This window comes from Manis pentadactyla, chromosome 5 (genome assembly GCF_030020395.1).
Source record: "Manis pentadactyla isolate mManPen7 chromosome 5, mManPen7.hap1, whole genome shotgun sequence".
Lineage (NCBI taxonomy): Eukaryota > Metazoa > Chordata > Mammalia > Pholidota > Manidae > Manis > Manis pentadactyla.
Genome location: NC_080023.1, coordinates 20,289,823 through 20,361,911, shown reverse-complemented (window position 1 = coordinate 20,361,911; position 72,089 = coordinate 20,289,823). Strand labels below are relative to the sequence as shown.

The 72,089-nt window shown below is 43.2% G+C and overlaps 1 long non-coding RNA gene across 1 annotated transcript; it reads right to left on the bottom strand.

Moving 5' to 3' along the window:
• Positions 1–17,483: 17,483 nt before the first annotated feature.
• On the bottom strand, positions 17,484–44,001 carry LOC118920107 (uncharacterized). Its single transcript, XR_005027766.2, has 3 exons — positions 43,799–44,001; positions 18,683–18,763; positions 17,484–18,536 (listed from the first exon to the last, which is right to left on the bottom strand). It is a non-coding gene; the product is annotated as an uncharacterized LOC118920107 (long non-coding RNA).
• Positions 44,002–72,089: the final 28,088 nt, after the last annotated feature.

The window sequence follows — 72,089 nt, the reverse complement described above, 5'->3', positions numbered from 1 at the left end:
ATACTTCAGTAGTTAAAGGAAAGACCCATAAAGAAAAAGGATGGCAAGGAAAACATGGAAGACAATGGGAGAAAGGAAAAGGGATTGAGATGCTAAGAGACAGAAATAGGAAGAGTGGATGCAGGCAGAGAAAGATGCGCTGGAGTTCGGCATCTTCCCCCGTGGAGTGAGGCCAAGCCGCAGAGCAAGGGGGCAAATCAGCTCCCAAAACATGGAAAGATGGGATATGAGGATAGAGTACAGAAGAGAGGGGAATTGGCAGGGAAGAGGCAGTTCACCTAGCTCATCTTTCACCACGGCTTTTCCAAAAATGTAACCTCCAGATTGAAGAATGGGAGCAGGGGTGTTGCTGTCCAGTATGATATGATATTCATTCCTATTTGAAGTTTGAGAACACTTGGGGTGTCTCATAATTTCTCTTTTCTTCATCTTTCCTGGAGACAATGCTCAATTTCTGGTCTGCAAAGTCAAAGACATTATATTTCATTGGCAGAGAGCATATGAGAAAAACTACTTCAAGGAGCAGACTACCAATATTCCGTACCAGTTTTCTCAACTACAAGCCTATTTGTCTCATCCCTGCAATCTGGCTGAAATTAAGAGGAGGATGAGATGGGCCCGTGGCTGGACATTGTCTTTAAGATTCTTTTCCTAAGAAGATAGGCCTTCCTATTGGCTGTTGGATATAATAATGATATGATAAGATTGATATGATATGATATGATATATGATAATAATAGTTTCATTTATTGTTCACCTCCAATGTGTCTTGCTGTGCTCATTTTTTGCATATGCTGTCATTTAATCTTGACAAAAATAGAAATAGTTGATGTGGTTAAGTCCCTAGCATTCAGCCCTGCTGCAAGTACTTTTTAATCCTCACCATGGCCCAGAAAATAGGAACTACTAGTATCTCCATTTTGGAGGGAGAGAGAGAGTTAAGTAACGGGTCCACATAGGTATTATTCTATGGGGGAATCAGGGCTGAGAGAAATCACATAACTTGTCCAAGAGCAGCCAGCTGGTAAGAGACAGAATCAAGGATTCACAAACAGGTCTGTATGATGCTGACACAAAATCAAAGCCCTCAAGCACAGTTCTGAAAGCACCTCTTCCTTTGAATGAGACCCTGTTCTGTTTCAAAGAGCTGGATCAAGGTTTCTCTAACAGGGGCAGTTTTGCCCCCTGGGGACATTTGGAGGTCAGAGGCATTTCTGGTGGTCACCCTGGAAGTTGGGCTGCTACTGGCATCCAGTAGGTAGGGAGCTAAACGTCCTGCACTGCCCAGGACAGCCCCGCACCACAAACGTGACCCAGCCAAAAATGTTGTTAGTGACAAGCTTGAGAAATCCTGAGCTAGAGGGTTTTCCTATTTCCTCCCGAGCTGGTAGAGGCTGCCATTTAGGCCCTGAATCTGTGTTTTGTCTACCGCCTGGCACTGCTCTGCACTTGTGCTTAGCAGGTTCACAGCACCAAGAGTAATTTCTGTCTCCAAGAGACACAGGGAAATGACCTGAAGGAAAGTCAAATGATTGGTGTCTTCTCCCTGTCCCCAAAATAACAGATTACGGGAGTTTGACAGAAATTTGAAAGGCCCAGCATGACAATATGGAGCTGGTGTGAAAAGATGGAGTTGCCTCTTTGACTCTTATGTAGTATCAGAGACCTAGACATCCTAACACGTGTTAGGGAAAGGGAATGTTCCTCCAAAGGATGCCGGCCTTTGGGCCTGACATCACAGAAGCCTCAGCTAACAATCAGGTTTAGAAACCAAACTCTTCTAATCCAAGCCATCTCTGGTAGTTCTCGAACCCTCATCCATCTCAGCCTCTGTAAATTTGACATTTTTGATAAATGCTCCTTTCTTAAGACTCCTTCCACCCTTAGCTTCTGTGACATTGCATTATTCTGGCTCCCCTCCTGGCTCTGGGCTCAATTTGTGCTGCTGCTGCAGCTTGACACTCTCTGGTGACTTCTCTCAACTCCTCTGCACACGTTCTCTTTGTTTTCTCTGAATTCCACTGTTAACAGCACTTGGGGGTCATAACTTGGGGTCCGTTGGCCTCCTTGAGCCCTGCTGCTGTCATGGGCTTGGCCAGAGATTTATGTGACTAGATTCAGGCCCAGCCTTGAGAGATCCCATCAGACATTATTGTATTATCCCTGAGCTTTGGGTGACACCAGATTGAATCACATGAAAGAAAAGAATTCCATCAAGTTCAAAGTCTTCTGGGTTACATAAGAAAGACATTTAAATATCCTAAGAACAAAAAGTGAACAAACAAAAGGCCACAAAATCTAATTAAAACAGTGTAATCTTATAATGTAGCAGCCTGGGTGGAGTGCAAATTTCTGTGACGAGATTGGGGAACATCCCTTTTGGAGTTTTGGAGCCCTTGATATAATGACTTTGAAAAAAATATTTTTTTCAGTACTGGCTCAGTACTGGAGTGACATGATTCTTTTCCCTTGATAGGTAAGCAAAATTAGCCCCAAGGGATATTCAGAATTTTAAAAGTTACAAAGTAAATCAAACCTACAATATCAGCAGTTTTGTGGTAAATTTAGAAATAATCAGTTATTTTAATTTCTTGAAATGTTGAGATAAATTAGCATATTAGCATTTATGTTAACCCAGTGTTTTTAATTTAAAATAGTTAACCAAATAAATTGATTTAGACTTGTGGACATGCATTGAAAGTTTGCTATTTGTTGTATATTTTGGAAGGTTTGTTATATTTGACAATTGAAATAATGTACAGAGACCAAACATATTAAAATGAAGTTTAAAATGTTAAAAAGTGCTTTTAAAATCACCTGTTTAAACTTCGAGAAATTTATAAATAGTACAAAGATACTTTAAAAGTGAATTTAAGAAGAGGAAGTAGGAAGAGTTTTTAAAAATTGAAACTTGATCAAATTTAAAAGAGTATTTCAAAATGTGAAATGTTTGTGAATAATCCTTTTCATACATAAAAGCCAATCTCAAGAGCACACAAAAAAATAAAACAAAAGCAGAAAAAACAAAAAAACCCTCACCCATTGGACAGCTGGGTTGGACTTGAAGGCCAGTTTTCCTGAGTATACGGACATGTGTGTTTTCTGAGGGGTGGATCCTGAACTTTTATCATATCCACAAGGATCCCTTGACCCAAAGAAGTTCAACAACCTCTTCCTGTGGCAGGAGTGACTTGTACATCTCTCTCCAGGCCCCACAGATCCTACCGGCTGCCTGGATGATCACCGGATGCCCCCCCAGCACCCCCAACTCTACTGGACTGACCCTCCCGAACAAGTCCCTCCTGCAGGGATCTCTCTCCACAAGCAACCCAGACCCTGTCACCTTTCATGCACTCTCTCCTTTGCCATAAACACTCAACCAATGACTTAATTCTATTGATCTCTCTATTGAACTTCCCAGTTTGACTGATTTCTGGAATTACCTAGTTCTATTAGCCAGTAGAATTAGGTCGTTGGTTGGCTGTTTCCTTTACCTTTGCCACAAAGATCCAAACTGCCACAACACGCCAGCAACCTTTCCCTCTGGCCAATACCTGTGTTTCCTTTCTCCAAGCTCTCCCTCTCGTCTTAACCCCTCCCAACTTTGCTGCAGCGGCCGATGGTTCTCCCTGACACCCTGGATGGCTTTCCCCAGAACAGCACTCCGGTGTGTGGCTCAAAGCTTTCCATGGCTCCCTGCTCCTCTAATGGAAGATTTCACCACCCAGGCATTGTGACTTCATGCAAAGTGCCCAAGCCATGCCAAGGGCAGACCCGTGTGCACATTGCTCCCACCCCAGCCTCCACATACAGCAGCTCCTCTTGAAGGCCCTTCTCTTTGCCTCTGGAAATCCCATTTCCCTTCAGGACTCACAACCTCCAAGAAGACTCAGGGACCCTCTTTTCCTCTGAATGACTCAAATAGTACTGAAACACATGCCCCTTGTACTGCCATGTCCTCCAGCCCTTAGGCACACAAAGTTCTTGCAGGGTGGAAACCATTTTCTCCACAGTTTTAAATCCTGGGAGGGAGGCCTTGACTCCAGTCATTTATTTTTTATTTTTATTTTTATTTTTGAGAGGGCATCTCTCATATTTATTGATCAAATGGTTGTTAACAACAATAAAATTCTGTATAGGGAACTCAATGCACAGTCATTAATCAACCCCAAGCCTATATCTCAACAGTCTCCAATCTTCTGAAGCATAACAAACAAGTTCTTACATGGTGAACAAGGTCTTACATAGTGAATAAGTTCTTACATGGTGAACAGTGCAAGGGCAGTCATATCACAGAAACTTTCAGTTTTGATCACACATCATGAACTATAAACAAGTCAGATATGATTATTAGTTTGATTTTTATGCTTGATTTATATGTGAATCCCACATTTCTCCCTTATTATTATTATTATTATTATTATTATTTAAATAAAATGCTGAAGTGGTAGGTAGATGCAAGATAAAGGTAGAAAACATAATTTAGTGCTGTAAGAGGGCAAATGTAGATGATCAGGTCTGTGCCTATAGACTAAGTATTAATCCAAGCTAGACAAGGGCAACAAAACATCCACGGATGCAGAAGATTCCTCTCAAAACAGGGGGAGTGAGGTTCTAAGCCTCACCTCTGTTGATCCCCAATTTCTGACCTGATGGCCCCCTGCGACTGTGCCTGTCTTAGGTTGTTCCTCCCTTGAGGAATCTTACCCGTCTCTGGCTAACCAGTCATCTTCCAGGGCCATACAGGGAAATGTACAGTTGGTAAGTGAGAGAGAAGCAATATCCTTTGAAAAGGTTAACTTTTTACTTCTTTGCAGATTTATGCCCTGTGGCTTCTATACCCAGCATTTGTCTTGAGGTATCTTTACCACTTGGAAGAATTATGATACTCAGTAATTTTCTATATGAGGCACTAATTCTACTAAAGGGTTGTAATTAGGAAGGAAGAAGAAAAGCTATAGAAGTAGCAGACAGAAGAAAACATGGGAAGATTATTTATTTGACTTATCTTCTTCTAGAGTAACATAAGCATGTATAGGTTTTAAACTACTAATCAAATTGTGCACATACATTAACATAATAGGAATACAGCTACATAACCAAAGCAGACCTACAATTACCAGCCATATCCAGTGAAACCAAGAAAACCAGTTAAGTACACTAGGCATTTGTGAAAACTTATCAATGATATGATGGATATTGTCTAACTGAATTTGAATAGTTTGAGAAAAATCAGACAAATTGAAACAACACATTCCTGGGAACTGCTCACATCCCATGTGTTCTTTTAACAGTAGATAGTCTGTAGTCACACGATTTTGGAGCGCTGCAACTTGCACTTCTCCTAATCCTTGGTTGAGTTCCGATAGTATAGATCCAGGCAAATTTGTTGTTTTACTGTATGCACAGGCCAGCTTAGATATCTCCTTCTTCATTCCAATGGCAAGTCCAGGAACCGGTGGGATGAATGCAGCTACAACTGCAGCAGCACCAGGATCTTTGTTGAAGTTTTTTGATGTTCATCTTCTGGAATGACTCTTCCAGAGGATGTTGATGTTGGAAGTTCTTCTTCATATCGTATCTTAATTCGTTTTCTGTGTAGCCAAATTAGGCTTTGATCCTCTGTATAAACACAAGCAAACCCTTTGCCCACACTTTGATATGACCTTTATACCATTGTGAAGAACCTATTGGAGATCACCACACAGGAACTGCTTTTTATTTTTTTAAGAGAAAGGAATATTATCAGAAAAATGTACTTCCATAGCTGATCATCTGACACCCTTTGAAAGATCAAAATTAAGGATATGTGAAGCATGCATTAATCATTGATTTGCAGTTAGTTTTATCCTATCAGGGAGTAATCCCCCTTTTCTTTCTCTCTCTTTTTTTTTTGTTATCATTAATCTATAATTACATGAAGAATATTATGTTTACTAGGCTCTCCCCTATACCAAGTCCCCCCTACAAACCCCATTACAGTCACTGTCCATCAGCATAGCAAAATGTTGTAGAATCACTACTTGTCTTCTCCGTGTTGCACAGCCCTCCCCTTTCTCCCATCCCCTACATTATGTATGCTAATCATAATACCCCCTTTCTTCTTCCCCCCCCTTATCCCTCCCTACCCACCCATCCTCCCCAGTCCCTTTCCCTTTGGTACCTCTTAGTCCATTCTTGGGTTCTGTGATTCTGCTGCTGTTTTGTTCCTTCAGTTTTTCCTTTGTTCTTATACTCCACAGATGAGTGAAATCATTTGGTATTTGTCTTTCTCCGCTTGGCTTATTTCACTGAGCATAATACCCTCTAGCTCCATCCATGTTGTTGCAAATGGTAGGATTTGTTTTCTTCTTATGGCTGAATAATGTTCCATTGTGTATATGTACCACATCTTCTTTATCCATTCATCTACTGATGGACACTTAGGTTGCTTCCAATTCTTGGCTATTGTAAATAGTGCTGTGATAAACATAAGGGTGCATCTGTCTTTTTCAAACTGGAGTGCTGCATTCTTAGGGTAAATTCCTAGGAGTGGAATTCCTGGGTCAAATGGTAAGTCTATTTTGAGCATTTTGAGGAACCTCCATACTGCTTTCCACAATGGTTGAACTAATTTACATTCCCACCAGCAGTGTAGGAGGGTTCGCCTTTCTCCACAACCTTGCCAACATTTGTTATTGTTTGTATTTTGGATGGTAGCCATCCTTACTGGTGTGAGGTGATATCTCATTGTGGTTTTAATTTGCATTTCTCTGATGACTAGCGATGTGGAGCATCTTTTCATGTGTCTGTTGGCCATCTGAATTTCTTTTTTGGAGAACTGTCTGTTCATTTCCTCTGCCCATTTTTTAATTGGATTATTTGTTTTTTGTTTGTTGAGGTGGGTGAGCTCTTTATATATTTTGGATGTCAACCCTTTATTGGATATGTCATTTACAAATATATTCTCCCATACTGTAGGGATCCTTCTTGTTCTATTGATGGTGTCTTTTGCTGTACAGAACCTTTTCAGCTTAATATAGTCCCACTTGTTCATTTTTGCTTTTGTTTTCCTTGCCCAGGGAGATATGTTCAAGAAGAGGTCACTCATGTTTATGTCTAAGAGATTTTTGCCTATGTTTTTTTCTAAGAGTTTTATGGTTTCATGACTTACATTCAGGTCTTTGATCCATTTCGAATTTACTTTTGTGTATGGGGTTAGACAATGGTCTAGTTTCATTCTCTTACATGTAGCTGTCCAGTTTTGCCAGCACCATCTGTTTAATAGACTGTCATTTCGCCATTGTATGTCCATGGCTCCTTTATCAAATATTAATTGACCATATATGTTTGGGTTAATGTCTGGAGTCTCTAATCTGTTCCACTGGTCTGTGGTTCTGTTCTTGTGCCAGTACCAAATTGTCTTGATTACTATGGCTTTATAGTAGAGCTTGAAGTTGGGGAGTGAGATCCCCCCCCCCCACTTTATTCTTCCTTCTCAGGATTGCTTTGGCTATTTGGGGTCTTTGGTGTTTCCATATGAATTTTTTAACTATTTGTTCCAGTTTGTTGAAGAATGTTGCTGGTAATTTGATAGGGATTGCATCAAATCTGTATATTGCTTTGGGCAGGATGGCCATTTTGACGATATTAATTCTTCCTAGCCAAGAGCATGGGATGAGTTTCCATTTGTTAGTGTCCCCTTTGATTTCTCTTAAGAGTGTCTTGTTGTTTTCAGGGTATAGGTCTTTCACTTCTTTGGTTAGGTTTATTCTTAGGTATTTTATTCTTTTTGATGCAATTGTGAATAGAGTTGTTCCTGATTTCTCTTTCTATTGGTTCATTGTTAGTGTATAGGAAAGCCACAGATTTCTGTGTGTTAATTTTGTATCCTGCAACTTTGCTGTATTCTGATATCAGTTCTAGTAGTTTAGGAGTGGAGTCTTTAGGGTTTTTTATGTACAATATCATGTCATCTGCAAATAGTGACAGTTTAACTTCTTCTTTACCAATCTGGAGTCCTTGTATTTCTTTGTTTTGTCTAATTGCTGTGGCTAGGACCTTCAGTACTATGTTGAATAATGGTGGAGAGAATGGGCATCCCGGTCTTGTTTCCGATCTTAGGTGAAAAGCTTTCACTGTCTCACTGTTCAGTATGATGTTGGCTGTGGGTTTGTCATATATGGCCTTAATTATGTTGAGGTACTTGCCCTTTATACCCATTTTGCTGAGAGTTTTTATCATGAATGGATGTTGAATTTTGTCAAATGCTTTTTCAGCATCTATGGAGATGATCATGTGGTTTTTGTCCTTCTTTTTCCAGTCATTTATTAAGCACCAACTTATACATGTGTCAGGCACTGTTCTAGGTGTGAGGTATTTAGTGAGAATAAGGGAAGGAAGGTCCCTGCTATCAGGAAGCTTAAATTCTGGAAAGAGCAGAGAGGATATAAAAGGCAATAAACAAAAATGCACACGGTTCTCTTAGCAGTGACATATACACTGAAACATGGGTATCGGTCAGAGGGAAGGGTTGCTAGTGTTTTGCGGCAGTTTGGATCTTTGTGGCAAAGAAAAAGGAAATAAAAGGGAGAATAAAACAGTGACAGTCTGGGGAGGCTAAGTTAGCTCTGGGTGGTAGGAAGGCTCCTGAGATGGTGACATTCATGCTAAGACCTAGATGATGAGAAGAAGGTCCCATGTGGAGATCAGAGAACAGCGTTCTGGGCAGAGAGGACCACAAGGGCAGACATGGAGTGAGGGGACTTGGCATATTGAGGGGGCGGCTTGAGGATGGTGACTGAAGAAGCACTGTGTCAGAGAGGCTGGAGGGAGGCCATTGCCCATCCCACAAGGCCTGGAGAGGCCTGCAGCAGGCTGGTGTGTGGGTTCAAATGCATACAAGGGGCTGAAGCAGAGAGTGCTGGCCCCTGAGTTAATTGTCTAACAGCTCACTCTGCTGCTGCATGGAGAATGGCAGTGGGTTCAGAGGGAGGCAGGGAGGCCAGCTAGGAGGATATGCAGCAGAGCACAGTGGCCTAGTGTGGCCACAGCAGGTTAGGGTGACCGACCATCCAGTTTGCCTGACATTAAGGGTTTTCCTGGGACATGGAATCTCCATTTCTAAAATAGGAAAGTCTCTGGCCAGCATGGGCAGCTAGTCATTCTAGGCCACCATGCATGGAGGCTGAGGCTGAGTCCACCCAACTTCCTGATAGATCGGATGAAAGGAAAAGAAAAAAAAAATCTATGGTGATGGCCAGGAATTTAGTTGGAACAGCTGAGTAGATGGTAGTGACATTTACTGGGATGGGGGAATGAGAAACAAGTTCAGAAAGAAAATCAAGAATTTGACTCTCTGAGATAGCCAAAATGAGCTCCATAAATCTCTTCCAAGTGGCAAAGCCACTAAAATAACACTTGTGAGAGGCAGACTGCTATCCCAGATCTAGAGAGATCTAAAGTGGAGACAAAAATTGGCATCTAGTCCATAGCAACGTCATTCTGGAATCTCTTAATTGCTGGCTAATAACAACCTCAGATGAGCCATCCTTACCAGAAAAAGAGGATGCATCCATTCCCTGCAGATGGGATGTCAGCAAAATCTGAAGTGGACGAGGGGCCATGCTGACCTGGCCTCTGCCATCACCTGCTCAGACCTCACCTCCAGCAATGTGTATGGTTGCAAATTTAATTCAGGATGGAGATGGGAGGTCACAGGGAGGGGTCACATTGAGTTACTGTGGTAGTGTCCTTCTCTGCCTCCCCCCTCCTCTCCGAGGTCCTCCACTCTAACCCCAGTTCCATTCCCTTTCCTGTTATACAGAGGCATTCTCCTTCCTCTGACCCCAGTGGCCAGGGAAGCCCTGGGTCTGCAGCTTCAACAGCAAATGGGCTTCTCGAAGCATTTCCAGAGTTGGTTCTCTCTCCTGATGCTAAGAGAAAACGCTCTCTTGTCTCCTGTTATGGTCTTCCTCCCACAGCCTTCTCTGTGGTCCTTGCACTCCTCTGGGAGGGAATATCACTTCTTGTGACAAGTCTGACCCTCCCCATCTTCTGTTTTATAGCAGCTACTCCTGCTGCTCCCAGAGACCCTCTGCTCACCTGCTGGAAGGTAAGGAAGACCAGAAGGCACAAGACCCCCAGGTCCCAGAAGGAAGAAGAGGCTGGCCTCCCTGCCTCCACTTTTCCCTCCTTGTGCCTGGCTTCGCTTCTCTCACCCTAACCCATACTCACAGCAAGAACAGGAGAGAGGTGACTCAAACTGGCCATGATTCTTTCTTTATTTAAATTTTGTTACATCATGGATTTTTTTGCATTAATTTTTATTTTTTAAATATGTTGCAGTAAATATTATTTATTTTGCCTTCTGAGATTTTTCACACCCCCTGAAATTTTGTGCCCGAGGCAAGTCCTTCACTCCCTTCCCCAAGCATGGGACTGTCTGTTTGCCCTTCCTGGAAAATGGATCTTTCCATTTCAAAACCAGGATAGTCCTGGGAAATTTGGAGAGAGTTGGTGACTAAAGCCAGGCTGCCAGAAATCAAACCCTGGCATTGCTGTTCACTAGCAAGAGGTAACCTCTCTGCCTCCCTCTCCCCATCTGTGCAGTGGTTGAGAGTACCAGCTACCCCAGAGGGTGGCTACTGTAAGCACCGGGCTCATAGCAAGCCCTTCGAAACATTAGCTGTGATGACGATGTATTGGCTATGTGCCACATGTCAGCCTCTGTGCCAGGAGGAGGGCATACAGGTGCTTCTGATGGACACAGCCTTGACCTTGAGGAGTTCATGCTCTAGTGGGGAAGTCAGACTGAGAACAGGCAATATATCAAGGATTATTTGTGCAACGCCTGCACCTCAGAAGGTGCCAGGAACATGTGGGCTCATGGATTCCTCTCAACCAACTTGCAAAGGAGGTTCTTTCCTCCTCCATTTTGCAGATGGGACCATTCAGGGAGAGAGGGGGTCTTGCCTGGGATCCCAGAAGAAGTGACAGACAGATTGGGGATCCCACCACAGAGCTGGTCATCTGCTTATCACCCCTTAGTGGCTCTGGAACATGCCAGGCACAGCTTGGATTCAGGAAGAATAAGCTCCAGCCAAGTTTATTTTATGAAGTTCCTTGTACCCACAATGACTTGTGTTCATCAACCGGGTTCTCCCTGAGAGGAAACTTGGCAAAAACCTACCAGTTACCCCTGGCTGTTCTCCCGTGATGGAGCTGGATGCCCGGGAACAGGGACTGGTAGGGGGACTTTTTACTGCATACCTTTTGCACTTTAAGCCACCTGAATATAATTATTATCTTTTCAAAAATAAATGCTAACATTAAAGTTCAAAAAGAAAAGAAAAGACTTACGAGCTATCCTCAGGAGAACCCTGGAGTGAATCAGCCTCTCAAATGCACTTGGTTTCAGCAAAATCTCGGTGGGTCCCCCAGCAGGGTCCTTCTCCCCTTGCTGGCAGGTGAGCCAGCCCCTCCAGGGTTAATTCACACCTTGGCCTGCATTCCAGATTCCCCAGGTGTATGACTTCCCAACAATTTCAGATAGGCCTGGAGCAACCCTGGGACCACAACACTTTCCTCAGGCCCCAAATGGTCCAAACTCAAGAACAAGCTTCCCAGGACAGTTCCCAGAGAACGCGGAGGAGTTGTAACTGGCTTGACCACTCTCTCGGTTCATTGGAGGAGAAAAAGGGGATATCACAGCCAATAGCTCACATTTGGGATTAATTTAGGAATCCAAGGTGACACCAAGCCCACAGCCATTCAAAGGGAAGTTCTCTTCGTTCCTTCTGGTTAGGCAACAAAACTCAGAAGAAAGCATTGCTCTAAAAATAAAGCACAGGGGATGGTGCTATGGATTTGGGGAGTGCCCCAGAGGAAGAATCCAGAAACCTAAGTGCGGGCCCCAGCCCTGTTGCCCAAACAGGGAACAGTGTAAGGCGTCATCCCTCTGAACTGCAGAATCCGTGAAATAGGGGACATAGACTGATGTCCCCTCGAACCTCTCCTGAGCTCTAATATCTTGATTCTGGGCTTGTCTTCCGACTCTCTCCTCCATCGCTGGATTCACAGTCTCAGACCCCCAAGAGCTGGAGTCTCAGCTAATCGGCAGTGTATGAAGGCCACCATTGCTTGAGATCAGATGTCTACTTCTGGTCCAATCAGTTGAGACCAGAGGGATGGAGAGAATCTGAACCCTCTACTCATGTGGATTGGGGAAGGGGGACACTTTGCAGGACAGGGAACTTTGAGGCAGGGAGCAAGACTTTCATTCTTTTTATACATCTTCCCACAGAGCACATAATTGCAAATTCTGCACATGCTGCCCCCCTCCTCACTCCACCCTCTTCCTTCACCGTCTCTGGGGCTGTATCAACCATGATGCTCACTTCCGCCTCTGGCCTCACCGTGTCAAGTGCCTTTTCATGATCTCTGTCCTGCTGAGCTGTGAGAGCCTCCAAAGACTGTTGATACTGGGGGTGACCCCACGCAGACATTGGTCCAGACACACAAAGTGTTGAACCATATTGAGAAGCCATTTAGTACAATCAGGGACCTACAAAACCCACAGGCTGCAGCTCACATCCTATGAGAAGTCCCCACACCTGCCCTGCAAAGGGTCCCCCTCCCGCAGTCCACATTAGTACAGGGTTCAAATTGTTTCCATCCCCCTGGCCTCAACTGATTGGACCAGAAGCCGACATCTGACCTGAACTAAGCCAATCAGTTTCTTACCTGGACGGTTGAAATGATGCTAGTCAAGAAATCCTGAGGCTGCCATGTTCTACCCAGGATGCAGAGAAAGTCCATTTTCTGGAAAGTAGATATGAATGAAGCAGAATCATAAAGAGGACTCAAAATGGGACTTGGAGACCCTCCTGTGGGCATTCCTGTCCCTGATCAGCTGGTGCTCGAGAGCAGGTGAACTGGGTTTGTGGGTTTCTGGCTGTCCAGCACACATTGCCTTCCAAAACATAATCCTGTTTCCTTTTGGGGAATGACCTCTCTCCCCTGTCAGTCCCCTTGTGGGGACAGGTCATTCCAAGAACCCACCTCACTTTCCACCCAAATGGCTGCCACGTACAGGTGCATGTCCTGAGGTAGAAGAACTCAGTAGCCTCTCCCAGGGCCTGAATCTGAGTAAGCGACTGATGGGGCCATTCACCCCAGTGCCCACCCAGGGGCTGCTGGCTCAGGCAGTCTCTGCTGGGCCTCCTAGTTTTACCCCTCTAGGCAGCCTTGGGCCCAGCCCCAGCTGCAGTCAGCCACCAGCCCTGTGTGCCCTGTCATTCTCCCTAAAATTACCTTTACTTTTAGCAAACCCAGAATGTCAATCAACCACGAAAGCCAATCTCCACTGCCTGGATGACCCTCGCCTCTCCGCCCCAGAGCAGACCACCACGGCTCCTGCCCATACACAGTGGCAGCTGCCAATCTCCCACAGCCCCTCTGGTCGCATCCCACATTGCAGCTGGACTGATGCTTCTAAAATACAAATCTGGCCACTCACTGCTCTGCCTGATTTTCAGTGGCTTTCCTTTGACCCCAGGGAAAATTTCAACTCCTTTTTATGGTTTATAAGACTCCCTGACCTACCCTCCAGTTATAAACCTTCAGATTTTTTCCTGCTGACACTCCCTGCTTCACAGGGAGTGCTAGACTTCCCCTTGGGTTTTTCACCACTTATTCACTTCCTCCTTCATTAAACAATAATTTACTGGGCCCCTATTGTGAGCCAGGCACTAGGAGAGCATTAAGACAAATGTGGTGTCTGTTCTTATGAGGCCTACATGGTTCTGGCTGATTCGTTTTCATCTTCAAGATCTCAGCCTAAATTTCTGTTCCTGGAGAAAATGCTTCCTCTCCCCAAACCAGGTTAATGACCTTGGTGTGCATCCTGAAATTACCCTGCTCTTCCCTACCATAACGAAAACCACATCTTACTGTCGCTTAAACGCTCTTCCCTGTCAAACTGTCAACCTGTGGCCATAAGTCCTGGGTGTCTTGCTCACCTCTGTATTCTCAAGCCTGCTACATAATAGACAGTGAATAAATAGCTGATGAATGAATGAATATAGAATGAATAAAAATATACTCAGCAAATAATCACACTTCTGGTTTTCCTACAAGACTGTAAGCTTAAAAGAAAAAAAACAGGCAAAACCATGTCATATGTATGTTTTTCTCCCATTACTTCTCACATGGGTGCTCAGTGTGGTGCTTGGTGGAATGAATGGGAAAATGTGTTTCTACATAGGCAAATGAGAGGAGGGCTGGTTCTAGCTGGAAGGCAGCATCTTTAGGAGATTAAGAAACCCTGGAATTTACAATTATATAATCTAATTATTGTCCAGAGGCAGGTGGAATTCCCCAGTTTGCAGAGCTTGCTGCAGAAGGGAATCATGTGGTTGACAAAACACTGATACCCAGGCCTCTCCCCCAAGAGATTTCAGTTCAGGCAGTCTGGGCTGAGGCTTGAGCAGTAGAAAAAAAAATACAAAAAGCCTGTCAAGTGATTCTAATGTGCAAGCAGGTGTGGGGCCTCCTGAGATTTATAAGACCTTGGCCAGATTTAGGTTTGCAGATATGTAAAATAATCTATCAGGCATTCCTGGGTGTTGGATATGGACCAAGACTAATGACATATCAGAGCTGAAACTAAGGAAATGAAGGCAGAGAAGGAAGCCACAACCAATTAACCATCCCTCCTAGATTTACATTTATTGAATGAATGAATAAATGGGTCTATAATGGGTAAGAGCAGGTCCTTCTTACTTCTGTGATCTTCCTGGGAATAGCCTTCTTTCTGGACAATCAAGCTAGGAACTACTTATAGGCAACCATGAAAAATTCCTGAAAAGATTAAACAATAGTAAAACAGTAGAATCTTCTGATATCATAGACCCCCATGAGGTTACAGAGTCATTCACTAATTTTCCCATTCACTCATTCAAAATTTACTGAGCATCTACTACGTGCCAAACACTGTCCTAGATGCTAAGAAGAATACAGCTTGTTTGGGGCTAAACTGTCTCTACCCAAAATTCATAGGTTGAAGTCCTAACCCCCAGCACCTCAGAATGTGACTGTGTTTGGAAATAGGGTTTTTAGATAGGGAGCTAAGTTAAAATGAAGTCATTACAGTTGACCCATATCCAATATAACTGGTATCCTCATATGAAAAGGAAATGTGGACACATGCAGACACAGAGTGAAGACCTTGTAAGGGGACAGGCGGGGGGGAAGGCTGAATCTGCTCTCAGACATCAGCACTCTTGGTTCTCACGTCTTCGGATTTGGACCGAATTACACCACTGGCTTTCCTGATTCTCCCCCTTGCCGATGACAGATCCTAGGTCTTCTCTGCCTCCATAGTCACATAAAGCAATTCTTATAATAAGTCTCCTCTTATACCTGTCTGTCTCTCTCAAATAGATAACTGATAGATGATAGACAGATAATAAATGATAGTCATAGATAGATTATATATAGAAGAGATATAGACATATAGACGTAGACACAGATACATTCCACTGAATCTGTTTCTCTGGGGAACCCTGGCAAATACATTGCCTCCAACTACTTTTTTTTCAGATTCTCTTCTTTTATTGAATTATAGTTGGCATATATAACTTTCAGGTGTACACATAGTGATTTGACAATTATGTACATTATGAAATGCTCACCATGACAAGTGTAGTTACCATCCGTCACAAACGAAATTACAATATTATTGACTATATTCCCTGGGCCATGCTTTTCTTTTTATCAGTATAAGAATTTACTATTTTTATTGATAAGTAAAGATTTTATGATTACATAGAAAAAAGCAACAATGTGTTTAGAATTGTACTTCCAGAAAATTGACCTAGCATCATCTGTGCTATGAAGAGAGAGAGCAGGAGTGGATAAAGCAGTTTCATTTGTAAGAATAAACATTATGTAAAAATCAGTATTGAAAATCAGTATTTAACATTAACTTTATTATAATAAGGTAGCTATATGGCAGAGTGAAAAGACATCAGGGTTCTAGTTAGAATTTGCTCTCTAAATAGTGATCATGCCAAGTCATGGTACCATGCTGAAATTTAGCTTTCTGGTCTATAAAATAAGAATTAAGTTATCTGTATCATATTCTTAAATTTGAGAATAGAATTCTGTGGGAAAGTCACTATGGCCAACTGAAATTTAACAGAGGAAATTGCCTTTCAAACATCTTAACACCAGGGCTCCCCTCTGTAGCATGGAGGAATTTGAAGCATCAACTCCTAAACAAGCCATTCTGCAACATGTGAATGTACCTACCTTCTTATCACCCTGTGCTGTACTGAAAAGTACTTGCAACTTATTTATTTTATAAGTGGAAATTTGTGCCAAATTATCCCCTTCAACTATTTCACCTTTTCACCCCATCCCCCAACCCCCCACCCCTGTGGCAACCACTGGTTTGCTGTCTGTATTTATGAGCCTATTTTGTTCTGTTCGTTTGTTTTTTCATTTGTTTTGTTTTTTAGATTCTGCATAAAGTGAAATCATATGGTATTTGTCTTTCTCTATTTCACTTAGCATAATACCCTCTAGATCTATACATGTTGCCACAAGTAGCAAGATTTCTTTCTTTTTTATGAGTAATATTCCATTATATATATATATATATATATATATACACACATCACATCTTCTTTATCCATTCATCTATCAATGGACATCTATAGATATTGCTTCTATATCTTGGCTGGTGCAAAAAATGCTGCAATAAACATAGGAAAGCATATACCTTTTCAAATTAGTGTTATTGTTTTCTTCATATCAATACCCAGAAATGGAATTACTGGGTCATATAGTATTTCTATTTTTAAATTTCAAACTGTTTTCCATAGTGGTTGTACCAATTTACATTCCCACCAACAGTGCACCAGAGTTCCCTCTTCTCCACATCCTCAACACGTGTTTCATGTCTTTTTGATACTAGCCATTCTGACTGGTGTGAGGTGATATTTCAATGTGGTTTTGATTTGCATTTTCCTGATGATTAATGATGCTGAGCACCTTTACATATGCTTGTTAGCACTCTGTATGTCTTTTTGGGAAAAATGTCTATCAGTCCTCTGCCCATTCTTTAAACAGATTAAATTTCTTTTTTCTTTGGTGTTGAATTTTATGAATTCTTCGTATATTTTTTATATTAACCTCTTACTGAATATTTAATTTGAAAATATGTTCTCCCACAGAGTAGGTTGCCTTTTGTTTTGTCAAAGGTTTCTTTTGTTGTGCAGAAGCTTTTTAGTTTGATGTAGTCCCTTTTGTTTATTTTTGCTTTTGTTTCCCTTGCCTAGGAAGACATATCCAGAAAAAAAATTGCTAAGGCTAATGCCTAAGGGTTTATTGTCTATGTTTTCTTATAGGGGTTTTACAGTTTCAGTTCCTACATTTGGTACTTAATCTATTTCAAGTTCATTTTTGTGTATGGTGTAAGAAAGTGGTCCAGTGCACTCTTTTGCCTATAGCTGTCTAGTTTTCCCAACACCTTTTATTGAAGACTTTCTTTACCCCATGTACATTCTTGACTACTTTGTCAAATATGCAAAATTAATTGACCATACATGGGTAGGTTTATTTCTGGGCTCTCTAATCAGCTCCATTGATCTACATGTCTATTTTTGTGCCAGTACCATACTGTTTTGATTACTATAGCTTTGTAGCATAGTTTGAAGTCCAGGACCGTGATACCTCCAGCTTTGTTCTTTCTCAAGATCACTTTGGCTATTTAGGGTATTTTTTTGTTCCATAAAAATTTCAGGATGATTTGCTCTAGTTCTATGAAGAATTCCATTGGTATTTTGATAGGCAATGCACTGAATCTGTAGAATGTTTTGAGTAGTGTAGACATTTTAACAATATTAATTCTTCCATCCATGAGCATGGCATATCTTTCCATTTATTTGTGTCATCTTCAATTTCTTTTATCTATGATGTCTTATAGTTCTCAGAGTACTAAACTATTTTTAACCTAATTTCTTTGTGTAAACTATAGGTCCTTGGTAATATACAATCCTTTCCATTCTACGAGTGCCCCCACAGGGCTCAAAAATGTCTCATTTTCTCTTTAGATAACCAACCTTAGTTTCTGTTGCTTGAACCAAAATACCCCTAATTTGTCCTCCACAAACTAGAGGCAGAAAAAATTGTTAAATTAAGTTAAATAAATGCCACCAAGGATGTTTTAATACTTATGTAGCCAAGACAGTCCCTTATTTATCAGGCATAGCCTTGTATTTCATATTAATCTCTCCAAAGCTCAACTATTCAGTTTCATCAAAATTATAAATAAAGAGTAGGAGAATGATAGGTCTTTGATGACAGAAAGAAAGAGGTGATAGCCTGGAAAACATGAAGAGAGAAAAGCCATAAAATGCAGAGCCAAAAATTCAACAATCACAAATGATTTGTGTTACAGTTGATCTGGATGAAAGTCCAATATAATAACCATTGTTCATGATGATGTCCTGGATCATTCAGAGTAGGTCTGATTTTCTGATATCTTCCATCTACAAAAGGCATAAAACCAAATAATTCATTTTAGTAATATTTCTAGCCTAAATGACTAAACTTTTTTAAAAATATGAAACTCTGTAGGATGTTCACACCCAGTGCATTCATACATTCATTCAAGAAATATTTATTGAGCACCTACCATAGATTAGTCACTGTCTCACTGCTGAGGACAGAGGGGGGACAAGACAGATGAAATCTTTATTCCACTGGAGTTTACACTCTATGTGGGGAAGAAAACTTAAACTTAAATACTTAATAAACAAGATAATTTTAGGTAAAAATAGGTACTATAATACATACGGAAATATATCAGAATGATGCAGTAAACAGTACCTGGGGTAGTGGATATATCACATTGGGTGGCCATGAAAGTTCTCATTGAAGAAGGAACACTGCAGATCACACCCCTCTTCCTGCATTTGCATCCCACCCTCCCATCTCCCAGAGATGCCCCTTCCAACCTTGACTTAGGGAGCCACTGACCAGCTTCCCTGGAATGAGGAAAAGGAAACAAAACAATCACATTCCTTTGCCGAAAAGGCATTTGAGTAAATCCAAGAGTTCTGGTTTCTGGAAGGAAGTTTTTGCATTACTTGGGTTAACATAGTCAATCTGAAGCCTGTCCAAATAAGACCCAGAAAATACATCCGCAATGGGTCAGTGGCTCTCAGTGGAGAAGGCCTTTCTATTCTCCCTGGTTTAGCAATCATGGATCTGCACCCAGGCCCAGGAGTTAATAGACAAACAATGACTGTCATTCATTCAGCAGAAGGTTTAAAGCTGCTTTAGCCCTAGCTCTACACCCACTTACCCAGAAATTCTAGGGCCCAGGCTTTTCATGGCCTGACACTTTGACAAAAGCCATGTGACAAGCAGCCTCTCAATGATACCTCCAGAGCCAGTAACTGTCCCACTCCGGCTCCAAAGTACAACCTGTGACTCCATTCGTGCACTCCAACTGCCAACCCTCCTAGGAAGGTTACTTCTTTGTCCATGTGGACATCTGGCATTTTCCCCAAGAGGCTGGTAAAAAAACTTTCACCAGCTTCCAGCTAAAATGTAGGAGCAGATTCCAGTTCTGCTTCACATGCCTCAGGAATGTGAGTAATCCCATTTAGGAAGATGCTTGATTAAGTTTTTAGAAGCCAGATCAATTTGGTCATTCTTCAATCCTTAGAGCATGGCCTGTCATGAGATGGAAACATTCCTAATCAAATATTGTCCTAGAGAGGAGTCTGGTTTGGCTGGTTCAAAGCATAGAGACAGGTTCTTGTAAGAAATAAGAATAGCAATTCCCACATACGAAGACTCAGGCAGCTAGGACCCTGTGGCTGAAGGAGCCACATGTGCCACTAGACTTCTGGCCTCTGAGAGAAGCCAGTATGTGCAAGGCAGCGAAAGGAAGGAACTCTGTCATCAGGCCCCACTGTGCAATTCACCCTCCCCAGCTGCCCAGCCTTGCAGGTGGGAATTCTTAAAAAGCAAAATCATGAGCAATTAATAATATGAAAAGTGTGTTATCCAATCATTTAACAGGTCAGAAGAAAAATCTCTCTCCTGATCTCCCCCTGCCAACACAGCAACCTCCCATGGAATCCAGGAAAGAAAGCTAAGAAGCAGTAGCTCGGCGAATGAGGTGTCCCAGTATTGCAGTTCCAGCACCATCTCCCAGAGCCATGCCAAGGAAAGCACATGGCTTCGGAGGTGGCAACCCAAGGTGTTGCAGTCCTCATCACAGCAGGGCAGGACAGAGGGATTGACTTTAAGACCAACTCTGGGTGACTTGAAAATGTCAACAGACAGGAATTCACTGGCTAAGTTCTATCAAAGGAGTATTTTTCCCCTGAGAGTACCTGGTGTGATTTGGCATATATGAATAACTGAATAGTTTCCCTCCATCACTGCTGAGGTGGAACAAAGGGGTCTACAAAGTGTGAAATGGGAAGTGGACGTGGTGGAGCTTAATGCCAATTACCGCCCAGTGATGCGGCTGGGGCGCCATATCCTTACAGCTCCCCAAATCAGAATCTGATTAGGAGCTATTTTAAACTGCATTATGGAGTCTGCCCCAAATGCTTTCTAAACAAGGGGAATGCTATGGGCTGCCACCCATCTTTTCCTCCAGTTAATCATTTCAAGGACCTGTGTTGTGCACATGGGGTGACTATTAAGCAATTCACCCATTAGGGTATTTCTTTTTAATTTAAAGACTTGGCTGAACTTGAAGAGGATCCTTCCCCCCACCGCCAACCACCCACCCACGTTTTAGTTTAAGTATCTCAGTTCATTTATTACAGTCTGTTAAAGGCATAAATAAGTAAGTTAATGCACTTGTGATAAAAGCCAAGGAAGTTATTTCTACTTTTAGAAAACATATTTGTATTAGGACAATTGCCCTTGATTACAGATCTAGAAACAATTATATACCCTACATTTCTTTTCCCATGTTGAGTTGTTTTCATTGCTTCAGAGGTGGAATAACTCATGTATTTGCTTAATTCTACTTCCTAGCTTTCCAATTTGGTGTATTTCTACTGAAGACCGTGGTGATTCCTTCGTGATTTTGTTTACTGGTGATTTTTGTTGGGGAGGGTCCTGGTGGGGAAGAAGGAGAGGTGTGATGTGAAAGTCAGAAAAGCACTTAGTGATATGTAGCTCTCCCCATATCTTTGCTGATTTACAAAATTACTCATAATAGACATAATCTTTCCCTCCAAACTGGCTTTCCACCTGCGTCCATGTATCTGCCCAAAGTCAGAAGCCAATTAGTATTAGGATTTTCTTTCAACTTTAATACCCATCCACCTCCAATCAATTACCAAACCCAGTTGATTGTATCTCTGAGCTAATGCTTGGCTCCCGGCCTCCTCTCCAAGAGGAGTGCCAGGTACCGTGGCTGTTGTTCGGGTCCCTGTACATCTCACCAGGACTGTGAGCACGGGACTGTGTCCGGCCTCCCTAGTGCCAGCCTGGCCTCCCACAAATGCAACCTCCACCCTGTGCCAGTGTGACTCTCTAAGATAATCAGAACCCTGGCTGCCCACTGGAAGGGGCACTGAGGACCCTTTCTTGCCTTCCCCAGGCTGGCTAGAGGCCCTTCTCTAAAATGCCCCTTCACTCACCTCCTTTGTAAGGGATCACACTGTAGTCACTGTATTTTAGTTGTAAAACTGTCTCCCTCACCAGTCCATGAGCATCCTGAAAGTTAGAAGCATGTCTTTCCCAGTGCTCCACACAGTGATAAAATGCTCAGTGCTTGTAGGTAGAGGAAGTGAAGAGGGACCATAGGAAGCGCTTTGACCTTCCTGTGTTGTGACACCCCAAAGAAATCACTTGTCACCCTGTCAGCTAACTTCTTAGAGTGAAAAAAGGGCATCCCAGGGGAGTGGCCATTGTCCAACGTCCAAACTGCACTCCCATTTGGGGGGATCCCCTCATCACAGGACCCACACTGAGAGGGTCCTCATACTTTCCTTAACATTCTACTGTCACTAAGTTGAATTTCTTAAGTTTTTCGTGAGGGTCCCCACATTTCCCTTTTTCACTGGGCCTTGCAAATTCTATAGCTGGTCCTGCCTGGTGGGTATGAAAGTCATGGGGGCTTGGGGCTCAGATCCTCCAACTCCCCACCCTATAGGAGTAAGACAGACCAAGTCCCTGTCCTCTAATGTGTATATTCACCAAGCATTCATCATCTGAAGACTGAGTGGGTACTTCTTTCCTATCTAGCTACTGCTATTCTTCAAAGATATGTAGTCATTGATGAATTTAATAAAATGCATTTATTTGAAAGATTTCTTAGTTGGCAGTTCAGCATTTTATACATAATTGGTAGGAGAGAAAGTCTCAGCTGGGCTGGGTGTTAATATGTCCTTAACACTTTTCTAACCCTCACCAGATTCCCTTGGTAAACAATGGGAAGGCGGCTGCAGGCTCAGGAGCTTCCCGAAGCAGCACTGTCTGGTCAGACTTGAACACCCCTGGTACTTGCCACGCCCCTGCAGCCAGGTGCCAGGCATACCTATGCATACCACTGGATGCTCCCACCCAGGAGACGAAGGGGTGGTGAGGGGCTCTCGTGGGGCAGCTGTGACAGTGCCTCTCAGCAGGAGAAGCAACGGATACTGACCATCCCTGCCTGGGTTCCTCTGCTCCTACGCGTCTTCCCAGGCAGCACCTGTGGGCAAACACTGATTGTGACAGTCTCCCCAGATTTCCAATAGATTCCCTCTTCACCAAGGCAGCAGAGGTGGGCTGCTGCCTCTTGAAATAGGGTGTCTTCCTTCTAAAGAGATGGAAAGGTCACCACCGCTTCTGCTGTAGCCTCTTCCTTTCACTTGCCCCTGTCCCCATTGGAGGTAGGGACACACATCGATAAATAACACACCTGCCTTCAGGAGCACTTAGACTTGCTGTGCGCTAGCCCCAAACCCACAGGTAGCACATTTTTGCCATTTGATGAGATTCAGTATTGGTTCCCACACTCACCTTTCTCTCTAAATGCTCTTCCAGGTACTAGCAGCTAAGCATTATTTTGGTCTCACCAAGTGCTGTATCCTGAGTGGAGCATCATACAGCGATCATGAGCACAGAGTCTGATACCAGACCGTCAGGTCTGAACCTCAGATTCCACATCTGTGAGATGGGAACAACAAAAGAAGCCACTGCCAGCGCTGGTGTGAAACTAAGTGAGGTAAGATATATGCTGTACTTAGGCCAGTGTGAGGTAAGCACTGTTTGTGTTTCCTCCTTTGGTTATTCCTTTATCCTTTAATCCTCACAACAGCACAGGAGGGAGGTTTTATTATTATAATAAACACCCTATTTTGCATGTAAGAGAACTGAAGGGCAGGAAGATTAAGGAACTTGCAGAACGTCATCCTTTAATATGCAATGAGGCCATCAAAAATGGCCTGAGGTGGTCTAAATCCAAAACTGAGCTTTCCACCTTCCCCTTGGGACCTCCTCGCTGACTCTAGTCCTCTGTGACCCTAGATATTTTCCAGGTCTAATGAATTTTTGCAATTCTTTGCCTGGGTCCCACATGCATTAACCTGCCATTTTATAAGAATGCTTGACGAACCGCCTCTTGTTCTTCACTGAATCCTCTAACTGCCAGTCAATTATGGAAGCTCGGGGTAGGAAGTCAGAAGAGGAGTAAGGTTGGGAGGGAAGGGCTGGGGCCAGGTAGTGCTGGGGCTGTAAGATATTATGTGATCGAATGACCTGGCTCCTGTAGGAAACATGGCGGATACAAACTCCAAGGAGGGACTAGCAGTTACCAAAGGGGAGGGGTGAGAGAGAGCGGGTGGGGAGGGAGGGAGAAGGGGTCAAGGGGTTTTATGACTGGTACACATGGTGTGGGAAGGTCATGGGGAAGACAGTGCAGCACAGAGAAGACAAGTAGTGACTCTGTGGCCTCTTACTACACTGATGGACAGTGACTTCAATGGGGTTTGGGGGAGACTTGATAATATGGGTGAATATAGTAACCACAATGTTTTTCATATGAAACCTTCATAGAGTGTTTATCAGTGATACCTTAATAAAAAATGAAAAAGAAAAAATATATATGGTAGGTTAACAATCCCTATATTCTCCTTGCATGTCTTCCTCCACTTGTGAGTCTGGCAAGTTAAGAACTACGATTCCCAGATGCCCAGGAGGTTCCACCACCCAGAAGGAAGCAGTGAAGGGGAGGCCACACTTCTGCTGCTTCCACTGTTTCTCCTGACCAGTGCCGTTGCTGTGGAGTCTGGTCTTTCCATGGTGTTCTTCCCAACCCAGCTGGCAGCATCCTGATTGTAAAAGACAGATCCTTCTGGTGCCCCCTCGTCCTGCACTGTGGCTCTCCAAGGTATTCCTGAAAGCTCAGCACGGTACCTGCAGCCTCCTGAGTGATTCTGTAAACACCCGTGAATCTTCAGCCTGAGCTAGCTAGGGAGCTAGAATGCATTATATCCTGGCCGCTGATTCCTGATCGGTACAGCATACGAAAGGTAGAAACTTCACCATCAGTGGGAGGGAAGGTGTCTCATTATCAAATATTATCAGATATTTTATTAGGAAAAAAACACAGAGAATAATGTGACAAACATCCCTCTTTAAGAAATAAACACTCAGCTTAGGAAATAAAACATTAAAAAAAAATTGATGATGCCCCATTTCCTCTTTACCATATGAAGCACCTTTCTCTTACCCTAAGGATCTCCATCATAAAATGTCTATGCATGTGTTTATATTTTACTTCTTATGTAGCCTTACACAGGGCATAATTTTGCATGTGTCCTCCTAAAACTTTTTTTGTTGCTCAATGTTATGGTTTTGAGATTGGCCAGTACCAATATTTGGTTGCCTCGTTTAATTATTTTAAGTGGCTGGATGATATTCCATGTATGAATATATTTCATGCATGATTCCATCACAGTTTTTTCTGCTATTGATAAGGGACATAGTTTAACTTCCTAGATCTGTTGGGAGTGGCATTTCTAATGTCTTCAGAACAGACAAGTTAGAGAACTGTGTAAGACGCTGTACTGAAAATAGGGACCAGGGCCCATGGTAACAGAGGCCCTCACATTTACATCTTTCAACAGCACACTAGCCAAGCAAATCTCACCCCTGGAACACGTCATCATAGGGTTCTACTCTGGTGTCCCCAGATCCACCATCGAGGTTGTCCATGACAGAAAAGGCCCCATGACAGACAGCACCAGACCTGCTGCCAGCAAATGAATACTCTGATGAAGTGGGTGATTGGCTTCTGAAGTCCTAGCTGTAGGTCCTCTCAGTTCTGGGAAAATGTCAACAAGCTCACTGACTAATCGTGGAGAAATTCCAACACCTCAGCCAGAAATTCTGGATTAAATGTCTACCTTAGCTCAAATGATTCAGGAGAGTTTATCAATCACCAGGACTTAAAATTAGTTACTCTGTCACCCAAAGTTACTGAGTCATAAAAAGTGGAGATGCATTTGCTATGGTTCAGCTGGAGTCAGGGTAAGTTCCCCAGACACTGTGGTGGGGGAAAGAACAGCTTTGCAACTGAGCACACATAAATCCTTGTCCTGCCACTGTCTGTGTGTGTGACCTTGAACAAACAGCATCCTGTCTCTGAGCTTTAGTTCCTTTGACTCTAATGAGATTAAAATAGTAAGTGGACATGGCTGACTTGGTGCTCCATTCCCACTTCTGTGGATAACGGCACCCTGATTGCCTTTTGGGGAACTGCCTCTCCCCCACTCATACTCATGCATTTTGGGTGGGGCCTTCACCCTTGGCTTCAGAGGTGGACATGGATCTCAGGCCTTGGTAGCAAGATCACCCATGTCCCCAGGCCAACCGCTGATTGGTTCAGAGGCAGGCCCATGATGCAGTTAGAGCCAATGAGATACACTGAGACTCCTATTGAAACTTCAGGGGATCCTTCCCACTGACCTTGAACTTAGAAGGATTGAGCCTGGAGTCATCACATTTTTGAAAGATGAAAGCCATACAGAAGACTGCATTGCTGCGAGGTGGAAAGAAACCAAGTCTTAGTGGCATTATTTGAGTTCCTGGATCAAGTTATACCGAAGTCAAAAATCAACTCCTAAGATTTTCAATTACTTATTGATCTTGTTTATTTGTTTTGTGTAAGCCAGTTTGAATTGGGTTTTCTGTCACTTGCAGAAGAGTAAGTCTTGTCAACACTGTGTCTCATTGGGTATCTATGAGGATTAATTGAGACGAATAAAAGACACCTCCTATGGGCCAGATTCCCTTTCCCTGCCTTGTTCAGATACAAAACCACATTCATTTAACTCCTTTTTAAATTTTATGTAACTCTCAAGTTATTCTTAGTTTCTAGAAATGTCTGTGAACTATGATACATTAAATAAACTTGAACAAACAAATTAAAGATGCTTAGCTGAGAAAAGAAAAGATTGCTAGACAAAATAGTTTTCTCAAAATACTTGAAAGACTGTCATATGGAAAAGAATTAGACTTCAACTTGGGGAGTAAGATTGCGAGACTGGGTGGAAGTCAACAGAAGGTGCTTGGCTTCAATATGAGGAAGAACGGCTCAGTGACAAGCTCTGGTCGCGCCTCTCAAGCACCAGGCTTCCTGCCACAGGAGGCCTTCATGCTGACAATGGACAGTCACTGTGTGATTGTGAAGGAGACTCCTTCTTCAAGGAGACAGTTACCTGGATGACCGCCAAGGGCCCCTCACTTACAGGATGCTAGGATTGTAAATAAAATGCCAAAGACAATGACAATGTATGCCCCCAATATAAGTGGATCTCCAATTTTTCCAAGGGTTTCGAGAACCTGAAGATGTAAACTTTAAGGAATGGGGATGAAATAGCCAAATGTCTATTCATACCTTTATTATATCAGCTACATAAGTCTTTACATTTATATATTATATAAAATTTTCATACATGAATTTAGAAAAGTTGCTTTTTCCATTCTCACATTTAGTGCAATAACATTCAAGTCTTTCCCATGCACTTTGACATGTTTCTTTTTTATGAGAGTCACCTTTGAACAATCTAATGTTGGATTTGTTCAGTAGCACTTAACTTTTAGAGCTGGGCTTTATGACTATAAAAACCAACTCTAAGATAGACATTCTGGCAGGAAAAATACCTTTATTGGGGCTCTAAAACTTTCTAGCCCTTAACTTCTCTGGTCCCATTGTAAGTAATTTTTAAGAAAATGAGTTTTCTTAGAAAATCATCTATTACAATATAGTAGAATGTACCATACTTAGTAGCTAGTAGAAAGTCTTCTGAATATGGGAATACAACAAACTGCATATGTGGTATGATCCTAAATATGATGAAAACTTAGGTATGTAGATGCAACAAAAAATATGAGAAGGAATATACTAGAAGATAACAGTAAGTATCTCTGAATCATGGTTATATTCACGCCATTGTTTCATGTTTTATACTTTTTTGTATTTCTAAGTTTTCTAGAATCAGCATGAGTAACTTTTGTAATGAGAAAAAAGAAACAGTTATAAAAATAAATGCCTGAGTGGTAGTTATAAACTCCTTTTCCAGTTTCTGTGAGATTTATCAAATACAATTAGACCAGGGGTTACAAACTCAATTCTCCCAGGTAATATAAATGATAGAAGTGGGCCAATTATAATATGTTAGGGAGTGGTAAGGACTGTGGCAAATTGGAACATGTTTCCTAATTGAAACAGGGCAGTTAATTATTGTCATATAGGAAGATGAGCCCAGTGTTATCAATGCTCTGATACGGAATATATATGCAAAATTTCCTCCACCTTTTTTTTTTTTAAATAATGAGGGTCAAACAAAATGCACGTCCCAGTTTGCCCTTGTCTGTGGCCTGTAACTTAGAGTTCCTGTTCTCTTTGAACTGATTTCAAACTTCTGGCTTTTACTGACAAACTACAGGTTTTTTTTTTTTTTTTTTTAATTATTATTTTTTATTGAAGGGTAGTTGACGCACAGTATTACATTACATTAGTTTCAAGTGTACAACACAGTGGTAGAACATTTATATACATAATTCGAGGTTCCAGCTATCACCCTACCAAGCTGTTACATTATCTTAAACTACAGGTTTTAACTGCCCCATTCCTCTTCAGACTTCCCAGCTCTCTATTATCCTATTTCATCATTAGCACCCAGCTCAGTATTTCCCAAAGAGTGTTCCATGGAACATGAGCCCTGTGGGATGTTCTGAGAATAGGGAAGGATTCCACAGTTATCTGCGTCAAAGAAACCCTGCTCACCTATTTCCCACCCAGAGATTCACAGTGTTCACAAGCACTTTTAAGTCCCTGAGAAGTCCTCCAGTTTACTAACTAGTAACCTGTGCTTAGTCTAGCATTTCCCAAACTCACTTGACCACTTTGAGGGCAATACATCCATCGCATGTTACTGCTACAGGTGTGGTAGACGTGTACTCAAACACGGTTTGAGTAACACAGATCTGGGTTATTTGGAGTTATTGGTGGAGAAAATAACCTAAGCTAAATGAATGTCAACTTGTTTTCCCTGGATGAGGAAATGCTCATCCGAAGAACAAGCAGAGAGGCAGTAGGATGCAGAGTGCACTGTGATTGGCCCACGTACCACACACTGCCTAGCAGCGCGGTCCTCACAGCCAGACTTCCTGGGTTCAAAGGCCAGGTTCTGCCGCTTCTTAGTGGTGTCACCTTGGCAAGTTACTTAACTTCTCTGTGCTTCAGCTTCCTTGACATAAAATGAAGATTACTGAGCCCACCTCAAGGAGTTATACGCACAGCATGAACAGTGTAAAGTGTAGAAACATTCCTGACACAGCACAGGTGCTCAATGAGTGTTAGTTATTGCTATGTTCACTTCCCCACTTACCACGTTTACTAATGCATAGATAATGATAATGGCTATTATTAACACATTATGATAATTTATCATGTTTTAACCGCTAACATGTATTGGGAGCTATGTGCCAGGCATTATGCTAAACAGACTATCTCCTTACAAAATCTGTATAAGGTAGATACTATTATCAGTTTCATTCTATGCATGGGTTGCTAGGGCTCAAAGAGCTCTGATTAAAAATGTAGCAGCAACAGGAGAGCCAGGATCAAACCCCATTTGTTGGAACTGAAAGCCCAGATGAGCTGGAGAAAATTCACTAGTGCCTCCCCTGTACTGAAACTAAGGTCCAGAGTTGTTGTGTGACAACAGCCCTCAGGTCAGACAGGTGCAGGACTGGGATTAAAGCAGAGGAAAAAAGGGAAGAAAGAGGGATAGAGGGGAGGGAGACCCAGAGCAGAGAGAAGAAAATGAGGCCAAGACTTCCATATTGGCCATGAAAGGGCTCAGAAGATGCCACCCCAAAATATAACACTCTGGTGTAAGAATTATTTTGAGCTGAAGGCAATTGAGAAACTGCAGACACAGAAAAAGCTCACCCGCTTTCTAACAGAGCATAAATGTACTTCTTTAAAGGTGCTCCCACTCCCCTCTCCTGTACTAGAAAGATGGTTCTTATCTCCAGAGACGGTACCAACTTGAATTTGCATAAACAAGCCTTACTGGAAAAGCCCTTATCTTCCATCAGTGTCCCCTATATGTTTACCTTGCCTTCCTACAACTATCATCCCTAGAAGGCTCAACCCTTCTCCTTTGTATCATCACTTCCCCACAGATTCTTCACTCCCTGTTAAAAGGATGAGTAAACTCTCAGGCTCAACCACCTTCCTTTTCTGTGAGACCCTTATTTATACATAATAACTAAGACATTAACAAAAAATAAAACTTGTATACCTTTTCTCCTATTAATCTGTCTTTCATCAATTTAATTTACAAACCCCCAGGTTATGAACCTAAGAGGGTAGAGGAAAAAGTCTTTTCTTCCCTTACAATGGCATCCAAAGGGGTGTTAGTCACCCATGAAGACTGTTAGTCATCCATACAGTCAAGAAGTACATTGGGTCTTCAAGACTGGAGCTCAGGGCCTGGGTGAGTTCTGGATATTATCTTGGGCACCTACAGAGCCAGATGCATGTCTTACCCCAGAAGCCATACTAGTGCTGCCCCTCGCGTGCCCTCACCTTGGAATTTCCCAAGCCCTGTGGTCCTTACCTCCATACAGCTTCTATAGTATAGCCACTCCTCTCCACCACTTTGCCTCCGCCTAGGCAGGGCCACCATCACCTTTCACATGGATGTCTATACCAGTCTCCCACTTGGTCTCCCGGACTCCCAGCTCACCCCTCCCAAAGCAACCTCCATACTATACCCAGGGCAGATTTGCCATATACTTCTCCTGCTTACATACCCTTCCACGACTCTCCTTCACTCCAAATTCCAGGCTTACTAATGCCCTCTTTGGCCCCCTGCTCAGCTCCCCAGTCTCATATCCTCTAGCTACCCACCACAATTTACAGTTTCCTGAGGTGCAATGTTCTCTTCCTTTGCCTAGCTTTGGCACGTGCTATTTTCTCTGCCCGGAGTCCTCTGTTCTTCCTACCCTTTCATCTTGCTAATTCATATCCGTGCTTCAGGTCTTCCTTAGAGAGCCTACTGCCCCCAACCCCTACGTGAGCTCCTCGGTGCGCCTTGCACTTACCCCCATCGAAGCGTTCATCCTGTTGCGTTCTAATTGCCTTCACTCATCTGCCTCCCCTAACTGGATGGGAGCAGCTTGAGTTCCGCGGTGCATCTTTGCAAAGTAGGTGGACGAGAAATATTTTTGGAATGAATTAATGAATGAGAAGGCAACTTACACGGATTTTACCCTTGCACTGTAGATTCTTGCCACCCTGACTTCACTTGGCAATTAGTTTTATTCGACACCATTCGTGGTAGGTTTGCAGTGTGAGCGCCCGCTGCATATGTAAGTCAACGTAACGCACAGCCAACTTTCTTAGAAAGTGTTCTTGGCGATATTTCTACCAGATTTTTATATATAGCTGTTTGGGTTGTGTTACTTGGTTCCAGGAAAAAAAAAATCCTTCCATGTTCAAATTCTGGGCTTCCAGTTTCTAGCTGGGGTACCTCATGGGTGTACACTGCCTGGTGCCAGGGAGAGGAGACGGGGTGCTCATTGACATGACATATACTCGTGGAAAGCTTACTGCCAGCCAAGAAGACAAGGAGGGTGTTGTGTCTGTCCATCTGGGGCAGTTTTAACAGATGATCCTGAAAACCAATCTTTGTTAGCAGTCTCATCTAACAAAACTAAACACCCCAAATCAGGTCGAGGCACCCTCACCTCAGATACCCTCATTTTGGAAGGCCTGGGTGCTGGGAATGAGAATCTGGGTTGTCAAACAAAATATAGGCCACCCAGTCGAATTTGAATTTCAGATCAACAATTAATAATTTTGTAGTATAAGTGTGCCGTCCATAATACATGGGACATATTTATGCTAAAATAATCACTTGTTACTTACATGGAATTCAAACTTAACTGGGTACCTTATATTTCTATTTGCTAGATTTGGCAGCCCTAAATGAGGTTGCAGGTTGGGATTCCAAAAGAGCATGTTTTCCCACCAGGTAGTCTTTGCTGCTAGGCTGCCCAGGGATAATGGGTGGATTCCAGGGCCTAGGGAGAGATGTTTGAGCAGTCAGAAGACTGTCTCCACTCAGGGTATAAGCCTGTGGCCATGTGGTATGGGAGATGGAAAGACATTCCCAATCTCAGCTGCACACTATAATCCCTTAGGTGGTTTTAAAACATCTCAATACATAGCCCAGATGGGTGAAATCAGAATCACTGGGGCTGGGACACAGGAGTGGCTATCTTTTAAGCTTCCCTAGAAGATTCCATTGTGTTGTCAGGGTCAAGAACCACTTTCTAACAACCCCCTTCTTCCCCTCACACAATCTAATTGCCTTCTCCCTTCACAGAAATAATTGCTGAGTGAAGTCAGGGTGACAGGAATTTACACTGCAAGGGTATAAATTCATGTAAGTTGCCTTCTTATTCATTAATTCATTCCAAAAATATTTATTGTCCACCTACTGTGCAAAGATGCACCACTGACCTCAAACTGCGACCATCTGTCATTCAACTAGCACACAGTTACAAGAACCCTGTGACCCTAATCAGTGTAGTGTGGTGTCTGACACCAGAATAACTGGAGTTGCAAGTCCTGATGTGGCCACACACTAGTTGCAGCGCCTTGAGTGTGGCCTTGTGGCTCCAAGCTTCAGACTCCTGTTTATAAAACTGAACTACGAAAGTGGTGCTGATGGTGCCTGGCCCACCTGCTTTGCAGGGCAGCATGAGGATAAGAGTTAGGCAAGATGTGTAAGTCACTGAAAGTGGCTGATAAGTTCCAAGTCATTGTAGAAGTCAGAAGTCCGTTATCATCACACTGACACCCTGCTGGGCTCAGAACCCTATCTCAGCATTCAGAAAGATCTAGATCAAAATCAGAAAATGCATTTTAACAAGCCCCCCAGGTAATATGTAGGCATATTAAAGTTTGAGAAACGCTTGGGACACAAATTTGGATTCAGTGGACCTTGAGGGGGTGAAGAACCTGCATTTTTGTTTTGAGTGTGTAACTAACATATATTTTTAAATTTTTGATTAAGGTATTATTGACATACACTCTTATGAAAGTTTCACATGAAAAAACAATGTGGTTACTACATTTACCCATATTATCAAGTCCCCACCCATACCCCATTGCAGTCACTGTCCATCAGTGTAGTAAGAAGCCACAGATTCACTGTTTGCCTTCTCTGTGCTACACTGTTCTCCCCGTGATCCCCCACACCATGTGTACTAAACATAATACCCCTCAATTCTCTTCTCCCTTCCTCCCCACCCACCCTCCCACACCCCTCCTGTTTGGTAACCGCTAGTCTCTTCTTGGAGTCTGTGAGAGAACCTGCATTTTTAGCAAGCTTCCAACACTGGGGTTGTTGAGGGTGGTGAGTGCAGGGCTGGACCACAACGTGAGCTGCAAAGGTTTACAACAGTTACTCTCCCTCCAGGGGTACTTTGGGGCATAGGCACATCTGACCCCCTTCTAGGTCAGTTGAATCAGAATGAGGGCTGAGCCCTAGTATAAGCACCTTTTAAAATCTCCCAGGTGCAGCCAGATCCACTTATTTTCCAAACCCTTGGAAAACCTGGCTCAAAACCATGAAGGCAAACAGCTTCTTTCTTGTCCCTGTATCCAACTGTCATGTTTTTTTGTGATGGCTTCACGACCACCTTCCTTTCCATCGCCAGGTTAAATAATAGATCACATCTAGGTTGCCCCAGGCCTCAACCAGGGGCAAGGGCCCCTGGCACCATACTTCACCAGCTAAGCAGAGGTGTGCCGGAAAATGCTTAACAATTGCCCCAAACATCCCCCCCACACACAAAAAACCCCTGTGATTTACGGTGTTTGCAGGAACTGTGCTTATCCTGTAGGGAGTATTCACTCACAGGAGCTCTCATGATTAGTATTTCAATATTCTGCAGGTTCCTTCTGCATCCCTCCCTGGTTGCTGATATACACACTCATCTGCCTCCTCAGCCAGCCAGGTTCCTGGACTGGGAAATGAGCTGTGCCTTTCTAATATCCTAACCCTTAGACTCCTCCTCTGCCTCCTCTTTCCTCAACTGTCGAGTGGCAAGAACAGTGGGACATCCTCCTCCAGGACCTCTAATTAGTGTATGAAGAGTCCTTCATGCCCGCAGATGAAAGCCAGTCTCCGTGAGATGTTATTACAATGATGTGAGTTTCCCCATCTGTAAAATGGGCATTAATGAGGCTACTTGTTTACAGAGCTCTTGAGATGAAAAGACTTGTGACCCGGAAGGACAGCAGGATGCTGATGAGTCTGGCTCAGGGGCTAGCCCTGATTGGGCTGTGTGTGTGTGTGTGTGTGTGTGTGTGTGTGTGTGTGTGTGTGTGTGTGTATGTGCACGTGCATATTCATTACCAGAGTAGATAGATAAGGTCCCAGCCTTGAAGTCAGGAAGATATCACTTGTTTCTATCCCAAATTCCAAGAGCTCCTTAAGCCATAGCGCCAGTGAAAATGAGTCATCACTTGGGTGATGCTTCTGTTTTGTTTTTCAGCCTGTGCCCTGTGGAGCCCCTCTGGGATCTGAATTCCGCTGCTGGGGAATGGGGAAGTAGAGGAAGCCTTTTTCAACCACAGTTGCTCTGTGTGTATCTGTTTTTACATTAGATTTCCTTATAAGATTTCATTTAAAGGGAAAGGTCAATGGTTTATAAATGCTTTAAAAACACAGCTTAGGGGCGGGGCAGGGGGTGGGAAAATATATGACATCTCCCCAATGTCAGAACAGCACACTGGCACTGGTAAGGACCCCAAACTTTAGGGACAGATGGCCTGGGTCTTAGCTGTGCAAACTTGGGCAAGATTCTTCACATCTCTGTGCTGTTTCCTGAACAGTAAGACATAGATAATAATAGTAGCTGCCTGTAAGTTTGCCGTGAGGAGTAAATGAGTTGCACATGCACAGTGCCAGGGGCTGTGCCTGGCACGCAGTGAGGGCTCTGAGTGTCTGCCACTGTCTGGGGAGGGATGATTGCCCCGTGTCAGACTCGTCAGGTGCAGTGCCTAACATTTCCACACACATTTCTTTACGGAAACTCTCAGTGACCCTCTAGACTATTTCATAGATCGGGATTAATGCTTGGGGAGAGAAGTGGAAGAGGCAAAGCTGGAGACCCCCCATCTTGGACCTCCAAGCGAAGGACTTCCTGCTGCAGCTCCCTAGACTGAAGTCAGAGGCTGTTCCTCAGGTAGACATGGTCCCCCACGGGAAGGCCCTTCACACTCTGACATTCTCCACCGTACATTCTCTGTCCATTCAGGCAGGTGGCCAGCTCCAGGGACGAGCTTGTCTGCTTACCTCCCTCAGTCCAAACAGCAAGAGCAAGAGGACCCAGCGGTGACCAGTGGTAGCTGATGACAGGCCCAGTGTGAAAGGGCGTTGGCAGCCAGGAACAGGTTTAAGGTTTGGCTAAGCCACACCCCCGTTGACCTAGGATGTGTCTCTAAATGTGTGCTGTGGGCTTCTGCTTCCGAACCTGCAGGGGCTCTCATTAAAATGCAGATGTCTTGACTCCCAAAGTATTGAATCCCAATCTCTAGAGAAAAGGCCCAGGAATCTGAATTTAACAAGGCATCGAAGAGTTCTGACACTCCAAAGGTAGGGACCCCCAAGTTCAGGGTGAAGACAGAATGGGCTAGTCATCTGACCTTTCTCCTGCAGCTCCTGGCGTGAACGCCCCTCCTAGAGCCCTGGCCCCAGAGCAATGAGACTTTCCCACCCCCACCCCGCCTCTGCATCCTCTTTCCTCACCTGTCAAGTGGCAAGAACAGTGGAACATCCTCCTTGCTTTGCAAAGCTCTACCTGGCATGAGGTTCCAATGAGGTGCATGCATGCTCAGGGCTCGGGGCTGGGGCCTGCCAGTCCTAGGTTTGGGGCCTGCCTCCAAATCATCTTCTCCTGCATATGATCTTTCCTCTCTTCTCCTGCCTCCTGTCAGGCTCAACCCCTTCTACCCATTCTCACCACACAGCCCTTTTCTCATCATTAAATGTTGGTCTTGTATTTCTCTAAGATCCTTTCCTGCACAATATGGGAGGAGCTGGGAGTCCAGACCTGCTGCCCCTTGTCTGCATGTGGCACCCCTACCCTTGCTCCACATGCACACATTTTCATGAAGTGGTTTTGGATGGGGCCCTCAGGCAGCTGCTGGCAGCAGACATGCACCCAAGGGGGTTTTCAAAGTCTAGGCCTGAACAGTGAGGGATCCTTGGATGCCAGACTCTGGCTCTGTTCCTCGGGAGAGGGTACAGCGCCCCTGGCAGGAGGAGGAACACCAAAGAGGGCCAGATGAAAGGTGACTCCAAGAAAGTGTGAAGATTGTAAGATCTGAGAGGACTTTACTGGGAGGTGTTTTGTAAAAAGAGAAAATGCAAAGGCGATTTGTTCGTTCATGTGTTATACAAGTCCTGGACAGGAGGTCAAAGGAAAATGTGATCCAACCAAGTGCAAATAGAAGCTGGGGGCCTCCTGAGGAATGAGCAGGAAGCAGTGGGATGGAGTGAGCAAGGGCCTGAGCTTTGGCACTGGACACATTTGGGGCTTGGGGCAGGCCCATTACACTGTGGCCTCAGGCAATTGAGTTAACCTCTTTGAGCCTCAAGTGCCTATTTGTAAATGGTGACAGTCCTACCAGCACCGGATGCATGAAGCGCAAACAAGATCACGTACATTGTGTGCTGAGCCCCATTGGGTTGCACACACGATGTTTCCCAGAGACCATGATATCAGTCTTCCTGGATAGCACAGAACTGACAGTGCAGGAAGCTTCAGGATTCTAGACTGGGTCATTCACCCAAAGACAATCTCAGGGTCTGGCCTCTAGGTGTGAAGAAAGAAAGGGGGCCATAGGATTGTGAACACGGATGCAACACTAAATACCTTAGGATAATACATAGTAAATAACTCCCTTCAATCTAGACCTAGACATTTTCCCAGCAAGCAGCAGCTTTGATTATGTTCAAATTTGCCAGTCCAATCTCATGGGAGGCCTCTAAACTTCAGGGACTGTCTTTCTCTATACCTGCTAATCTTATAGAGGAAAGTCCAATTGTTTCACCAATACTAATATCAACCACCAGCAATGACTAGGCCCCAGGCTCAGCAGTGGGGGAGCGCTGTCTCTTTTAATCCTCAATGACCCTCTGAACTGTGGGCTTTGACTCTCCGTCTCCATCTTAGGACACTGGTATTTAGAGAGCATCTCTCACAAGGTTACACAGCAGGTATGTGGTGCAGCCAGGACTCGAATCTGAACCTGAGCAGGGTTGTAGGTACTCTGCCATTTTGGCCCCCAACATCAGTCAAAGGGCCAAAGGGAGAGATGCTATGGGGGATGGGGAGAGAAGAGGAGAGGAGAGAGTCTAAGACCTGGATAATGAACAAGTACCCTTGAATTATCAACTGCATCTCTGAAAATAAGAATAGAAGCTACAGCCCAAGAGCAGACAGGAAGCTTTGCATCAGGGCTGGGTGAAGGTGTAATCCCTCGCTGACATCCTGCTCTTTCACCTGATCACTGCGATCGCTGACTCTCTCAAGATGTCACACACTTTGCAATCGGATTAAAAACCAAACCAAACCTTGCAGGCTAGAAGAAGGTGGAGGTGACAAGGCCAGGAGATTAAAGTCAAACTCCAAGAGCAAAGTTTGACTGTAAGAGTCTGTTTGTCTGGGGCCGCTGGTATGTGCCTGGCCCCAGGGAGGGCAATGTGCTTTTCCCAGGCCCAGGCCCAGGCCCCGGGTTCTCTGCGCTGCAAGAGCCTCCTAAGTGGGGAAAATGGGAGGGGCAGGAGACACTGGCAGGGAACCAAACACGGAGGGCCACGGAAGCTTCGGGTGACCTGCAGGAAGGGAAGGAGTTGGCCCAGATGGCAGAGGCAAGCGTTGAAGAAGTTGGCTGAACTTTCTGCAGAGCATGCAGAAATCAGCAATGGAGCTGGGAACTAAACTCTCCTGTCCACCCACAGCCTGGGCTGTAAGATCCCTGACTTGTGCAGCGCCTGTCCCACCTTCCAGGAACCCCAGCCCCCTTCCTCTCAGAAGGAAGCTTCTCCACTATCACGGGACTGGAAGGAAAGCACTGCAGAAGATCCCCTGCAGCTCTGAAAACCAGAGTGGAGAGAGAGGACAAAAGGAAGGAAGGCAGGGAGAGAGGGAGGGAGGGAGGAAAGAAGGTGTGACGGAGGGAAGGAGTAAGAGAGGGAAAAGTCAGTGTCAAATTTAGAAATAAATTATCAATTGTTTTCGATTAAAGAAAGTGTTCAAATCTACCACAGCTTTCTTTAGTAGAAACTATTCTGCTCCACTTAGGCAAAATGTTTGTAGCTCATTAGCAACATTGGAAAAGGCAAAAGGGAAAAAAAAAACAACCTTAAAAGTCCAGGCATTTGGTTATCCACATGAGACTGCCAAATCCCTAGCCCACATATTGATGGTAGATCAGAGGGGGAAACCAGTGGAAACCATGTCCTCGGGTCAACCTGAAGAACTCGCAAATGCACACTCAAAACCCTGGGAGTAGCCAGACCCAAAATATAAATATGATAAGAAAGACATAGACTCACAATGCATTATCAATAGCTCCTGGAATTCTTTATGCCCTGGGAACAACTATCTTTCCACATGACAACCCTCAGAACAACTATCAGAGACAGGACCACACAGAGTTGCCAAATGAGCAGTGAATTTGCTGTCAGATAGCGCCAGGTACAAATTCCAGCTCTGCCTTCCTCCTGCCCCTCAGAGTTGGTCAACAAGGAGTTGACCTTGTACAAGTGCCTTAATCTCTCTACCGCTCAATGTTCTGAGCTGTAAAATAGGGTTCGCAGAATTGCAATAAGTAAAAGACACTTAAATATTTATTGAATACCTATTATGTGCCAAACCCTATTCTAGGCAACGGGTATACAGAATGAACAAAATAAAGGTTTGCTTGCTTGGAGCCTATTCCTAAGCGGGACAAGATGAACAACAAAAGTGTAAATGAAAAAGGCTGAGTATAACTGACAGTGATGAGAAGGGGACCGACCTGTGGGAGCGAAGTTGCTGTTTTATTTAGGGTGGTCAGGATCAGGACAGGTTAGTGATAAGGAGACATGAGGCAGTGAGTCATATGTCTATGTGGGGGAAGAGGGCTCCTGGCAGAAAGAACAGCAGAGCAGAGGTCCTGAGGCAGAAGCCTGCTTGCTGTGTTCATATAACAAGGAAATCAGCTCAAGTGGAGCAAAGTGAGCCAGTGTGAAGGAGACAAAGTAGGACAGGTGTAAAGAGAGGGAGGCAGGAAAGAAGATCTGGATTTTGCCGTGAGTGAGTGGAGTAGCAAACAAAAGCCTATGACTGGCTTCTATTTTAAAAGGATTGCTTTGCTACAAGGAGAAGAGGCTGGAAGGAGCAAGAGCAGAAAGAGACCAGTTGGAAGCCATTGAAATAATGTTGTCAAGAGATGTGGTTGTTTCAGGTATTTGCGCTGGGCACCGGGAAGCACAGAGCTGCCACTAACTGAAATGAGAAAAGCTACAGGAGGGCTAGGCTTGCAGGGAAGAAATCAGTTCAGTGTGTCATGTTGAACTTTGAGAAGTCTATTGGACAACTAAGTGGAGATGCTGAGTTGGCAGCTGGATATATGTGCCTGGCATTCAGCGCGGTTTTTCAGCCCATAGATTTGGCTATGCTCAGCCAGAGGCTAAGTATAGACAGAGAAGAGAAGAGTTCAAGGACTCCAGGTCTTAGAGGTCGAGGAGATGAGGAAAAGATGCACAGAAGACTATGAGTGGCTGGTGCTGTGGGAGGAAAACCAAGGTTCCCAAGGGGTCAATGCCAGGGGTCAGCAAGCTTTCTCCATAAAGGGCTACATGATAAATATTTGCAGCTTTGCAGGCCACCTGGCCTCTATAGCCTGAAAGCAGCCATAGAGGATATATAAACAAATGGCTGTGACTGTGTTCCAATAAAAGTTTTATTGACAAAACCAGGTGATAGGCTAGTCGAGGCGAACGGCAGTGCGGAGAGAGAACTGCAGACGCAGTGGTCTGGAAGCCAAGTGGACAAAGTGTTACGAGTGGAGTGACAAATGATATCAAATGCTGCCGAAAGGTTAAGTCAAATGAATAAAAGAATGGGCCATTGGCTGTAGGAATACCTCGGTCATTGGTGGCCTCAACCAGAGCATTTCTACTGGAGTGATGAGGCGATAGCCTGCTGGAATGGGCTCCAAAGAGGATGCTCGGAAAGCATAGGCATGAACAACTCTTTTGAATAATTTTAGTTCCTGGCAAAATGGTGTTCAACAAATGCAATTCCTTTTCCATAAATGGACCCATGATACAGCAATTACAAGTTACATAGAACTGTGCAGAGTTCACGAGACACAGTGCTGGGACCATTCAGTGCTGGCAACTGAACATTTTCACATTGTTTTAGGTAACTCACATAGTTAGGCTCACAAGAAAAACAGAACCTTGAGGTCTAGAGTTAAGTTAGAAACCACCAAACTGTGGTTTCAATGTGATGGCATGATCTCCGGATATCATTCAGAGAGGCCATTGTATCTGTAGACCCCAAACATGATGCCTATCATTTATTTACACCCTGCCCTGGGATGAAAGGGACTTGAGTCTGGTGTCTGCCTCATGGTTAGACCAAGTCCACACTTGGTCAGAATATTCCATTCTGAGCTCAGATAGCAGCCTGCACAGTCTGTATGGCCAGGTGAGTTTTTCATTAACTAGGGTAAGTTATTGGCATGGGGGTCCATCCAGGGAAAAAGCCATATTTTGTTTCCTGGGGAGCTAAAACTATTTCATATAAATTACCTCATTGATCTCTAAAGCTCTTGTGTGAGATTTAGAATTATTTCTTTTTCACCTTGACATTCAGTCTGTAGGAGAGCAATAAATAATACATTCTGAAGTTTATGATGTGGGACTGAGGACTATGTCAGTGAAATTCGTAGTGTGGCTTTTGCCTCTGGAGGAGCCCGGAGTGGAAGATGAGCAGAAGTTGGTCTAACAGACTGTCCTGGGCATGTATGCCGGGCCCATCTACCTTCAGTTCCTCTCTGCATGGGAGACCACATTTTATACCTAACGATCCTGCTTCCTCCTGCATTTCCCCTCATCATTCACAATGTATTGGACCAGGCATGGATCCCACCCCGCAGGGCAGTCAGTGGGTCACATGACCCAAAGCCTATGGCTATGCCTGGCATGACACAATGACCTTGGCCAATGGCAGCCTCTCTTGGGAAAGTATAGCCTCATCAGACACAAGACTAAGAGAAGTGGGCACATAGGCAGAGCCCCATCACACTGACGGCGCAACCCTAAAGTAAAGATCCATGACTTCCTGAACACAAGAGGTTGCTGACATCATCTTGGATACAGATGCCTGACAGACCCATTCTCCGGGATCCTGGACCCCATTGGAGCTCCAGTTCTTACCTTTCCAGGAGATTTTTTCCTCCTCCTCAGTACACTTACAGCCCTGAGATCAGCTCTTTTTCTTTTCTGGATGGACTCAAAGAGATCCTTACTCCTTGTAGCCAGAAATGCTTAACTCAAACCCTGATAAACGTGACCCCCATTGACCATGGCTTGGGAACTCCAAATAACTATTTATTTGAAAAAGAAACTATTCAAATAACCCATTGCTCTTAAACTTCTGTCTGCTTAAAAACTAACACTAGGTAGAGGAGGCAGAAATGGGGTACTCAGGGGCCCTCTCCCTGCCTTTCTTCTCCCCAAAGTTTTACATTGGTAGGCCATCTCTGTTACCTCAGGCCCAGAGACTCGCCCTGCCCCAGGTCATCATTTGTTCATCTATCCAACAAACATTCCCTGGGTGCCTATTACAAGCCCGCCATCCTGGGCACTAGGGCTATAGGAATGAATACCACCCAATCTCTGCCCTCCAGGGCTACCGTCTGAAAGGAGAAACATACCATTAAACAAACCAATACATTTTAATACTATGCGGCCTAACAGAGGAAAGTGTAGGCTAGGGGAACCACACAGCAGATGAAGCAACTTCCCATCTAGAGGAAATCACAGAAGGCTTTCTGAGGAAAATGGTGTATAAGCTGAGGATTGAAGGTTAGTCAAGGATTGGGTTTTCTCAAGAAGGAGACAGAGGCTGTTTGAGGTAAAGGAAGCCACATTTGCAAAGGCCAGGCTGGGCAAGGGTCTCTTGAACAAGCAGATTAGAGTGAGAGACAATCCATGGTCCCCCACAGGATGCCCCAGTGGGATCCTGGACCCCACACACTCCTAAGGATCCTTGATGCTAGGTGAAGCCCAGAATCCAGTCTGGGTCTACCTCACAACTGAACTAAATTTCCATCCTGGCCCAGAGGATCTTTTCAGTCAGAAACCAGCACAAACGCCAAGGCAGCCCTACTCACGGGACCTGGTCAACCAGCACCCACCGCTGAGAACAGGGCTGTGGCCCAAAGACTCAGGTGCATCTGCTGCCAGCACGGGAGACAGCACACCAGGGCATGGCCTCCTCGAGGGGGTGGGGACACCAAAAGTCCCCCAGAAGAGGGATAATGACACACTTTCCTAAGGGTCTTCCTTCCACCAAGGAATGTCCCCCTGCAACCCCTCTGGGGATTGGTTCCACACATTTTGCCAGCCCAGAAAGAGGAGACACAGATCTGGACTTTATGTGTCTGGGGATGGATGTGGTAAATAGAATTCAACCTTCTTCTCTGCTCTGCTCTAGGGATAGCCAGCACACACTGCCCCCATCTTCGCTGCCACGGTGCTAAGGGTGAAGTGGGCTGAATCTGTATTACCGAAGTCTCAAGCTCCTGCTGCCAGTTGGTGAGGGGGTGATAGCCCAGGAGCCACCCAAGGCTATAGGCACAGAATTCAACCCATGCTCCCCCAAATAAGTGTGTCAGGTAGGGACTATTATTATTATCCCCGTTTACAGGTAAGGAAACAAAGGCCTGAAAAGGTTAAGTAACGTGCCCAAGATCACCAGGCTAGGAAGTAGGGAAGCTGAGATATGAATTCTGCTAATCTGCTACCAGAGGTCAAGGGTGAGAGGTCAGGAACTACATCTATTTAACTTCCTCTGTGTAGCCCTTATCTCAGCACAGCCAAGGGTCCTTTCCACACAACTCATGAGTGGGTTTCAATGATGACCCGCACACTAGACAGCTCTTTACTTCCCCTTCCACAACTTTACCTTTGTGTAGGTAAGTCTCTGAACAAAAATTAACGCTTGGATTGCAAATGTTTGTTGAATGAAATAATGGGTAAATGAGAGTTCATTTGGCTTCATTTCCCTTCACTTTCCACCTCTTCTCTTGGCTCCTCTGTCTAGCACCATATGCCCCAAGACACTTCTTACCTCAGCAGAAGCTCTTCATCTCCACTTTCTGTCCATTTCACCATCATCAATACTTCCTCTCCCCCACCTCTTCACAATTCCCAAACTTAGCTGGACTCTGGGTTAAAATCTTGACTCTGACCCTTACTAGTTCTGTGCCTTTGTGCAAAATTTCTTAACCTCTCAGAGCTTCCATTTTCTCATCTATTAAAAATGAGCTTATGACTCTAACCTTTTAGGCAGAAGATCAAAAAGAATAATGCAGAAAGTCACAGGCCCACAGTAGGTGCTCAAAGGGTATTTTTCTCTCTTCCTCTTTCCTCTCCAAGCATAAATCTTTAGACCTTTGCTCTATTACTCCCTGTATTCAAGGATTATGCCTCTTCTCAAAATATCTGGAAGGCACATGATTCTTTGATTTTGGCTTAGAACCAATTCTTAGCCATCAGCCAAGTTGCAAAGCCATAAAATAATTAGTAATAACTCTGCTGTCACACAATTATCAGGGAGTGTAAAAGTGTGCTCAAGGCTCCAGTTTATAGACTAATAAGAGGGTTTAGAAGCTTACGGTTCTTTGAACCTAATGGTTTCCTGGAAACCCAAGTGGCAAGGAAGCAGAAATGGAGGCTTCTTCCAACTGGAGGCACACCCCTGGCAAGTGGCCAACAGCATTTTTAAGGGGGCCTTAAAACGTCAAGACTGAATCCTAGTGATTGACATCTGAGGTTGTTGGTTTCTCACCAGGGATAAAAACTCTCCAAAAAGTTGAAGAGGCAAGGACTTGTAAATGGGTAAGTGGATACATGGAAAGATGAAGAGACCAGTGCCAAAACAGGGTGTCTTGAGAAATGAAACTCACCGGTTCTGCTTTCAACCTTTGGCCCAAGCTGCCTGGCCACAACAGAAGTCAACCAGTCTGAGTTCTTCGAACTGTCTGTCTTGCTGGTTGGATGGAAAGATCTTTAGTTCTTCCTCCATTTCCCTGCCAACTAAGATTTTGTAGATCAGCAGTAGAAATAGTGAAAGGGCCCTCTGCCCTCTGCTCCTTCAGAGTGCTTTAGCAAATGCTTTGATTCAGATGATTTACCAAGAAGGACTCTTTACTTTGGATTTCCTCAACATGAAATATTCAATCAAACTTGAAGAGAAATTGAGATATTTGGACAATTAAGAGAAACGTTAAAATGTTCTGGTTCTGTTTAATTGCTCTTGAAGGTCAACTGCTTGAATTATAAAGCAAATATATCCTCATTTTGTAATATATTATTCTAGGTAAACTCTCCAGACTTCTAATCTTTAAGAAAATAGGTTGGAGATAAGTTCGATGGCCTCCATTTACCACATCTTAATAACACAAAGTTTGACTAGAAAGTAACAAGGGTAACATTTAGAGTAAACACTCCCAAACTTTCATAATAGAATGAGTGTTGGCTTCATAGTGGTACCTTCAGAGAATATACTCCAATTTGGAAAGTGTTGCTAGTGCTCAAAACACATCCTGCAATTCCTCTCTGAAGACTGGCTTCAAGACCAATTTAAAAGATGTTCATAAAAAAATCTATTTTTGACCCCAAATAGCATTACATGACTTTTCTACTCTATATTAGTCTCCAGATTTGACCACAAATGGTTTGTGTCTATTTCCAAAAGTCAAATCCACTTTCAAAAGATTAAGATTTGATCCCCAAGGATGTACTGAAGTTAAATGCACTGCAGGCTCTAAAGATAATTCTCAGGAAAGAGTTCTTAAAATGAGAACAATAGAAGCATTGTTTGAAAGTAAAGCTTTCTAAGGTAGTGACTTGCAAGACCACATACCTCATTTGTATGCACTGAACCACAGAAGGCCAGGCCTACAAGAAGCCATGAAGACAGGGGCAGGACTAGGGTGACAGGAGCCCTGAGAATGAGCACCTCCTTGGAGTCAGTGTCGCAGGTGTCTCAATGCCCACCCCTAGTCCTAGACTAGCATCAGAATTTTCTAGCATAAATTTAGGCTGCCTCCCTCTGCCTAATGGCTTTGGTAAAAATATCTGATTGATATTTTATATTCATGTGTTGTGAATAGGGTTCTCAATACTGGTAACAGAAAATGCAAAGGGAAAGCTACCGTGCAGGTTTATGTTGGATTTAGTGCCTCCCACCGCCTGGTAGATGCTCAACAATGTTGATTCAATGCACTGTACTCGAGATGCAATACTAAGAAGTATATTTTAACTAAGAAATTAATTATTCCTGTTATCATTGCCAGTATTAACCACTGGTCCCACCGTTCTGCATGGCAGATTGTGCTGAGAATTACAAATGTAATGTTATTAAACCACCACAAATGGGTGCTTTGTGAATTTTTTTTTTAATTACACTGCTACTAGTATTGATTTGTCTGAACACTTGCCCGTTGTTAAACACTGTAAAGTGCTCTGCTCAGAAGTTTACCATTCAAATCCAATCCTGCCAAATCAGGGGGAGAAGACATGAAAAAAATGTGCCTTGGCAGAGACTAATGGGAGTCAGATGAAGGAAGAGTTTGGGGCAAATCCTCAAACTGAACTGATCTAAAACAAAACTGCCAACCTCATGAGACGGGCAACTGGCCTTCCTAGAAGCAGCAGAGGAGAGGTGGGTTAGCTCCTTCTGGGGGATGGCATAGGGGACTTCCGCAGTGAGCTACAGAGCCACTGGTCCCCCACAGTGATGGGGTTTCTAGAATTCTCTAACATCGGCTTGTAGGATGAAGGTCATGATGCAGAGGTCAACACATTCCTTAAATAAATCACTACCCTCTGCCTTTTTTCCTGTTTTGATGGAGCCAATTTTCTTTGACTTTTCTTTTTTTTTAATTCAAAACTCTAAGCCCTCTTGCTGGAAGGAGCCTTCCTGATTAGCCAAGGGAAGTATTGACTTCATATCCATTTCCCACCTGGATGGGGACAGGCTTTGCATTCACATCAGGATTTCTGAACAGCCATGGGACTTGACAGGGTAAGGAACTAATATGTGTATATTCACAAATACCCTGTTAAACCAAACTTCGGGTCCCTGTTTTGTAAATGAGGAAATGGGGGTTCCAGGAGGTCTGGGTGTTTACTCAGGGTTTCACGGCTTGCAAAAGACAAAGCAGGCATTCTTATTCAGGTCAGCACGCTCCAGAGCATTTGTTCTTTCCATTATATAAGTGTACATGTTGTACGTGTATGTGTAAATATTGCCTTGAGTCATTAACCCACATATAGTTGTTTCACTTTTCAGGGATGCATCTCCAGTCTGTACAGTACAATTCATCAAAAACGAGTAAAATTTATCCAGTGGTAGCCATATGCCATGATGGTTGTGGGAGCTTACCCATCATCACAGACTCGCATTACTCTAGAAAGTAAGTTCTGGCGTGATGCCTGTGGTTTAGAAAAAGATACTGAGGCATAGGAAGTTTAAGTGACTTATCCTAGTCACACAGCTAGTAAGTAGTAAAATCAAGCTTATACCCAGATTTCCTGTCACTAGTAAGTACTCCCCACAACCTTTAACCACTAAGCATACTGCCCCTAACCTACTTGAAGGTGAAGAGTCACTTGACATTTCTCTAAATCATCTACAGCTCTTAGCATAGTTCTTTGTTCACAGTGGGAAATAATAAATATGTATTAATTGATAGATTTGGGAAGGGTCATGGGAGGAGAGGAAATGACTAATTACTACATGGGCAGTTAACTAGAATGTCTTGTGGATGGTCTGAGATTGGAGATGTCTCAGGGCCATTCAAAACCATGCAGGGTTAATACCCTTTGAGAAAAAGCTGTGGTTGTCTAAATGCCGTGCTGCCTTCTCGTGTCAGAAACCCAGACACAGGAGCTGAAAAGAGGGAAGTGCTCTTAAGCAACTTCACCAGATTTGAAAAACTAGCCCTGCCTGTTTGCTCTGATGCCTTTGAAGGATGAAGTCAGTTTCTTTGTTTCTTCAAGCATTCATTCACTAATATTTACTGAGAGAAAACTGCATGACAGGCACTGGGGATTAGAAAAGTCCCTGACCTAATGGAGTTTACAGTCTGGTGGGAGGATCCGAGGAACAATGAGTAATAATGACATATTAAGTGGAGTAAAATGCTACGAAGGAAAATAAAGTCAGAGTGAAAGTGATGGATGGACAGTGGAGTTGGGTAGTGGGGTAGATTTTGAATGGAGAGCTTTGAGCAGAAACTGAATGAAGTGAGGAGTGAAGAGTATTCAGACAGCCGTGTAAAGGCCCTGGGGTTTGTTCAAGCAAGAGCAAAGGGGCCTGTGAATCTGCATCATGAGCACAATTTATTCTGCTGAGATCAAATGAGAGTCACAAGGGATTTGCATGTTCCTATGTGCCCCTCTAAATTCTGTCAGGGCAGATCTGGTCAATTTTTCTGCCTTACAGAAGAAAAATCATGTGGGAGATTAAGAACAGCTTATATCTATATATTTTATATTCAAAGTGCTTCTACATGCACAATCTCATGGGTCCTTACATCCTAGTGATGTAAGTAAGCACTGTGCTCCTTTCAAACATTAAAGAAACTGAGATAAGTAAAGGTTCAGTGCTTGCCCAAGGTCACATGCATTGGCAGGTCCAGATCCAGTACTCTTGCCAGCATTATCTTCCCTCTTCAAAGCCACATCCATCTCTCTACTCCCCGTAACCACCCTCTGGCCTAAAGCCGTCCAGAGCCCTCTGGATCCATCATAAATATTTCTTGCTGCTGTTGCCAAAGGTGTTGCAAAGGGAGCCAAAGAGGACTTCCCAGAAGAGATGAAGTGTCAAGAGCATCAGAATATGTCACAGACTAAGCAAGGTGTAGAGACTATTCTTGGCATCCCATGGATGGAAATTTTAAGACCCAAAGGGGAAAGTGCCCTACAAGTTTCCAGAATGAGCCAAGCTCCCAGTGAGCCATGCCCAGCTCCTCTGTACCTCTTCCCTGGAAAGGAATACATATATATTTTTCATTACTTGAAAAGGCACGTAGTAAAGCAATTAAGAATTTAGAACTTGGTTCCAGAGTCAGGCAGCCAGCTCTTGATCTGAAATCTCCCTACTCTCTCTCTGTGTGGCCTAAGTAGAAACGTATTCTTTCAAGACTCAGGTTTTTTTAAGACTGTCTTTTTTTTAAAGCACTTATAGCTTCATAACAAAATTGAGGGGAAGGTATAAAGATTGCCCATATACCCCAGCTCAAATAGATGCACAGCCTCCCCCATTATCAGCATCATCCACCTGAGTGGTATGTTGGGTACCAAGGATGAATTTACATGAACTTAGGTGTTTTTACATTAACACGTCATAATTACCCAAAGCCCACTGTTCACCTTAGGGTTCACTCTTGGTGTTGTACATTCTATGGGTTTGGACAAATATATAATGACATGTATTCATCATTAGAGGATCATACATAACAGTGTCAGTGCTCTAAAAATCCTCTGCCCTCTGCCTATTCAACTCTATCCCTCTGCCCCACCCCCGGCCACCAATGACCTTTTACTGCTCCATAGTTTTGCCTTTTCCAGAACATCATATGGTTGGAGTTACACAGTATGTTGCCTTCTCAGATTGGCTTCTTTCACTTAGTAATATGCATTTAAGTTTCCTCAATGTCTTTGCATGGCCTGATAGCTCATTTATTTTTATCACTGAATAATATACCCTTATCTGGATCTATGAATTATTTATCCATCACCTATTGAAGGACATCTTGGTTGCTTCCAAGTTTTGGCAATTATGAATAAAGCTGCTATAAACATCCATGTGCAGGTTTTTGCGTGGTCAGAAGTTTTCAACTCATCTGAGTAAATACTAAGGAGTACAACTGCTGGATTGAATGATAAGAGTATGTTAGTTTTGTAAGAGACTGCCAAACTGTCTTTCAAAGTTGCTGTACTATTTTGCATCCCCGCCAGCAATGAATGTGAGTTCCTATTGCTGTACATCCTTGCCAGCATTTGATATTGTCAGTGTTTAGGAATTTGGCCATTCTAATAGGTTAAAACTCAATTTTAACATCTGTAAAATAGAACTAACAGCAGTGCCTATGAAGTGGGATTGCTATGAGCATTAAATAAGGTCATGCAGGTAGCATACTTAGCATAGTACCTGGCAGAGTAGCTACTTAGTAGATGGTAGCTGCTATAATATTATTACTACTATTAATATTAAATAATAAATTCAGCCCAACATTTTACATATATTACCTCTATTCATTGCATGAGCCATGAAAGATAAATATTATTATCCCTAAATACAGATGAAAACAATTCCCTCAACTGGAGAGGAACTTTCCCAGGGGGTTTGGGCAGCTCTCAGGAAAATCTTGGAATGGCTGTAGGTTCCCATGACTGCACAGACTTTGCATTCTCCAGGGGAGCACATGTGGGTAACAGCCTCTTTCCAGGCAAGGTGTGCCGAGGTCTCAGCTGGTCACTAGATGGGAGACTATGCCCTGTAGCAAAGGCAAACAGCACTGGCTGTCTGCACATCCCACACTGGGACTTCGCTTTGTTTAGGAATCTCTCTGCCTTGATTTGTTTGTTTCTGTTAAAGAGCAGGAGACCTTGTTCCTGATGTCTGAATGAGATAAGAGAATACTAAGTTAACTACACTTCAATTTTTTTAAAAAGACAGAATTGTGGCCCCAGGGCCCCATAATTTCTGCCACTGATCAGCACAGAAGGGGGTTGGAGCTCCTGCCTCTGTAAGAGCAGCAGCCCATTGGGTCTCAACAGGAAGTCAAGGCTCTCCTCTGTCACTGCCCCAAACACTAAGGGGTAATGCCAGGAGGAATGTGGGAACAGTGGAGGTGCTGTTTGGGTGTGAGAAGGAATGAAAGGCAAGGGAAGCCCCTCTCTATCCCTGGGGGCCATCTTCTTGAAATAAAAGAATGAAAGAAGGGTCTAACCTCAGGGGAGAGAGTCCCGAGAGGCCCTGGACTGCCAAGGCTACAGGGTTATGAAGTTCTGGACCAAGGACACCAGGTCAGGTTTCCTGGGACCCTTAGCACAACACTTCACTGCCACTCATTCTCAAGATTACGGAATAGTCTCCTCTAAAAGATAAGCCAAGTTCAAATAACAAAACCAAGCCTACCTCTAAGATATTTTTTTATTGCAGTAAAATACTCATAAAATTTACCATCTTAAGCATTTTTAAATGTACAGCTCAGTGGCATTAAGTACATTCACATTGTTGGGCAACCATCGCCACCATCCATATCCAGAACTCTTCATCTTGCCAAACTGAAACTCTGTGTCCATTACATAACCACTTGCCATTCTCTCCTGCCCCCAGTCCCTAATAACAACCATTCTAGTTTCTGTCTCTATGAATTTGACTATTCTAGGTACCTCATGTAAGTGGAGTCATACTCTGTCCTATTACGACTGGTTTATTTCAGTTGATGTCTTCAAGTTTCACCCATGTTGTAACATCTGTCAGAATTTCCTTCCTTTTTAAGGTGAATAATATTCCATTAAGTACACACACACACACACACACACATATGCCAAATTTTTAAAATTCATTCATGTGTCAATGGACACAGGGGTTGCTTCTACCTTTTGGTTATTGTGAATAATGTCACTATGAACCTGGGTGTACAAATTAGCTCTTTAAGAACTTTCTTTCAATTCTTTTGGACATATACCTAGAAGTGGAACTGCTAGATCATATGGTAATTCTAATTTTAATTTTTTGAGGAACTGCCTCCCTACTGTTCTCCACAGCAGCTGCAACATTTTACATCCTCACCAACAGTGCGCTGTTTCCAATTTCTCCAGCACTTTCCAATCCTTGCCAATACTTGTTATTTTCTGCTTTTTCAGAGCAGCCATCCTCATGGGTGTGAGGTGGTCCTAGGATATTCTTTTATTTATTTATTTTTTTAACTTTTAAGAATTTATATTTTAGAGCAGTCTTCGGTTTACAGCAAAACTGAGAGAAAGTACAGAGAGAATGGGAGAGACTGTTCAAGAACAAGGGAGACTGGAGAGGTGGGACAACACAGTGCAATGCCTGGTCGTTCACCACATCCTGGATTAGGTTTTAAAAAACTAAACAGCTATAAAGGACCTGACTGGGACAACTGGAGGAATGTGATCTAGGACTGCGTGTTTGGTAAGAGCACTCCATCAGGGTTAAATTCACTAATCGTGGTTATGAAGGAAATGCCTCTGTTATTAGAAGACACTTGGTGATGCTGTTCTGATACCAGCAAGTAATTCAAATGGTCAAACCGATAAATAAACACAAATAAAAAGGGTGTATACAGATACAGAGAGAGAGCACAAAGGTGACAAAAATGTTAGCAGTTGGTAAATCTAGGTGAAGAGTATAGGGGTGTTCAGTAACCTATTCATGCAGTTTCATTAGAAGATTTGAACATTAAAAAACAAAATGGGGGAGAGAGAAACCTTGAATAAGTCCTTGTGGTGGTTTTTCTCTCTGTGAGACTTTATTACTGCCTTCTATCCAATTTGGAATAAGGAATATGGAGTATAAATACTTTTTAAATAGCAGCATCTTTCCAGACAATTTTAGTAGAGACGTTGGAAAGTGCAATGAAAAACACAGAAACAAAAACAAAACCACAGTTGTCTTATCATTTAAAAGTAAAAAGACAAAGCTACAGACGCAACAATCTGACAGTGGTTGCCAGGGCCTGGGGACAGGTGAGGAGATGGATTACAAAGGGCATGAGGGAACTTTGGTGGATGATGGAAATAGTCCATATCTTCATTATGGCGATAGCAGCACAACTTATACATTTGTCAGAATCCTAGAACTTTATACCTGAAACAATGTGCCCATTACCATGCACGAACTATACCTCAATAGGCCTGGCTTTTAAAAAAAAGAAAGAAAACACTGTGCTTCAGCATTATGCCCATTTCTTCTCACTGGTGTAAAGGGGATCCTTCCCTCTCAGAGGTACGTAAAGAAAGGTGAGATGAATGCAAAGGAGCCAGACGTAGAAGAATGCTACCTTTCTGCAGGGAGGCCAATGCAGGCTTGATTTCTGGAGCCTGGGTGCATTTCCTTCCCTTCTTAGTCACTGCCGACGCTGGCTTTTGTGGAGGGGAGCCCTCAGCCCTTGTATCACAGGCAGCCAGCAGGCTTCCTCTGAGTCCCCACTTGCTGCACATTTCGGTTTCATCAGCCTCCCCTTGGGCTATCCTCCCGTCTCCTTGGCCCTTCATATTCCACCATTGCTCATGATTTTGAACTGAACGCAAAACCGAGGCTTTGTTGTCAGGAAGCCATCAGGGGGAATGTTTATGTTTTTGGTGGGAGAGGGCTTCTTGTCTTTTTTCTTATGTATTCAATAAACATTTGCCATGTATCTACCAGGCACCAGGCAGTACACTCAGCATTGGAGATCAGTGAGCAAACTTCTAATCATAATAGATTAAGATTCAGCAGAATCACAGCATTTTAGCACTGGGGCATGCTTGGGACCTCTGTGTGATACTGTTATTTCATAAGTAGGGACACTGAGTATTATGGACTGAATGTTTATGTCCCCCCCAAATTCATATGTTGAAGTCTTAATCCCCAAATGAGAGCATAAAGAGGTGGGGGCTTTGGGAGGTGGGTAGGTCGTGAGAGCCTTACAGTCCCTTATAAGGAGTGACACAGGAGAGATGATTTTTCTCTCTGCATGTGAAGCTACAATGAGAGACAGACATCTATAAACAAGCAAGGAGATCCTCACCAACAACCCAACCCAAGCACCCTGCTCTCGGACTTCTAGCCTCCAAAACTGATAAATAAATCCTGTTTCAAGCCACCCAGCCTATAGCTTTCTGTGATAGCAGCCCAAGTGGACCAACACACTGACGTCCACAGTAACGCAGGGACTGGCCTGTGACTGTACAGTGGGTTAGTTGGCGAGTTACTAACAGAAGCCCGTGGGCTTCTCAAGAGGTCACCAAATACCCTTCACAAACTTATCCTGCGGAGCAGAGTCACCTACAAGCACCAGCTAGAGCTTTCAGGCTGGATGCATTTAGCTCAGAGTTCAGCCTCTCCGTTTGCTGGGTGATGGTGGTCCTCACTTCCCTATCCGCAAAGTGGGGATGACAGTCGCCTCATTGCAGGGTCTCTGGTAAGAAAGGTTTATGTACAGTCCCTGATGGAGAGTAGGCTGCTCTTACCAGCCACTGTGGGATCACAAGGAGCAACATCCTCAGGAAGGTTCTGGAAAGGAGGTGGGGTGAGGAGCAGAGATCTCTGACGAGCTTCCCCCATGTCACAACTCCCCTTGGAGCCAGTCGGCGATAGAACTGATTCAATGTGTTGCGATGAATCTACATTGGAAACACGTTCTAAATGAAGTTTTACAACATATATTCTTCTCTGAAAGGCAGAGTGAGAGGGCAGGGGTTTCTGACAGCAAAAGCATTTTCTGAATATTTGAAAAGTGCACTCAGTATAGGCAGAGTACTTATTAAGCATTATCTGGAAACCTCAATTAGTGGGAAGCAGCTTCCGACTCCTTGAGGCAGGCAGGGAGGCTCTTTCAGGTCCCTAGAGTCACTCAAACGGGTCCCTATCAGGCTGAGATCCTCAAGGATCTGCCATCAGGAAGAGATGGGACACTATTTACCATGTCAACATGTTTGCATGTAAAGGAGGGCCTCTAGAGCAGTTATACAGATTATTCTCCAAAACATTAAAAACTTCATTTGCAACCTCCTTCAGGCAGTCTGGACCTGTGCATTGGATTCAAAAGGCCCATCCTACCTCCTTCAGGGTTAGGCATGTGGAATATGCAGGCAATGAACACTTTGTTGACGCCCTCGCTCAAAGCTGGGGCAGTTAGTTCTGAACTGCGGGAACGGTGAAATGAACTAGGCTCTCCGTGCTCTAGAGACTGTGTCCCAAGTGGACCGCTTCCTCTCTGCTCCGTATGATACCCTCCTTGACTGTCCCTGGCCGGGGTCTATAAGCCAGTTTAGCAGGAGAGGTACTGGAATCTCTGAGCAAATATCTGGCTCCTCCATTCCCTACCCCTCCACAAGCATCTGGCTCTTCCTTCACTGGCCTGGGAAGTTGGCACCATGCCGCCCTTTTGCATCCAGGTGACAGATAGCCAGCACCTCCTCTAGGTGGGTTGGGACCTGGTCCCTAGGTAGTGTTTCCAAAAACATGGAAGGTGAGCAACAACATGGATCAGAGACTGACTTCAGACTCAGTGTCTGGGCTTTAGTCCTGCCTTAGCCTCCCACCAGTCTGAGTCCTAATGCACAACCTAATGCCCCTATGCCTGCCTCCTTTTCCCCCACCCTGAAAAATGGAGCTAATGATAATAGCAAACACCTGCATGTGTCTTCCTCCCAGCAGACACAGTTCTGAGTGCTTACATTTATCAACCTGCTAAGACCCACACGGCTATAGAAATCAGTACTGCCAACCTCCCTCTAGGAGCAGCTCCAGAATAAATCCATACCCACAAAGGGTATATAGAACAGTCCCTGGTCCACAACTCAATAAATCTTAGCTATTATTACATGAGATGATTTTAAAGGCCACATGGATAAGCTTTTTTCAGTTCATTCAGTGCCTTTGTAAAAACAAATGCATATACTTTGATTTCATTGATATTACTGTCTAACTTAAGGACAAGGATGGTATTTGAGTAAAACTATAGAGTCCTTTTTTAAAAAGATTAAGTAAACAATAGCATAATCATTAAAGAGATTCAGCAAAAATTACTAAGGTGGAAAGCAAATGCCCAAACATTGGGAAATACTGCTCTAAAACCCAACCCAAAGTGCCTGTTCTTACAGCTGTCTTCCCTGTTCTCCTTTCTTACAGTGCCCACCTCTGCCCGGTTCAGCAGTCAAGAAAGGAGTTGGCTGGAATGCATCCCATTCACTCCCTGAAATCAGCCTGGCCTTTTCAGCTCATGCTGTTTCCCCAGTCAAGGCCATGCCCTCAGGAAAAAAAAAAGGTGTATTTCCCACACCCTAGTCTAGAGGTGAGCTGCGGAGAGATCCTCCTAGACCACACCTGGCGGGGCCCGATAGCTGCATGGGTGAAGATCAAGAAAAGGGATGCCACCTGTCCCACTAATGACAGGACCCCGCGCAGCCAGAAGCTCTAATTTCTCCTCTGGCTCTTTAAGATCACTTCCCACTTAACCGTTAACAAGCCCCTTCTCAAGGAAATGGGAAGCCCCTTGAGCTGTTGGCTAGAGCTCTTGGAGGCAGAGGGAAGGGTTGGCTGGGCTGGCTACACCTGCCTTGAAAATATTTACAAATAGGTAACTCTTTAGCTTTTCAGTAAGACCTTGAGTCAGGAGGAAGTTGTTGAGGCGCGGGCAGATCTGTAGAAGCCTTGGCCAAGGGTTTTGTTTGCCCTTGCAGGAAAGCACGTGGCTGTCAGCTCAGACTTTCCCGAGCTGACTGGGAAACCAGGGTGAGCGGCTGGTTTTCACAGGACTCTGCCTCGCCTTGCAGCTGCTCACACTGCTGTCTTTCCGACTGCATTCCACAGCACCTTCACAGATTTAGTTTCATTCCCAGAGGAAAACATGTATAGAAAAAAACAGGAACAACTTCCCTCTAAAGAGTTCCAACCTTATGCCACCAAAAATTAGACTTGCTGGTCTCTCAGGTTCGTGGTCTCCCCACGCTTTATTATTCTTTTCACTTTTTCCAGGGACACTAATGTGAATCCTGAGGATAAGTACTCTGCCTACATTAATCCCTGCTGCCCGGAGGTTCAGACTCAGTTCTTGGCCGCTTACGAGGCACCAAACACTCTGCTAAGGGCTTTTCAGACAGCATCTCGGCCAAACCTCACAATAGCTGTGTGAGTTTGGGTTTATTTTTTCCTGTGTTACAGGAAATCACTACGTGAGAGTCTGGAGTTTAGGTTCAGGACTGGTGCCATGGCTTCACCTGTCACAGTATCCCTGGTCCTCCGTCTTTTCCTCCTCGCCATCCTTCTCTGGGAAAACAAAGGTTCCAAAAGCTTAAGCAACTTACCACAAATCATGAAGCTGGTTAAAAGAAGGATGGGCTTTGAATTCAAGACTGTCTGCCTCCAAAACTTCCTGCCAGATAGACTCTCTCTGTGGATGGAATAAGAGAAAAGGATGACAGATATGCCAGCTCAGCATCAGGGCCACCAGCAGCACCCTCTGACACGTCCCCTGCCTGAGTCCCAAACACAGGGAGGGCTTGGACCAGCAACTAGGAGCCCGGAGGGTGTGGAAGGCAAAGGGTCTGGGCGTCAGCTCACAGCCCTGCCTGATGCAGCTCCGTCCTTTCAACTCCTACAGACCTACCCATCCAGGGCTTCAAGCTCCGGACCCACCTCACACAGGGTTGCCAGATTTAGGGGAAAGAGAAAACAAAACCGAACTCCCGCTTAAATGCAAATTTCAGGTACACGAGGCATATTTTTTCAGTATGTGCAAACATCCATTCAATGGAATAACAGGCAGGTCAGCAAAGATGATTCATTAAAATAATATTATCACAGTTCTTTGATCTCCCAAGAAACAAACTGTGTAAGCATAAAACATTATGACTCTTGTACACTGTTATTATTTTATGTTTACAGTTGACATAATCTTAATACACTAAAATGATGTAGGTGTTAACCAAAGACACTCAAAAACAAAGAGTATGAGATTTTAAAGGCTGTAACATAGATAATTGATTCTGCAGTACAGCGCTAAGAATCAGTCAGCATTTAATACATACTCTTTTTTCATATGATTTAACTAGAACAAGGATGAAAGTCTTTGAAGCTATCTTATGAACCTTTCATAAGTATCAAAAATTGAACAAAAGATGTAAACAATAATTAACCTAGTAATCAAAGAAATTTGAACAGTAAAATTTACTTTTCATTTAAGTGAATATATAGATTAAATCAGTTGAATAAATAATGTTGACAATGGCTAGTGCTGTGATGGAGGTGAAGTAGAATGTGGAGGGTCTTCAAATTCAGCACTAGAAGGAGCAAAAATCTCTACCTCAAGAACTATTTGGCAAAATACATTGAAAGTCTTAGAAATGGGCATATGCTCTGCTTCAAAGATACTTCTCTTAGGAATTTGTCCTTAGAAAATAACTTCAGATAGGTGCAAAGATTTGGCTACAAAGATGGCCACTGCAGCACTGTTAACATATATATGATAATATATATAATTATACATATTATTAGTAATATATGTACATATATGTGTGTATATGTATTATACACTATATATACACTATATATATATACATATACACACACACGGTGGGGGAAGATGTAAATAAATTTTGGCCCACCTCTTCAAAGGCAGCCTTAATTTTAAGTGATATTGTAAGAGAATATTTCAAGATATAAAAGTGTTCACAAGTGCCTTCCTTCTTCCTTAGATGGATCTGAGGCTGGAGAAGAAATAATCATCTTGCAACCAGGAGGTGATACACATGAGGACAAGAGTCACATGCTAAGGATGGCATGGAGGAAAGCTGGGGGACCCGAAATGCCGATGACATTGTGGAGCCAACCCTAAACTTCAGCTCTGAACTTATTAGATGACTTGCATTTTCTCCCTGGGAGCTTTTAGAATTTTCCCTTTCAGTAAAGAATATACTGTGTTAATACACCTAGGCTATCAACAACTTAAAAAATATACAAAATCTATGTAAAGAGAAACTTTAAATCTTATTGAAGGACACAAAAACTTGAACTTGTATTTTCTCCCAGTCTTCACAGCAGTGCTTTGATAATGGGTGTTCTTTTACGTTTTTGCTTTGTATCTTTTTACCTTTCTCCAGGAAGATGGAGCAAATTGGTCAGCAGTCACAGAGCTGAAGCTCAAACCTGTGCCTGCCAGGGCCTCCGATCTATGCTCTGTGTGGTAGTTCATGCTTGCTGAAGGGACCCAACATAAATTAATGAAATAACGAAATCTGACTTCAAGTGTTCCTGTATCCCAAGGTTATTCATTTATGAACATTCATGATTACAGGCTCACAAAATATAGGAGGTTTCTCTTTTGGTTGTGAAACACAGTGGGAATCTTATTTTTGTGGCCAACAACCATCACCAGTGAAAGGAAATTAGGTGATTTTTGGAGCAGTTGTTTTTAAAAGTCTAAGATTGATTGATAAGGAAGTGTCTCAGCACCTTTGCACTTGCTGTTCCCTCTCCCTGGAAAGCTTTTCCCCAAGATATTAACATAGCTAGCTTTCTCACATCTTCTAGTCTTTGCTGAAATATTATCTTCACAAAGAGTTCTTCCCTGACTACCCCATTTAAAACTGCAACCTCTCCTAGCTTACTTTTTCTCCATCATACTCATCACTCTCTACTAGGCTATATAATTTACATGTTTATTTTACCTATTGTCTCCCCCCTACCCCACCCCCCCAGAAAAAATGTCAGCCCCAGACTAGGAGCAGGATTATTGTCTGTTCTGCCATCAGCACCAAGAACAGTGTTTTGCACGAAGCTGGCTCTCAGCACTTGGTGAATGAAGGTATGAACAAATGGAACCAGAAGCACACACTGTAAGTACCACTCAAAGAAGGTCATGACCTAGCTCCAAGGTCATCCATCTAAAGACAGCAGGAGCAAGGACGGACGGAGAGAGGAGCACAAAAGTCCTGACTGACTGTGAATATGGTTCAGTTCTACCTGCTCTTCCACTATATAAATGACTCATTCTTTACATGTTGTTTTGTGATTTACTCCTGTCACTCATATTCTGACTGCAGAATTTATCCAGGGTGTTATGTGCTATTCAAATTGTGTTCATTTCTATTACTGTATGGAATGTCACTGCCAGAATAGTATAAAATGTATTCTAGTATTTTAGACATTTGGGTTGATTCCAGTTTGGGGCTGTCTTGATCCATCCTTATGTGACCATTCTTGTTAAGTTTCAGGTGTACACAAATAAGAATTTCTTTAGAAGGGCTGGCTTTTCTATTTTGTCACATACTACCAAACTGTACTGAAAGTGGTGGTACTAATTAACACTCCCACCAGCAATGTGTTACTCCACATCCTTGCTCATGTTTGGCATTATTGGACTCTTGCCAGAATTTTTGCCATTCTGGTAGGATTAAAATGGTACTTCCCTATGGTTTTATTTTGAATTTTCCCAATTATGAATGGAGAAATAAGATTCATTGCTTTATATTTTTCTTTGTTCAATATTATCATACCCTGCTTGCACACAGCCATCTCCATTGTTTTCATTTGCATTAGCAAAGGAATGGCATAAAGTAATTAAAAAGTAATTTTAATTGAATGTTGGAATTATCAGCATTCTGTTTCCACACTTTCCTTTTTAAATCAATTCTGCCTAGTCAGTTATTAAATCCAACTTAGAATCCCGGACTTTGGAAGTGGAAACAGTGATAGCTAACATTTGGTGAGTGTTTACATGTTGCTAGTCACTATGCTATGGCTTTACATATATAAAAGAATGAAAAACTTGCTATTTAAAATAAGAAGTTCCTTCAACACATTTAATAGGAGATTCAGGGAAGGGAGAGACACAATAAGAGATACTATGGGGAGTTCAGGCCAAATCATTACACAGGAGTGAGTCGGTAAAGATATTTTAGACATGAAAGTCTGAGATGATTTACTATAACATTCCTTTATTAAAAGCAGTACCAAAGGTGAAATCTCAGCAAGAAAGAAACTCAACCCAGAAGGAAAATGTGGGATGCAAAAGCAATGCAAAGAAAACAAGAAATCGATGAAAAAGCTGATAAATCTAAATAATACTGACTGTAATATTGTAACAATAATGATAAGCAACTGGGAATTTCTTTTTTTAAAGATGGAACTAAAATATTACCCATTGTAATACTGAAGATGGGAGAGGGTTTTAGGAGTTAAAGCATTCTGAGTTTCTTGTATTGTTTGAAAAAGTCATAGGGATATTGATTAGATCTAAGTCTTTCATCAAGCATGCTAACAATTAACCATTGAATGAATAGAGACGGAATGTTTAACTTCCAGCAGGTGAAGGGAAAAAAGTGGGTCCAAAAGCAAGTAGAAAACATGTTGAATAGAAAAACAAAACGTAAAATAAGCTAGTAAAAACAAGACCACATATATTAGTAATCATAAGAAATACATCATAGAGAAACTCTCCCATGTATGCCCAAAAAAACATATACAAGGAGGTTGATCATAGTGTTATTTGTATTAGAAAAAAACTTAGAAACAACACAATTTGCCATCCTAAGGACAACAAATTTGTGTTGTTTCTAAGTTATAAATAAAAATATTTATAAATCAGAATAAATTTATAAATTGGAATGTTCTAGAAGAATTTAAAATCAATGAAATTGATTTATATATGAAATCAATTTGTATATATCAAAAATAAATTAACAAATGAAAAGAGAAAGTTTCAGAATGGTATAACTGTATAATGCAATTTGTTTACAGTGTTTAAACACTCAAGCAATGCTACATGATATTAAGAAATAAACTATAAAAACATGGATGGACACTGCTGGTGGGAATGTAAATTAGTTCAACCATTGTGGAAAGGAGTATGGAGGTTCCTCAAAAAACTAAAAATAGAAATACCATTTGATCCAGGAATTCCACTCCTAGGAATTTACCCCAAGAATGCAGGAGCCCAGTTTGAAAAAGACATATACATCCCTGTGTTTATCGCAGCACTATTTACAATAGCCAAGAAATGGAAGCAACCTAAGTGTCCATCAGTAGATGAATGGATAAGGAAGAGGTGGTACATATACACAATGGAATATTATTCAGCCATAAGACGAAAACAAATCCCACCATTTGTAACAACATGGATGGAGCTAGAGGGTATTATGCTCAGTGAAATAATCCAGGCAGACAAAGACAAGTAACAAATGATTTCACTCATCTGTGGAGTATAAGAACAAAGAAAAAACTGAAGGAGCAAAACAGCATCAGATTCACAGAACCCAAGAATGGACTAACAGTCACCAAAGGGAAAGGGACTGGGGAGGATGGGTGGGAAGGGAGGGATAAAGGGAATAAGGGGCATTACGATTAGTACATATAACATAGGGAGGGACACAGGGAAGGCAGAATAGCCCAGAGAAGACAAGTAGTGACTCTATAGCATCTTACTACGCTGATGGACAGTGACTGTAATGGGGTATGTGGTGGGGACTTGATAATGGGGGGAATCTAGGAACCACAATGTTGCTCATATGATTGTATATTAATGATACCAAAATTTAAAAAAATTAATTTAATTAAATTTAAAAAGTGTAGTTTTCATGTAAATTATATTTATCACCTTGTGTATGCTAGTAGATATGATTTGCTCATTGTTGAGGACAGTTGTGCCTATACTTCTCATAGCTATTGTATGTTTACTTTTATGGTACTTTCTTTGTGGGATTTTTGTATTCAAAGAGATCAACATGTTGTTACATAATTCTTACATTTCACATCTTTTTGACTTAGTCTTCTGATACTAGTAAAAGAAAGTTCTCTTAAACAAACTAAAAAAAACATGGATGGGAAGGACACACATGCTTCTGGGAATAGAGGGAGAGGGGAAAGAACAGGACTGCTAAGAAAACCTCAATATATTTTTTTTTAATGTATGAAGCAAATACAACAAAAGGTTATGTATGTATATATTCCAAGTGGTGGTTTCTAATACTCTCTGTACATTTCTGAATGTTTAAAATATTTCATAACAAAAAATGCATTATTGACTCAAAATATTATACAGCTGGACTTTCCCATAATTAAATTAAACCTGCATCCATATTCAATTTAATTTATTTAAAAATTCAGTCCCTCCAGCACACTAGCCACATTTCAAGTGCTCAGTAGGTACAGGTGGCTAGTGTATTAGTGCAGTTTTAGAACTTTACATCATCACGGAAAGTTCTATTGGGAAGTTAGAGAGCCTCTAGATCATCGTAGTTCATATCACTTTTCACTATTTAATACTCAAGTAGATATTAATGACAGTAATATGCAAAATGTAGACCAAATGTGCACTGAGCATTGAGCATACCTATACACCCCTATGGGAATATGGCTAAGTTTTGTTATTGCATTGTGCATTGTTTCATCAGATAACTTGAAGTTCCTGGAAGGCTAAAGTCCAGTTAATTGAGATTTTCCTATAGTATTTCAATTGAAAACAGCCATAGTATAATTTAGACCTGGCAATAATGATAAGGCTGCTCCGGCCTCTATATATTTGATTCCCCAACTATTCCAATTCCACCCAGTGCCTTCCCAAGGTATAAATCTAGTAAAATTAACACAAAGAGAGACATTTCTCAGATTTTCTCATTTACTGAAATACGTGCTTTAAACAGTTATCTGAATGGCCAGTATTTCACTAGGAATTTCAACATTAACAACAATAGCAACAACCCATTACAAAAGCATTGAGGTTGGAAAGCAGGCATTGGCTTCAAGTAGGGAAAGAATCGAGACTTTGCCCTCAGACCTTCGAATTACTGCAGGTCATTAAATTATTTCCATGTGAGCTTTAACTGACTTTCTCACTGGCACAAATTTTCCTGTATCTCCTCTAGCTGCCTCATCAAGGGCGACCTGTGGAAAACACCACAGCAGAAATGAACTGGGTTCTGTGTGTAGATGAGTATCACAATATTGGAGCTTCACTGACCATCATCAAGTTAATACATGGACAATGCTTTGGACTGGAGGAGGCTCGGGAGATAGAAAACCACTGCTGGTATACTCCCAAGGAGCAAGTCAATTTCAATTCTCAATACGATGGTTCCATGAATGAGTGAGATATATTCTTTCATTCATTTGACAGTTAGATTTTGTGCACCTACTAGGCATCAGGCACTGTCCGAGGGGATACTGAACTACAGAGAAAGACATGCCCTTGTGCTGCTGATAATCCACAGGCAAGAGCTGTGTCCTGGCCTCTGGTGCTAGGTAATAAATTAATATTCCTAGCCAACCAAAATGTTAAAAGAGTGCTTTGAAGCCAAGCAAACTGTAGTCAGGTTCTCTCTGTAAAGAAAACCGGGGTCTTTGTGAAAGGTAAAGCTGAATTTCTTCCAAAATCCCAAGACTCAGTGAAGAAAATCTCACCCTGGCAATACCACCCTTTGAGACATATGCATGGTTTTTATTAAACACCCAAATATCTGGAGTCCTGCTGGGATAAATATACAGATACAATCCTATAGACTTTCTGAGGACTCAAATTCTAACCAAGGGATCTAATTAAAAGTAAAAATGAGTGTTCCACCATGGCCTAAGGCTGAAGATAATGCTTACAGAGCAGGAGAGAAGAAAGCAGGATGCTAACCTTTGCTGAGTATCTCCTTGGCTTCAGCGGCTATTCATTCATTCATCACTCATTCAAACTCACCCCACCCCCCACAACTCTGCAGAGTGTGCATTCTCCCTCCCATCTTACCACTGAAGATAACAAGGTTCAGAGAGATGCAGGGGCCTCCCCACGGCTGCCAACTAATGAATGGAGGTCAGAAGCTGTGTGCCAGATTCACCTTTGTGTCCTTTAACCCACCTGCTCTGATCTACAGGTAAGGACCACCTCTAAGTTTCCTTCCAGTGACCAGTGACTATACCCTGTCATTGAGCAGAAAGTCAAGGGGAAGTCAGGAGAGGCAGTTAAACTGCTGATAATTAAGGGATTATAGCTATAAACCAGAAGGAGCATTGTTTCATGAGTCTTTTTATTACTTTCAAGTTTTATTCACTTGATAAAGCAATGAGAGAATAACACCAATCAAGAGGGCCTTTGATTCCCTCACTACCCAGAAAGGAGAGACATCTTTATCATTGTGTTTTGTGGACAGATTAACTATTGAATTATAAAACTAATCTGCTTTGATATCAGGAATATTGTCAACTTTGATAAAGCTTTGCACACTCTGAAGATCGTTTTCAAAATTACCTGATCTGGCTCACTGAATAATTTAACAATTGATTTTCTGGCAAAGACGCTAAAGAATAAAAGACATTGTCTCCCAAGATAATCTCAGAAGGAAAGATTTCCTTGTCCCTGAGACCTTTATTTCACCTTAGGTTTGATGGAGAGATTCCACCATTTGTCCCCATTAGTGCCTGATGGGCCAGAATTACAGCTTTTTGGATAAATGCTTTATTGAGGTGTGAAGATATGTACCCAAATCCCTGTCTAGGACACCAAGGGAAGGGATGCCTCCTGTATGCTTGAATCTGAGCCAGGTACATGACCAGAGGCCAAGCATATGGTCTCTACCCTGGCAGAACTTAGGGTCTGGGGCAGAGGGAGGAAGCAGAGAACCCAGTACAGGGTGGGAAATGCTCTGGGAGCCCAGAGGAGGGACTGCAGTGTCAGGGACGCTTGTCAGAAAAGTAGGGGACTCATAGGGAGTACCAAGTCAAGGAGGAGGGAGATAGCACAGCGCCTTCAGGAGACTGCCTGAATCTGAGCCAGCCTGGAGCACAGGATGACAGAGAGGTAGGCAGAGGCCACAACACAGGGACCTCCAAGCACGGAAAAAAAGGTATAGTTTATTGTCCTCCATACACACTGTATTTGGAGAAAGGATAGTAATTGTTACTCCTTGGGATGAAGAGAACATCCAGGGAAAGTGAGTGGATGGGGATGTGGAGAGACCACGTCAGAGCCTGTAGAGCCTCAGCATTTAAGGCTGTTTTGCAAACTGCGCTTCTCCAAGCCCCAGGATCTGGAGAGGGGCCCTCAGGGCTTCTGCGAGAGAAGATAGGACAAGAAAAGGGGTGCCCCTGGCCCAAGAATGATCACCACCATTTATTTCACCCACAGTGGCTGTGGTTTTGTTTTTTATATTGGGCTTGAATGTACATAAAACTTTATTTGTTAAAAAAAAAAAAGTTTGAAAACCACTGATTTAAAGAATGGGCAAAGAAAAGAGCAATTTACAGAGTGAGAAGAATCTGCCAAAAATAGGAGAGGAAGGACGTATGTTTGCTGACCAGGAAGCCTAAGGAAGGGAACTTTTTAAGGGGCAGGGATGGGTCAAGAGCACTAAAGGCTAGAAGGTAAAGGAGAGTAGGTAGGATGAGGACAGATGAGTGACCAGGGGGCCTACTGACATTGTGACATTGGCAGGAACAGAGTCAGTGAAGGACCAAAGGCCAAATCCAAATGGCAGTGGATTAGTGGATTCGGAGGAGAGTAAAGAAACGAGGAAGTTGAGAGTCTCTACTTCACTGCGCAGAAGGTGAGGGATTGCATAGTGTCAGTTTCCCTGTTGCCTTTGGGTTGCCAAAAGGATCCATGCACAAAGGAAACTGACTGCAACGTGCTGGACAATAGGGTATTATTCGTGGTAGAAACAGAGAAATCCTTCTGCAAACTAGTAGCAGAAACAGAAGGAGCAGGGAACAAGGCGGAGTACAAGGCACACCTTGACTCCTTTCCTGGAAGGACCAGCTGGTTTGGGGTGTGTGTGTGTGTGTGTGTGTGTGTGTGCGAGTGTGTTTGTGTTTTCATACTGAGAAGAACATTAATCTTTCTAGAAAGTCTATGTCTGCAACGGGAGCTGCAGTTAACAATGTCTCCTCTGTTCCTAACCTATTAATGAATGTCAGACCAGCTAGAGAGAATGACTCTTCCTCCCCCATATTCCATGTCCTGCTGGTGGTGAGCACATAAATGTTTCTGAATGGCTGCTAATGGCCCATGGAAGTCATTGAGGTAACTCATTATTTTTGGAGACGTCAAGAGGGCTTCTTCCTTCTTTTTTGAGAAAGGTACAGGAAGGAATCAGAAAACAACAGCAAGACAGAATGAAAACTCAAAAAACATTGGGAAAGTAATAGGAAAACAATTAAGAATCTTAAGGGTCATTTTGCTAAGTGCAGCTCTGAAAAATTCATATTATGCTTGATCTCCCTCACATAAGGGCATGGTGTGGAGTCAGAAATATGCACATGGCCTTCTGAACTCCACTAGACAAAGGACCTACAAGAGGCACTTTAGACCATTGGAAGGAACAAATACTATGTTCTTCTGACTCTAGCTCTGATTATGAGTAACCCTGCTGTCCATCAGTTGTATTCTCTGTGTCTTCTTTCATTCAGCAACAAACCTGAATGTGCAAATCACTGTGTAGATAATTTATTAGAGCTTGCCATACTGCCCTACCAACAGAAGAGAGGCAGCTCAAGGGTCAGGTGGAAAAAGGTGCCCCATGTACTTTATTAGGTTTAATCCTCATAAAAACCTTGAGAGACATGGTCACCCATATTAAAGATGGGAGAACAGAGTCCAAGAGAATACAGGTCACCAGCAAAAGGTCTTCAGCAGATAAGTGGTAGACCTGAGTCAAAAACAGAGCTATGTCTGGCTCTAAAAAATATGGAATGATGAATAAAGAGATAATTGAGTGAATGATAAAGGAATAATGAATTCACATTATTATATATTTTAGAAATGCCAAGTCCCACTTGGGGACTTTGTTTTTTTCCCTGTTTATTTTCAGAGTCATTTCTTTGCCCACAAACAACTGTTAGCCAGAAAGTCCTGTTAGTGGTGGGAGAGTTAATGCTCAAAAAGTGGTAATTAGGCAAGTTCTGGCACCTTTTTCCTATAGCACAACAAGCTGTGAAAGATTGCTAAATCTTTAAGTATCCAGAAAATATTATGTGGAGGGCAGATAAAGAACACCATTTTTTGGCTAAAGAAATGTTTATATATCCACAGTGCAGCCATGAAAAACATGATACAAAGGAGTTCTGAATGACATATTACGCTAAGCAGGGAAAACATGTGCATGTATAATATTAACAATAGCTTTGGAAGATGGAATTATGGATAATTATTTCCTTCTTTTTTATACTTTCTTGTTTCCCATATTTCCTTCAATCAGCATTCATGATCTTTAGAATGGTTAAAATTCTATAGATTGACAGTACCAAGTGTTAACAAGCAATTAGAGCAATGGAGCTGTCAAACACTGCAGATGAAAGGGTAAACTGGTTGAACAACTTGGTAAAACTACCTGACATAATTTAGTAAGACAAACATATGCTATCTAAGACCTGGCAAATCCTCTCAGATATATATCCAAGAGAAATGAGTGTAAATTACTACTAACTAGTAATAAAAAACAGGAAATAACCCAATGGCCATCAACGGGAAAATGAATAAATGTGGTATATCCATGTAATGGAACGCTACACAGCAATACAAAACACATAAAAGATTGACACACAGAATGACAGGGATGAAACTGACAGAAATTATGTTGAGTGAAAGAGGGCAGATATTGAGTGAAAGAGGGCAGATATAAAAGATTACTACATAGTGTATGATTCAGTACTGTGCTAGAGAAAACTTGTAATAATAGCTCATGAGAACTGATTGTTATACTTTCAGGAATTTTGCAGCCAATTGTTAAATGCAGTCTTAATTAAACACTAAACTACATAAACTTACAACTAAGTAAATTATGTTTAAAGCAAAGGTAATAAATACTCAAAACTCTTTGCCCCCTAATTCTTCTGCTATATTTTTACTATCACCTCTGCAACTGAGGCTATTTACAACTATTGTATCTGTATGGTAGAAATACCATATAATTGTGTTCTACTGCACATGTATTCCCAAGTCTGTATTCAATGACCTCACCTTGTAGCTTCAAATCAAAGGTGGTGATTGCCAGGGAAATTGACAAAAGCTACAGATCAGGCCTTTTTTTTCTCTCTCTCTTTTGGAAAGCCTGCTAAACATTCATCATCACACCATGGGAATGATTCTGTTTCCATGAAGTGCAAGAATAGGAAAAACTAATATATAGTATTTGAAATCTGAAAGGAGATAGCCTGGAAAGAGAAGCCTCCTACCTGAGATGCGTCATGCAGGAAGCTTACAGGGTGCTGGGAATGTTCTACATTGTGATCATGGTGGTGCTTCCATGGGTACAAACATAGGTATGTACTTTACTCTATGTAGTTGATACCTTCAAGACAGCTACCCTGTAGGAAGGTAGGAGGTTTGGCATTCCCACAAGATCTCCAGTTCCATCTCTGTCAGACAACCTGAGTTGTAAGAGACTCTGGGAGAATAAAGAGTCACAACTTCTGGAGAACAGAACCAGCATTGGACTAACTTTCATAGTTGGCCTCAAGTGCCCACACAGCACAGATAGTAATAACACTGGCTAATGTTTACGGAGCTCTGTTCTCAATACCTTACCCAGGTTAACTCGCTGAATCTCCTCCAAATCTGAGAGAGTGTTATGATACCCGGATTTCAGATAAGGCAGCAAGGTTAAGGGCCTGGGTCCAGGTCATACAGCTGGGAAGTGGCAGAGTCAGGATTTTCACCCATGGACCCTGCCTCCAGTGCCTTTGCTAATCACTGCATCCTTCCAACAACAAATCACCAAAATAAGCTCTTGACTTGTTAAATATTAGCACCCAGATTAGATGGCATGGTGCCCACTTCTGTGTCTCCATTACCTATATCTGTGAAAAGTAACAAGAGAAGGTTCCTCTGGCTTCCGCGGCCTACTTTTTGCCCTTTCTGATGTGGCAGGCACATTCGGAAACTTGTCTGATGTGAAGTTAAACTAAGGGGCCATAAATGTGGTCAGTGGTAAATGATCCAAAAGAGGAACCCAGGGAGGGCCCCTATTTCATCAGAGAAATGGAAACTCAAAGATAACACATTATCAATGAACTTGCCAAGTCGAGTCCACCTCCCTGGCAAGAGAAATATCAAGATACTAATGTGTACCCTGCTGTCTCTGGAATTTAATTATCCCGACCCCACCCTGTCTGAGCATGTGGCTCCCACACACAAATAAATTTGCAGCATGCCCTATGTACAATGAAATCCACTCACCTCTGAATGAATCTAGGTGATTTATGGAGTCATAGGTGGGCAGAGTGGGGGTGGGTGCTTTATTAATCATAGAACCATTGCTTTTAAGGATGGGAAGCCTGAGGTGCAGAGAGGGTTTGGCTGAAGGGACCCCATGAACTCAAGTCGGAGAACTCAGTCTCCAGACCTACCAAGAAGAGCTCCTGCAGTCGCTCAGAGCATGCCCTCCAGTGATCACCACCAGCCTCACCAATGGCTGGCTATACCACAACTGCTGTCTCAGCAGTGACATTCAGTGAGTGCCTGTTTTGTGCCAGCACCGAACCTGATTGGTTTCTCAATTTCTGGATCTTGCCTATAAAAAGAGCCAGTCATAAAGGGGGCTGTGGGGAGAATGCAGATGTGTCCTGAAAAAGCTGGGAAAGCAAACCAGAGCCAGTCTCGGGCTGCTGGTGCAAGCAGGGCTTTGCAGTGCGGCCACTTCTGCAGTGTGGGGCTTTGCAGGAGGATTGCATGGACCCAGCTCCTGGAGCCTGAGCCAGAGCTGATCAGACGGTAGGGAAGAGCTCAGTAGGATCCTGGCGGCTTGGAAGTCCCATCGCGCCCTAGCTCCTCTTAGTTTGGAGAAAGCTCCAAACCCTCGCCCAAACTTTCATCTTCTTGGAGCCTGTCTCTTCTCTTCTCCATCTTTCTCCTATTTCTCTCTCATCTCCTGAGAGAAGAGAAGTCAGAGTAACATGGTACAAAAGAGGGTGGGTTATGGTGTTGCACATACCTGCAGACATACACCTGTGGCCCTGGCCGGCTTACTTATTGGTCTCTAAGTGATCCTGATCTATAAAATGCTGTGTTACACAGGGCTCTTAAAGGGTTTGGAAGAGCTTATATGCTTGTAAACACACACATACACATTTACTATTTGTTTTAATGTGATAGCGCACCAGGAAAAAAAAAATTAAGCCGTCTCCTTAATTATCTCCACCCTCAACCTCTTCCCCAGTGATCACTGTAAGAAAGAGAGAATAGGGTTTTAGTTCTTGAATTTTGCCCCTGGACCCAACTGAAGGGTATTTTGGACTTTCAGGGCCCTTGACCTCCCAGCCTTGACATAAGGTGGTCCTTTGACCTGGAACTACTTTCTCCACCCTCTTTACCTGGTTAATTCCTACTAATATAGTAAGACTCAGATCAAGTGTACATTCTTCTTAGAAGAGATCCCTTATCTTCCTAGAGATACCCACCTGCTCCTGGGTCCCTGAGCCGACCTCTTCCTTGTCATGCCCTTAACGCCGGGGCCATAGCTCCATTTGGGGGAGTTTCTTCCTGTCATCCTTTCCTGGACTGCATTAGTCACTGCACCCCCTGTCTAGCACGGCACCCGGCACAGGATGGATGTCTATGAAAGAATACCCTCAAGTTAGTAGTAACTGATTCACACTAAAGTGTTGGTGATTTAAAATTGCCTTTCACAAGTGACTTTGCTTAAAGGAGGAGAAGGAAAAGGCAACACACAGAGATAAACTGCTAGTGTGACACTTCAGGAGGATGGGGTCCTTCTGAAGCCTCCCGAGATAAGACACAGAATGTTTCCAGCTGAAAGGAGCCTGGGAGATGATTAGATTTTGGTTGTTTTCCAGCTGTGCTCTGTGTAGGCCTTGAGGTTTTGGGAAAGTGGGAAGAGACAGGTGAGAAAATATAAGGATTGGAGGATATAGCTCCAGATCCCCTTCTCCCAAGACAAGAAAGGAAACTGCTACTCCCATTTTCCAAATTGGCTTTCTGGGCAAGATTTTGTTTGAAAAAAGGGTTTGACTATGGGGGGCAAAGATCGAGCTAGTTCAACTCACCCATTTCTTGGATGAAGACAGTGCAGCTCAGAAACTTAATGCCAGTTGCCCAAAAGAACACCATGAGTGGCCAGACCGTTTGGTTCTCTGACCAGTGCTGATTCCAGTACCTGCTCTGGTCTCAAGGCTGGCTGCCCTCAGGCCGGGAAGGGCTCGCTGCATGCCGCTCACCTCCCCGACCCCTGCGCACATCACCCTCCCCTGATGGAGGGGAAAAGCTGCCAACGTGAGATCCCTGGATCTTGTGCTTCCCTTCTTTAGGTGGGAAAACCAGGGTTCCGATTCTGTAGCTCATCCTTGGTGGATCCCAGGCTGAACCACAGTGAGGAAAAACATGACAGGCAGAGAGAGCTTCAGAATTACAACCGCTCTTTCCTGAGACTGAAAAAATGTTCTGCGATCATTCACTTGTCCTGCTAAGACTATTTGGAATAATTCTCCCCTTAAGTGTTAAGGTTCCTATGGGTCCTTACATCAAATTAAATATTGCCTACTGACTGAGGCCTGCCTGCAACTGAGCCGAAGAGCAACACAAATAAAAGACACACAGAGTCCTGTCATCCTGAGGGGTGTTTTCTTTATTTGTGTCTTCTGGAAACCAGCTGACAGAAGACAATAGGCCTTTAAGGATTTGCCACCAACTGGAACTGCAAATTACAGTAGGTGCCTCTTGAAAGCTGGAGACAAAACGCTCCACAGGGAGAAAATCAACAGCGCTCTTTATGGGGATTCTGACTCTCAAAGTGCCCTTCCTGTCCAATAAGATTTTTTTGCATTTTTTTCCTGTGCCTCCAATTTGTCTGCTTTATTGTTACTGTGGGAAGCACTGCCTCGTGAACTGAGCTCAAGTGAGGAGCCAACTGAGATATGTGAAACATGCACAAAGAAAACTAATAATAACATACTAACATCAAACACTGAGTGCTTGGCACGTGCCAGACACTTTTCCAAAGGCTCTACATGTGAGAAGGTATCTAATCTACACAAGAACTCTGTGGGGTGGATACTGTCATCATCATCCTCATTTTATGGGGGAGAACACTGAGGCACAGAGAGGTTAAGCAACTTGCCCAAGGGCACACAGCTTGTGAGAAGCAGAGGTAGGCTTCAAACCTAGGCAGTCTGGGTGTAAATACACAGCCTTAACTACTGTGCTACCCAGTCTCAGCACTTAGTGAGGCCACAGATCAAGGTCTCTCTGCTGGAACTCAGAAGAACGCACAAAACAGCAAGACATTTGGGCATCAAGAACTTGGCGAACATTCCTTTGAGCAGGAACTTATTTATTCTAAATCATAAGACGGGGCCCCTGTGGCCAGTCAGAGACAGAGCTGAAAGGACAGCAGGAGCCACGTTATCCAGCCGCTGCCCCGTGCGTGAGAGGAGGAGGCGGGCAGAGCACAGGACTTTGCACTTGGGCGGACTGAAAGCCGTGCTCTCCACTCATTACTCTTTAACTTGCAGTAAGTTGT